Here is a 60,354-nt window from a genome sequence, read left to right on the forward strand (position 1 = left end):
CCCGGTTCAGGGATTTTTCTAATGTGATCCAGGCTCACAACACTATTCCATGGTCCTTTACTAAAAGAGAAAAAATTTCTTCCATTTATACCCTTTTCTTTTTTTTAAATTCCATCTCAATTCATTTTTTTTACTACTTTTAGAATGGGAGCATCTGCTCCCGGAGCATGTTAAACAGGCCTCGGTTCGGGTTATTGGACCTGTGTAGCTTGTCCAAAAGATATCCTTATCAACTAAATGCATTTAATTGCTATACACCAACTACTACACTGCTTAGCTTCTTCATTGTTGCAATATTAATATGGTAATGTTATTAAAATCGGCTCGGTCATTGATCCGGTCGAGGTACTGGGTCACTGGGTTAGTGGTTCAACCAGTGGGTCACTGGTTCAACCTCATGACCCGAAAATTATATGTAATTTTATAATTTATATTAAAAAATTATAAACATACATAAATATCTAAAAAAATTGATAAAAATTTCAAATATTTTAATAAAAAAAATAATAAATCACGTATTGTTATCCAATAAAGGATCAAACTAAAATATAATGATCGTGATATGAGGTTTCAGGTTCAGAAAATGACATTTCTAACTATAAATCAAATCAAAATTTCCTGTATAGTGCTTAATTGAGATAATATTAGTGTTGTAGGTACATAACTTATGTAAGTCAATAAGCAAAAAAATATTCAAATATGTCCATTATGATTTTTTTTTTATAAAAAAACAATTTTGGAATTTTTTTTTGTTGGGACCGGGCCGAGTCACCGGTTAATCGACCGGGTCACTGGTTTTCATGAAAACCGGCCGGGTCAGACTGGGTTGCATCGGTTCTGATACATGGCCGGTCCGTTGCTTCAACCGGACCGGTTACATGATCGGTTTACCTGTTCCCGGGTCGACTCGGCCGGGTCAGTCCGGTTTTATTAACACTGATCAGGTGCAACCATTATAAGATTTTTCAATTCTTTTTTTTTTGTTGATACATCAGTCGAAATTAAACACATAACCTATAATATAACCTGCCCGCCCAAACGTTTTCTCACTAGACCAATTCTAGTGCTTAAGAGTTTTCAATTACATAACTTCAATTGCTGCCCCAAATATCTTTATAAATCAGTAGTTAGGAATCATTGTTCACAAAAGTCATCTGACATGTAAATTATAAGGGATGGATAATAAGTCTAATACTAAATCTTAACCGTTAATTTTTATATATCTAACGGTTATAATTTATTATAAATTAATAATTAATTAATGAGTGTGACCCAATGAATAATTATTATATTCAAGGAAATCAACGATTAATATTTAATATAAGACTTATTATTCTTATATCGACGTAAGATGATCCTGCCCCATATTGTAGAACTTCCTTATCCATGTATCACCAATTATAGTTAATGTTCATTTATTAAATTTTAGGTTCAACGGTAATGGTTCTCAGTTACTCATTGCATCCCTCTTCCGTTCCTTTATATTTACAGCCTGCAAGCGCAACAATTAATTAAATGGACTTTCATGAAGAGGTTTCAACTTCATAACTGTAACGGATCCAGTGGTGGACCCAGTAAAATTTTTTTATATCCGCACATTTAGTGACGAGAGTTCAGGGGCAGCACCCTCAAATTTTTTTTGTAAAGAAAGTTTAAATCAACGCTTAAACCCGCTTATAATCTAATTGCTTCCATAACAAGCCGCAGGCAATAGCTTGACCAATTATTTCTCCCCCTTAGATCTTACCAATCCTCCAAAACAAATATGAGAATATACTCCAGTACATCAATACATAATCATTCTATTTTATAGTGGTGAATAAAAAAGTCAACACTACATGTACAGAAGGCAAGCAAAATCACAGTAAAGATCTTGTCTCTAGATATTAACTTATTTGATAATGTCAGACCTGCAATCATTCCTCTCTTTTTATAGCACAGTGTGTTAATCAAGGTGGTTGGAATGTTGGGTATTTGAGGAGATTTCTGAGTAATGAATGGATTACTAAGATAATAAGCTACCCGTTGATGACTGAAGTTAGTGAAGTTGATAGACAAGTTTGGATAAATAATCATACTTCATTTTCCTTAGTTAAAGTTGCTTACAAGAATATAATGCAATTTCCAGACAACCTCCAGAAGACAATTTGGAAGAAAGTGTGGTCTTGGAGAGGACCAGAGCGAATTAAAACAATGATGTGGATGGCTATTCTTGATAAATCACCTGTTCGTAGTAATACCAGTAAGTGGAGTGCAGGTCCAAAGATGTGTCAAAGCTGCCGTCACCAGGAGGAAACTATTGCTCATGTACTTCGAGATTGCAAACATGCTAGGGAGATATCGAAGGATTGTTTTAGAGGACTTGAGCCTTCCAATTTTTATTCCATGGAAATCTTTGACTGGTTTTCGAATAATATGGAAGGTTCGTGGGGAATTAATGGGATTCTCAATTGGAGAGATGTTTTCCTCCCAACTTGCTGGTTTTTATGGTCTTGGAGGAACCAACAAATCCATGATGAAAATTTTTGTAGGCCTAGTAGAGGTAAAGTGTTGATCTCAGACTTCGTTTTGCAGATTAATAGGTCGAGGAATAAAAATAATGGAGGAACCAACAGGGGTAGGATGAATAATCTGACTAATACGTGAAAGCCTCATGAGTTTGGTTGGTTTAAGCTTAATGTTGATGGGGCTTCTTCTCTGAGAATGAAACAAGCTAGTTGTGGAGGCTTGTTAAGGGATCACAATGGAATTTTTAGAGGTGGTTTTAGCCTCAATATTGGTTATTGCAATCCTTTAGATGCTGAGTTGTGGAGTATTCTAAAGGGGATGGAATTGGCTTGGGGAACGGGGATAAAGAAATTGGAGATTGAATGTGATTTTACTAATGCCATATATTTACTCCAAATGGATCAGGATGACCTTAGGGACTCCAGAGTAGTTATGCAGATCCGAAAATGGCTTGCTATGGATTGGGAGATTCGTTGTATTCATGTTTGCAGGGAAAATAATACTTGTGCCCATTGGTTAGCAAAGAATGTTGACAGGAACAATAGCATGGTTCAAGTCTATTCTTCTCCTCCTCTTCGTTTGTTGGATTTGCTGTTGAAGGATGCAAGGAGCGTTTCTGTTGTTTCTGTTTCTGTTGCTGCTGTTGTTTTTGTTGTTTCTGTTTCTGCTGATTCTGTTTTTGCTATTTCTGTTTCTGCTAGTGTAATGTAGTTTCTGTTTTGTGGGGTCTACCCTTCCATATTACAAAAAAAAAAAACAAAGGATGAAGAGAGCATGGGAATGAGTACGTGACAGGGGAGGAAGAATAAATTTTCTCTCTAATTAATTTGCGTTGCTACGTTTTTTTAATCATCTTCGTACATTGCTAACTAATATAAGAATAAATATCATTTTTGGTCCCTAACAAAAAATTCGGTCCCCACTTTAGTCCATTATAAAAAAAATTTAATTACCTGGTCCTTATGAAATTCAAAGTGGACCCATTTTGGTCTTTTTAAGGGATTAATGTAGGCTTTTTTTGAATTTATGAGGGACCACGATTCTAACTAAATTGATCCATTTTAAATTTTTTAGGGACCTCGAGACTAATTTTTATTTTAAGGGACTAAAATGGGGACCATGTTTTTTGCTAGGGACTTAAAAGGGTATTTATTCCTAATATATATATTGAACCAAGAGACAAATAAGTACCTACAATCAAGAAAAAGGAAAAAAAAATTGAAATAAAATTTTTTATGTCCGCACTTGCGGGCATTTGCCCGCAAACGGATCCCTACGCATCATATATCACTAGTTAGATGCATTAACATGTGTTAGCGTAGATAAACTGTTAAGAGGTTATTCCAACTTAAATAGTACTCTTGAGTTTAAGTTTGGTAAGCAGTCTTCTCCGACCGTAACATCATAATTGGCTTTACATATTTTGTGGAGGCCCTCGTGAGTTTTGCGCGAAAATAAATGCCAAAAACTTTGTGGTGGTTTTTGTTTTGGCTGGCCCACATCTATAGACTCAATTAGTTGGGTCCAGTCTCAAAGCCCATAACTAGAACATTCTAGATGGCACCTATGATGAGCCATAAAGGCTTAACAATGGGCATTTACCTTTATCCCACACTGCTGCTCTCTATACACTGACAGTAGGACAACATATCTTATCACCTTGACAAGATAAGGCTAGGCAGCAATAGAGGGATTCTCTTTCACATACTTGGAGAGGGACTTCCTCTTTAAATACTTTCTTCCCATAAGGAAAGGGGCATCTTCTTCTTCGTTCTCCAGAAAAGTTGTTACTCTGCTCAGGAGCATAACCACCTTAGCCACCTTCACTCAAACTTGCCCTTGATGCACAACACCATGAGAAGTTTTACTAGTGCCTTGATTTTTACCATTGCTACTATGAACACCCCTATATAAACATACTATATGTAACATCCCAAGGGCTGACAAGGGTAGGGAGTGATTGTCGGTGCGAAAGGGCACGGACAATGAGCGGCTCATGCCAAATCTTGCAGTTGGGGATATATGAATGAATCGAATCAACACCCGAAAGAGAGGAATTCCATAGATTGTGCTAGTATGAGACGATACAATTGGGGATAACTTATAAGAATTAATTGGTACTACATATACTAACAAGATGCATCTACTTTTAAGTAGCCTGGAATAGAAGAACTCTGTAGTTAAGCATGCTTGACTTGGAGAAATTTTGATATGGGTGACCTCGTGAGAAGTTTTTCCAGAAAATGTGTGAATGAGGACAAAGCACGCTGAAAAGTCTCGTGTTAGTTTGTGGGACAATCATTGATTCTTGCAAGTTGTCGGGCGTTACACTATACCCTCATGGGATATATGTATGAACCCTCAACGGTACGGTTTCAAATTAATAATTTCAACTACACTTTTGTCAGGTGGGGTCAAGGGAGACCATGCGGGAACATTTAAGTAAGCATATCCAACATCACGTCTCGATCTCAACCAAAAATCTCAATGTATTGGATTTATGAGTTCTCTCACTTATAAAATTAATAACTCAACTTATTATTGTACCCAAAGAGAAAGAGTATATTTAATGCATAATGTGAAATTAATATTAATAGCAAGCTCTGATACCATCATATCTAGATTTCCAAACAAATCAATCCTCTCCATATTTCTTACATTCCCATGAAAACCCTACACTTGTACTTATCACCCTAGTGTTTGATGGGAAAAACTACCTTACCTGGGCAAGATCCATGAAGATGGCACATTGGCTTTAATATATATTTCTTCTGCTGCACACTTTGGTATGGTGAACTTTTTGTTAGGAAGTCGGTCCCTCAAATTCAACGCGGAAACAAATCTCTAGTCATCAAGTTAAGCTTGGAGCTCGGCACTATCTGATCGAAGCTCGACATGTTTCATAAAAAGAAAAGGCACGTGCTGTTCATTGAAACTCTTTTGACTATGTCAGATGCTACTATGCGAGTTAATTGTTTCATGAATGAAGATTGATGACTATGCCTGTGTTTTACATCAATATGCTCTTGTTGCTTGACGACAAGCAACATGCAGAGTTTGGAGGTGAGAAGAGACTTAAAACTTTTAATTGTTGGCTTTAAATTGAAGAAAAATGAGAAATTAAGTCTTTATATGTAATGCAATTTATGGTTGTATTATGTTATTTAGGTACAAGACTCATGGGCTTATTAAATTGAATGTTAATGCAAATTTTTTCTAAAACAAAAGCCCAAAAGATCAAGTTAGAGGAAAGCCCAAACATGAGAGCATGTCTTTTATAAAAATCCGTCCAAGTCAGTGATTGAATGCAAGGGCAGAAATATAAATGAAAGTAAATGCTGAGTAAAAGGAAAAGAGTAGCCATCGTATGAGACTCAATTCAGTACAAATCAAGCTCTATCAAACCCTAGCCCTTCTTCACCTTTGGTCTATTGAGACACCCAACCACACTCTTCTCTGATTGTGTAAAATCATCGAACCACTAAACCATTTGGTGCGTTGTTCTCACCCATATAGTTCAACTAACCAGCCATATTATTGTAAAAAAGAAAAGGGAAAATATAGGATCTTCAGCCAACATCTTTAGTTTGAGGTTGTTACGCGGTTACTTAAGTTGACATTTTAATCATCACCCTCTCACAGAGGGCCATCAAATGATAGAGCAGATTTTTTCTTGGTGCAAGTTTTGTACTAGAATCTTGAATATATCATTTGTAATGAATTGTATCATTTGGATGTGAGTTATTGTTTTAGGTGTAAATAGTACTTAGTTTCCTTTCTTATTTTATTGCAATTTTATTTTCTTGTGATTGTTGAAATTTCAACAGATGTAAATCATCCATCGAATGCCTTTTCTCACTGGGTGGAGTGGGCTATAAGGATCCCACGGTGTGAATCTATGCTATTAAAAACCTGGTATATCTTGTACAAGAAAAACAGGATTTTGGAGAGGTGGTTTAGATTTAATTCTTTTTTAATTGTTTCGCTTGGAGTTTTTCTTGGTCTTACAGAATGTGTAATTGAGTATGCAATTGTTCATGCAGATATCTTTGTCCTAGTGCCTATTATATATAAATTGATAGGCTTTGCAGTGCCATAAAAAGACATTTCATGCGATGCTTATGCATCTAGCATATGATGCTTTCTAACTTAAAAGAAGCAAGGAATTAATCATAAGTGTGTGAAAATAAATCATAAATGTAAGAAATATTGATTATTCCTTCTCAATCATTCACTACGAGAAATGCAGTGTTTAACCACGACAATTTAACCAGAGTTATTAGATTGCGTTAAAATTGAGAAAAATCATAGGCACCATAATTTAACCGCAACAAAAAAGATCGGTTCAGAATTGAGAAAAATTGATAATATAAAATGGTGGTAATTATCCCATATCACGCCGACTCTTACAACAAAAAAGAAAGGAGGCATTACTTTTAACCCTTCAAGCTTATTTGCCGATTCAGAGTGCATTACTTTAACCACCTTCATTTTAGTGATTCAACGTTGCTTTATCTGGTACATCTTCCTCCTCCATCCTTCGTTGAAGATCAGTTCCTGGTACTCTGTTCTCCATTTTCTCTTCTATGAGTTGTTTCCTAATTTGAGGTTCGCTAATCCCTGATATAAGCAGAATCTAAGGCTAAATTTTGTGCCCTTGCTATTGAATTGTTCTAGATCTAGGGTTTCAATAATTATGTTACAGAATTTCAAATTGTGAATTTTGACCGTTATGTATTATTTGAAAAGGCATGTCCCTATGGACTCAAGGATAATTTTTATTTTTTTTTACGGTTCTTGGTTTTTTATTTTTTATTGATTTGGAGTGTGTTATTTATTTTTGCTTATGTTTTGGGTGTTAGTGTTAATGAATTGAATTTGGACATATAATGCAGAGATTTCAAGACCATCACTGATGCCATTAACTACATCCATACTGGGAACACCAAGCGTGTCATTGTCTATATTGGAGGTGCAAATTATAATGAGAAAATCAAAATTGAGAGGACAATGCCTTTTATGACATTATATGGGGCACCAGGGAACATGCCAAACTTGACCTTTGGTGGTACTGCAGAAAAATATGGTACTGTTGACAGTGCTACATTGATTGTTGAATCAGATTGCTTCGTGGCTGCTAACATCATTATCTCGATTTGTGTACTATCTATCTTAAAAATAACATTAATCAAAATAAAAGTCAAATGCTACATTGTTTCTCATGATTATTTATGTTTTTGGCTTTTTGTGAATTTGATGGTATAGAATTTAGCACCAAGACCTGATGGAGAGAGATCAGGAGCCCAAGCGGTTGCGTTGAGAATTTCTGGTGACAAAGCAGCATTTTATAATTGCAAGCTATTTGGATTCTAAGTCTTTGCATTGAATTTGGTTATACTGTCAATGTAAATTGTTTCATATAATTTGTTTAGATTAACACTTCTGACTATCCAAAAGATTCTAGCAAGTCCAAGTTTAACTTGATATGTCAATATTGGCTTTTTCTTGTGTGCTTCAGGTGAAACGAGATGGCATCTTCACATAATGTTGAGCTGGAGGGTAGTTTCTGCACAAACTCTATGTGGTGCGTGTAGTTTTCTCATAAAAGAATTTCTTTAATTGTTATTTTTTACTCCTTAGTTCTTTTATGGGACTAGTATTGTACCTGTAATGGTGAATAAAAAGAGTAATTGAATGAGTATATTCTGTCTTGTATTGGGTTTTTCACATTATATATTATTAGGTTTCTTCTTAAAGCTATTTAACATGTTAACTTTCCTCGCTGCATCCTTAGTTCTCAATTCAATATATGGACCATATAGAAGGGCCAACAAAATATATAAATAGAAGTCAAACCTGAGATCGCACACAAAAGTCGGTTTTTAATTTTCACATTATATATTTTTTATAAGTTAAATTGTAGTTTCTGTGGGGGATGAAGTAAAGTGATGATGTTGTTTAGTGAATCCCATTTTCATATTTGGTTCGATGGTTGACATGGCAGGAAAGGGAAGGAGGGGAAAAAGAAATGTTTAGGAACATGTTTTGAGCTTGTCAAGATTTTTTCTTTTTCTTTTTTTTTGGTCTGAACCCTGAAATTGAAAGTGTTTTTGTGAATTTGTTTGAACATTTCAGAATATGATAAAGTCGAAATTAGGATATTTAGGCCTTGGCATTAGTACTTAAGTTCATTTTTATAGAATCTTTTAACCTCTTTAGCTTATATATATACTTGGTTTCAACTAATCTATAAATGCTTACTTCTTGCAAGAATCTTTTTTATTTTTTTAATACTTTTCTGCTATTGGGAGATACAGGGGAGAGTTATTGATTAAGTAGCATTTTATTTTCTTTCTTGATGATATATAACCCTTTCGCAGGTTTTTCATGGGCAACCCATGCCTAATACCATTCCTACCGCTCCACATCCACCAACAATGCATCCTAGAGTGCAGACTAGAAGAGGACAGGCTACAGATCCACACAGCATAGTTGAAAGGGTGGGCTTTTTCAAAAATATAGATTTTTCTCTTGTTAAGAAGCTTAACATTTAAAATGAGAAGCCACATAGTTAATTCCTTGATTAACTAATATTTATTTATTCTTTAGCTTTTGTTGAATAACAGTTGCGCAGAGAATGAATAGCTGAAAGAATCCGGGCTTTGCAATAACTGGTTCCTAGTGTCAACAAGGTACATGACTTCTCTTACATGTCATTTTATTTCTATATGTAATTTTACAACTGTCTATAGGACTTGTGGAATTTGTCCTTGGGCAAGTAATGGATTTCTTTCATGTTTACCTTGAAGTTAGAAAAGATACAGAGGTTAACATTTGAAAAGATGTATCTATTATTATAACCCTCGTTGTTTAACTAATTTATCGCTTTTTTTATTAAATCAATGGAATCTTGGTAGATATTGTTCATTACATACTTGATTAGAGCCTAACCATCTAAGTTCTATACTGACACTGGTCGCGTCTTTCTTTCTTAATGTGAATGCGGTAATTGGATGTCAAAATTTTATGTGGCTCCATTATGAACGTTAGGTTCTTAAGAATTAGGGTGTATTGGCATGTAAAGGTTTTCTTGAAATATAATGCTTCAATTTGATGTGACTATGGGCTCTATATATAAGTAATTTGATTATATATATATATATATATATCCACTTGAAGAATGATTTAATGCTGACTTATTGTGTTTGAGTTTAGAAAGTTGTGACTACTTATGGACCTGTTGAATGCTCAAATAAGTTTTGGATCGAGTTTGTGCTCGTAAATATAACACCTGTTTTCTGTTTGACAGTTAATATTTGTTTGTTTATTAAATATAATTAATCAAGGGAAACCTTTCTCTCAAAGGGGTTAAAAACAAAAGAGGAAAACATTTGCGCATGTTCTGATTATGTGTACATGAAATTTAAAGTGTTTGAAGTATGATATAAATTTATCGATTACCAAGATATCAAATATTTTTATGACTTACTTGGAGTCTTTATTATTTTATGACCTTCAAGTGAAGGTTAATTCTCTTGTGATCCTTATAGATTTCACATTTATTTTTGTTTGGTGTCTGTCCTTATTACGTCTCAATTTATAATCAATGATAGTTTTTAATGGGATTTGTGGTTTATTTTGTTAAACCTGTTAGCCTATGCCTTTCAGCCCTCGCCCCTCACAATCATCGTTTATTTAGGATTCAACTCGTGGTCATGAACACCAAGTGCCATTTTGGATGAGGATCTGTTGGCCAATGGATTTTATTCCTAAAGACTAGTGAATATCTAAATACATTCCAATGGTAGCATTTGCACGCTATTTTGCATTGTAGCTACTTTAACTACCCAATAGTATCCATGGGTCTTCAGCGTGGACTTAATAAAATGTCTAATATTTAGTATTTGTGAATACTAAAACCAATTTCTGCAAACATGGTAGCAATTTCATTGATTTCTATAGACATCTAAGGGAGTACATATTGCTGTTTGAATATGAAAGTGAAACCAAGGCTTTTCATACGATCCAAATTTAAATTTGTCAGCAATATAATACTACTAGTGCAAAAGACTTCTAAGACTATTAATTCTTTTATCTTTCAGGTTTTGAGCATGAGTAGATTGGGAGAAGCTGGTGCAGTGGCACCACTAGTGACTGACATCCCATTGTCATCAGTTAAGGTAATTATTCTAACTAATGTGTAGTTGACATAATTTTGTTTTTCTTTCCAAACAATCAAATTTAGTATTGATCAGGAAGAAGGAAGTGAGGGTGGAAGAAACCAACCAGCTTGGGAGAAGTGGCCAAATGATGGCACAGAAAGGCAGGTACTAAGCTAATTGAAGTAAATTTTGGGGCTGCCATGCAGTTTTCTTCAATCAAAGGCACTTTGCATCATGCCCATTTCACTGGCATCAGCAATATACCAGTCACAACCATCAGACACCTTTAGCATCCTGAAATTAATCCTCCTTCATAGACAAACCTTCAGGCACAGGGTGCACCATCCAGTGGTCCCTTCAAGGCCTCACCTAATATTGCTGGGACCCACGTGTTATTTGTCTGTTCCAAACCCCCTTAAATTTTAGTCTTGGGCTAGCATCAAGTTGGATTCAAAGTATGATGCCATAGTCCTTTCTTGATATTGTGACTAGAAGTGGTAAGTTCAGGTGCACCATCCTTTCACATCTAATATCATTCGTCTCTCCGTATCTAGTGCTTTAAATTGCAAAGTACCATAATTTTAATGAATGTACACATTTATTTTTATTTTTATTGGTAAAAGAAATGTAAAGTGTGAAGGACAATGAATGTAAATGAAAATGCAATGTATCTAGTGTTCTCATACTATTTTTTATAGTAAGAGTTGGAAGTAAATGAAAATGAAAGGGAATGTGGGGATGAAAGATCAGTAAGAAGAGAGGTTTTTTTTTTTTAATATAATGTACATTGTTAGCCACTGTTAGAAACGTAGTAAATTAATATAAATGCGTGGCTAACAAAATGTTACCACGATCCCGAAAGTCAATGCTAAGCGGAAAAATAGCCGTAGCTGAAATAATGCAACACCCAATCTGGCAACGGTTTTCCAAACAGTGGACAATTCGTTTAGCCACGGTTTATATCATCATTTGTCACGGTTTTCGTCGTGGCCAAAGAGCGTTTTTGTTGTAGTGATTCTCTCACTCAATTTATGCATTTTAATAGCAGGAAACACCAAGAATGAAGTGAATGAGAAAAGTCGTAGTTTTTCAGCTGGCACAATTTGCGCGGAGCATGGCGCAAATCGCGCCATTTGGTCCATATCTTCTCTGTTTGTTGGCGCAAAGTGCGCGGGAGGTGGCGTATTTTGCGCGAGGTTGGCGCAATTTGCGCAGGACTTGGCGCAAATCGCGCCATTTGGCAGCTTCAGCTCTGTTTTTCCGTGCAAATTGCGCGGGAGTTGGTGCAAAGTGTGCGGACGATACTTTTTAATTTTAATCTGATCCGAATTACACAAAAAGGGGCCCAATTGGAGAGCAATTGAAAGGAGGTTTTCCCAAAACCTAATAAAAAGATCAGAAAAAAAGGGAGGAGAGACGTTTTGCACAGAGGGAATTATGAAAAGCGGAGATCGGAGAGCAACCTCTTGGCGATTGAAGATTCAAGAATTCTTCTTCTGGTTATATTTTCATGAACTCTTTTCTATCATTTGAAATGTCAGACATGAATATGTCTGGCTAGTCTTCTTATTATTGTGGTAAGGGTCACAACCCTTGATGTGAACCCCTTGTAGTTTGGTTGATTTTATGTTTATTTATTTATATTGAATTTATTTTGCCTTGTTCTTCATTCCATAATTCTTTTGGAACTGATCACTCTAATAGGATTGTGAGGGTTAGGGTTTTCAATAGGGATATTAGAATTCTAATTCCTGACAAAGGATAAGATAACTGTTCATGTACGCACTAGGAATAGGCTATATGAACCACAAATGTTACAGATTCATTGATTCTACTGTTTAACTTGAAAGGGAATTTCTAAGGGATTAGGATTCTAATAGAGCTAATAAGGTTAAAGTCACTAAGGAATTAGGGTTTAACTAATCATATAAAAGATGATGAATCGTTTGATCAATTGAATAAGTAAACGTAAATGTAATCCAAGTTGCAAGGTAAGGATCATAAAGGTGTTTGTTTCTCTTTACCGCAATATTTTCTCAATTATTTTCTCAACATTTATTCCGTTGTTCTTGAGCTTTAAAAGAACCTTTGAAATCATTTACAATTTCTTGAATAGTTCTCAATTATTTCACAAACCACAATTGTTCTCAAACCATTTTTATTAATCCAACAAGAGAGGAATAATTATAATAACTTCAGTGCCTCAATCCTCGTGGAGACGATACTCTACTCATCATTTTATTACTTGGAATGATCGGTACACTTGCCGATTATTCGCAACACTTAACCTTTTTAATATTTAGGAACATTTATATTTATAGCATCAACTTATATTGGTATATAAATTGAGTTATTTTGTTTCTTATCGTTTTGGTCTTAGATTATTTTCTGGGTCCATTTCGATCAGTGGCGGACCTATGTAGGTTTTAGTGTGTGCAAGTGCACACACAAAGTTTTTGGAGAAAAGATATATATATATATATATATATATATATATATATATATAATTTTTGTTCATGACCCATATATATATATATATATATATATATATATATATATATATATATATATTGGGTCATGAACAAAAACTACATGATCCAATTTAATCTCTTAAAAAAAAGTCGACTCGTGATCCCTTTAAAATCCAAAATAGATCCATGTTAGTCATTTTGAGAGATTAATGTGGATCTTTTTGAATTTCAGAGGATCATGATTTTGATTATCTGGGTCTATTTTTGAATTCTGAGAGATCACGAGTAGACTTTTTTTCCCTAAGAGATTAAATTGAGGCCCGTAATTTTTGTTGAGAACACAAAATGTTCTATTGTAACAGTTTAGTTGACTTTTGATTACTTTTTTTTATATTAAGTTAAAGTTTTTTTATATATATTCTTTTGTATTTTAATATATTTAAAATTTTCTTTAAAACTTTTTTACTTTAAGTGTGCAGACATTGAAAAAAATTTCTACGTCCGCTATTGATTTCGATTGAGTTCATTCTTTTGGTATTAAGGCAGAAGAGGAAGAGTCTTAAAATGTTTGTGTTACTTTTAATTGTCGATTTGTGAAGAAAGCGAGAGAGGATAAGTTTTATTCTCTGTCTGTTTGTTTCTTTTAATTGGTTGTGTTTATTACCATTTTTTTTAAGATGTTTATGACCATTACTTTTAAGCCATCAAAATGGTTGTGTTTCTATTAATTGTGGGTTGCCATGTTTTTATTGTACAATATGCTGCACTAAAAAAGCAAACTATCCAATAATATATAACCAAGCCGATAAATTTTAAATATTAACTTATATAATTATTTATTATAAAACATTATTTTGGTTTAGTCATTGTTTTTGGTCTCTACGTTGATTCAGTAATCCCTAGGAACAGTGACCAATCTACCATACATTGGTCACTTTTAAAAAAATCTGTCACGCGAATAGTAAAATTTGTCAAAATGGCACGCGTGCAAGTTCGCTACATCAGATAACAAACTTGGTTTGCTGATGTGACGTCTTTATGGTGGCCACCTAGTTCGCTACTGGAAGTCGCGACCTATGTGGTCAAAAATATCAGTCTACTCTGAACATTTTCAGGACATGTGGTAGCCATATAGAAGTTTGCTATTGGACACAACGAACTATGTGCAACTGTCAAAATAAAATAATCGTTGATATATGTGTCTGGCGTGAACAAATTCGCTAGACTATATAGCGAACTATGTCCAAAATGATTTCAAGCTTACATCTTCTAAAATTTAAAATGTTTATATAAAAAATATTAACATAGAGAGAGAGAATCGCGGGTGTTTCTATGACTCTAATGTTTTGTGTGCTCATAATAGTTTTCTTACAATTGGGTTTGAAAGTGTCACATTCTTGCCATAATAATATCACTACCTCATCTCATAAAAATCCAGGCTAATTTTTGTGCTCATAGTGCACACTCCCTTATTATTCTAATAATAGTATTTTTGTTATAAAATTAATTTTACGAGTTATTCTAATAAATTTTAAAATATTAATATCTTTTTTAACTTCATTTTATTCATATTTCTTATAAATAAAATGAGAGATTAATGATTATCAAAAAAAATTGAGAGATTAATAAGATAACAAATATAAATACAATTATGTTTTTAAATTAAAAATATTTGATAAATTTTAATCTTTGTAAAAAATTTAAATTGAAAGAGTATTATAAAAATGCAACAAAAATCTATATATTGTAATAGTTACTAAAAGACTAGAAGAATTGGAATACAATAATGTATTAAGTTTTCAATATGTTAAAGTATGCTTTTGAATTTCGATAGAGGTATCCTATTATCTACTATGGCAAGGATGTGATGTTTTCAAACCCAATTGTTGAAAACCATAATGAGCACAGTGACTAAGGCTATGTTTGAATGTTGTTTTTAAAAATAGTTTTTTAGTTTTCAGAACAATAAAACAAAAAAACTCTTTTGGTAAGGTTTGTTTTGTAAAAAAAGTTTTGAAAACTGTAACTATTTTTTTGTTTTTAGAATCAAATTTAGAGAACATATCTGAGTTGTTTTTGTTTTTTGTTTTGGTTTTAAACTTTCAAAACAAAAAAAACACAGAAAATAATTGTTTCCATAATTATTCTACAAAACAGTTTTAAGAACAAAAAAACCAGAACACAATCAAACAGACCCTAAGAGTGACCACCACAACAAATTAAGTTCGCTACCCGATATAACAAACTTGTATACGTGATATTTTGTCAAATTTTACTTTTTGCGTGACGGGTCGGTAAAAAAAGTGGCCAATATCTAATACATTGGTCACTCTTCCTACACTCTATGAATAATATAAACCAACTACCCGCAAGCCCATTTTTTAATTTAAAAGAAATATTAATATAATTCTATGCAAACCAAGAAAGCATATTTAAGTAACTAAATATGCTTTCTTGGTAAATCTCATTACAAAATATATATATATATATATATATATATATATATATATATATATATAGGGATATATTTTTTTTATGTTGTAGAAAAAAAATTATTTCATGTTGCAGAAATAAAAGTATAAGTGGGACCCATAGGTAAAAGGAGAGAGAAAAAAGAATGACGAGACCCAACCTCTTTTTGTGTGTGTAGAAAAGTTGTTTATCACATATAAAATGAGATAAACAAAAGCGGAGAGATCATTTGACTCCAGGGTAAGATTTTTAAGTCTTACTCCTCATCCTAACCGTTGATTTCCTTCCATCCAAGGTTATAACATAAAAAGTATTAATTAATTAATTATTAATTACACTATAAATGACAACTATTGATTTCCGTCAGTAAAACTTAAAAATCTTACTCTGGAGTCTAAAGAATCCTCTCCTAAACAAAACTCATATATATATATATATATATCACCGGTTAAAACTTAGATTAAGCCTTATTTAATCGTAGTTAGTTGAATCACTTTTTCTTCTCGTATCAAATTTTAATACCATTCTTAAGATAATTATATTAAAATCTCGAACGAAGTACAGTGCTGCCGCCCTTAAGGGACCACACAAAACAATGGCTTAATTTTTTTTTAATGTTATTGACTTGACTTAGAATTTTGAAATTTTCACCAAAAAAAAAAAGAATTTAGAAATAAATGCCAGAAACTTCGTAGTATTGGATATTTGGATTCCATCTTAGATTAATAATTTCAACTAAACTTTCTGTCAGTCAGGTCAAGGAAGTTCATGGAGATCAAAATTAATGGGTTAAACTTATTTCTATAGCCAAAAAGGAAAAATGTGAATTTTGTAACACCTCTCTAAAAGGCAAAGAGAAAAATATATTACAAATAATATAACAAAATATTATTAACTAAAGTTTTCTTTTAAAAAAAAGAAAGAAAAATATTGCCTTATCTTATCTCAAATGTCACAAAAATCATCAAATTCGTGTGGAACAGTGATCAGATTGATATGTTTTTGGCAATTTTTGACCAATCTGCCGTATGAATAATATTTTTTACTAGATTGCCACGCGTTGAAGTTTGTTATGACTGATAGCGAATTTGGTAGTTATGAGTTTGTGACACGTGGCACACTTTCGTAAGAAAAGCTAACTGGACTAAGTCTGGGACGGATGTAAAGCTAAACAAATTGTTTCTGCCCCAAGAATAGAGGTTTGTGTTGGTTGTGAACAAGAAATATTTCTCGATCAATCCTTTTGCCCCTCCTTCTTTTCTTTGAGAATCAGAATTGATATGTTTCTACAAATAATTGAAATTCAATTTCTTGATCTGTATCTTCCACCTTTGGAAACATGCCCCCCAGAAGTAGGCCTTCTTCGCCCTCCACCTAATTAAGTTGCGCAGGAAAAATAGGAGAAGTATGTCATGCTAATGTGCCTTGGATGATCTACCAAAGGTAACGAACTTGGTACGCTATGTGGCACAATCTCGATGTTTGATCAAAATTAATGTACCAATCACAATTTTTCTACCTTAGAGATAGAGATGTCCAGCCCAATGGACTGGTGCGTTAATCTTGAATCTAGTGCCCTCTACAAGGTATCTATAAATGAGATACCCTTGAGTCAAGCAGATCACTGTGAACATTAAACAAATAACGGCTTTGCCAAAAGGGGTGTGTGTGCGCACAGTAACAACATGACAGTAAGAGAGAGAGCGTAACGTACCTTTAGGGTTTACCTTGTATTTATCGAGGTTACCTGTGGGTAGTGTGATATGGGCCTTTGGTGCCTCTGATAGGGGCCCAAGCCTGCTCGCTATGCTGTCGTATTAGGATTAGTATCCTTGATGGATACTATCCGTAATTATAATTGATTCACATCTCGGATTGCCCATTGTTGGGCCTGTCATTCAATGGGCCCCTTATACGGGTCCATAACAACAATAAAACAAATGAAGGAAAATAGTTATTTAATTAATGTATCAATTACAATTAATTTTGATCACAATTAATGTATCAATCACCAATCACAATTAATGTACCAATCACAATTTATTTTGATTGGTACATTTGTTTGTGATACCATTGCTACAAATTCGAACGATGTTTGTGAGAGATAAAATATGTTAAATGAGGTGTCGTTGTGTAGATCTCAAAAAATTATATGAAATAAAATAAAAAATCATTTGATTTGGATACCCGAATCAAAAGTTATGGCCTTTCGAAATAATTAATGATGATAAATTAATTGGGATTTGTACAATCAAAAGTTAATCTCATTGATATACTCATTGTGATTGGTATATTGTGATTGGTGATTGATATGTTAACTGTGCTTGGTATATTAATTAAATACCTCTTTTCCTTCGTTTTCTTTTTTTTATTGTGATTGATACATTAATTCTGGTCGGACAACGAGATTGTACCACATAGCATACCAAGTTCGTAAGGAACTTTTTTTTTTTTTTTTGTAAATAAAGAGGGGCTAAGCCCCAGAAACAGAAAGAAATTACAAATAAGAAACTAACAAGTTAGACATATTTCTAGCATCAACAACTATAAGTTCTATCAACTGATGAGGAGGATCTTTAAAAATCTTGAAATGAAGATTATTAGTCTGCCCAGCTTTAGCTAACCAATGAACTATAAGTTCGTAAGAAACTTAGTCTAGTGAGTTTTTTATGTGAAATTGTGCCACATGTTACAAAATTATTGGCTACTAAATTTACTATGTGTCGTAGCGAATTTGAACACATGATAGTCAACTTTTCCTCCAAAAGTGTATCACGTGTCAAAAAATTATTAGTTACTAAGTTCACTATTAATTATAACAAATTTTAATGCGTGATAGTTTAATAAATTTTAGTATTGACGTGCCAATTTGATATATAAATACAAAAAGATAACATATTGATCCCTGCTCCAACACTTGTCCTCTGTCAATCAATTCTTTGTCAACGCAAAAGCTAGATATTTTTAAATGACTTCAAAGGCGATAAGTTCAAAACCCCACATGTAGGACAACTATTATGTCAGGGCAAGGATATGCTTTCTAGGACCAATTTATATTCTCTTATTGCTAATAATTCTATTAAGTAATCAATTGTTTATGTTTGTCACATTAGGTGCTTTAAATTTATGGACATAAAACGAGGTTTGACTTTTGTGACTCTAAACCATGGCTTTCACACAATAAGAAATCAGTCATCTTACTCAATCATACATTCCTATAATACACATGGTTCACATGTAATATTAAAATAATATAATTAGAGTTTTATAATATAATAATAATAATAATAATAATGTCGGCAGGGAGTAACACTTCTGCATGCACGAGAAACAAATAAACATTATATTACGGAGAATGACCCGTTTATAAATTTTTACAAATTACATTATGTCTGATCGATAATATTTCACTTAAAAATGTATTATCAGACAGATATAATATAATTTGTAAGAGTTTGTAAATATAATCTTCTCCTTTATTTTACCAAAACTTCATTATCTCTTTAGATAGGAAACCTTCCTTTACATTTTTCTTTTCCTTTTTACACCAAAAGAATGTCTCCTTATTCTCATTTTATTCCATACACTGTTTTCTGTTCAAAACCAACAAAAACAAAAAAGGGGGGAAGATATGCTAGCAAGCAATAGCAGCAGTCACGGTGGGAATTTATAGTTTACCTTGCTGGTGATCATTTATGGTAGGATCATGAAGAACAATGAAAATTCTTATTTACGGTTGAAAGTTGCACTTAGGTGAGTAAATGGTGTATGCTTTTTTTTTTCTTTCTTTGAGAAACTTATTATCAAACACCAATTAAAACAGAAATGTCCTTTTAATTCAACGTGTTATAAGAAAACAGAGTGTGAGTTTTAATTGATGAAGGTTATTCTTGCTTTATTGATTTTGGATGATAGCTATCAAACTAATTAATTTTACTAGTATTTAGGTAAAAATACTAAACTCCAATCCAGAATTTAGGTGATAAACATTTGATAATTGTTTCACAGAACTAGATAGGTTGGGAATCTCCACCTTCAGCAGCAAACACAATACATGGTCACCCCTCACCATGATATCATTAAATCATCTCTTGACTTTGTTTATCTTATAGGTGTTCAAAGGTACAAACTAAATTAGAGGTCTATCTAAATATTAAATTTGTATTTGATACAGTTTTCTTAATCTATATCTCTTTATATAAATATAAAGAGGTCAAATTCACTCTAATCTAATCGTTACATAACAGAAACTATAAAAAAATATTAAAAAATAAAAAGAGGATATTTGAGTAGTAACTCCATGGCCATTTAAATGGATTTTGAGAACGACTTGACTTTGAGTACTCCGTTGCATCGGGAGATATATCGGAGGAGAATTTCTCCTATCAAGCTATAAATTAAAATATTCATAAATTATTTTTCTTTATTTACTATTCTGAGTTTATTTTACTTAATTTTTCCTAATATTTTTTTTTTGTATGTGTAATATCCATGAGAAAGTTAGGATGTTACGTATTTAAAATTGGTAACACATTTTATAATATCTGTATTTAATAACGGAAAACTGTTTGTCATTTAAAGGCATAAGTTTGGGTCATTTTAAGTGAAACTATTGTGTTTTGATAATATTTAGTTATTTTTTATATTTTTTCTTCTACACAATACTTTCACTTTCTCTCTTCTCCTGATTTTGTGAAGGAGAGAAAGTATAAAAAATAACTAAACATACACCACAGTTTTACTTAAAATGACATAAATTTGTGTCATTTTAAATGATAAATATTTTTCTCATTTAATAAATAGCATGTTACAAAATATAAAAAAATTATTTCTTATTTCTATCAATTTGTATTTTCGGACAACTAATTTATTATTTGTAACAGAAAAACAAATTAATTTTATCAAATATTTTTTAATCATTTCTGTTTGATAGATTAAAAATAAAAAAAAAGTTTCTTAAACTACACTAGCACACACATATTATAACTATGTATTTTCTGAAATACATAATTATCGCATTGAGTACTTAATACGTATGACAGTTGCACTAAAATTTTGTTCCCCAAAAAGAACACTGTGTACAAATTTGAACATGGGATTTTGACTGAAGCAGATTTAAGGGGAAAAAAATAAGGAACAGGATCCGTTTACAATTTTTTTTTGCAATTACATTAATGTAAGACCGGTCGTACACTGTGTGATTAATGTAGGACCGGTCCTACATAGTGTAGTTTGTAAGAATTTGTAAACAAAAAAGTTTGTAAATATAACCTGTCCAAAAAAATAAAATCAAAACTACTTTTTTAACTGCTTTTTATTTTATTTTATTGTATATAACTGTTTAAAAAATAAGTGAATGATCATTGATTTCCATTTTATTAAGAAAGAGTATTAAAAAATGGAAAATACATATATTATGTAACATAATATAAAACCAATTTCCTACCAAACAAACTTTGATGGGACCCATCATAAAAAAAAAATGAAAAACAAAAGAAATGTTAACACAATATTCAATTTGTGAGTAAGAATGCTTTTCTATATCATGTTACATGATAGAAATATTATCCTTAAAAAATTTAGTGCACCAGCTAAAAAGCGGTAAAGCATGTAAAACGTGGCTCAGTGCAATTAGCATTTAGCAAATCTAAAATTTGCAGCATCACTAAAACCTCGTATCATGTTAAGAATCTTAAATGCTGAAACTGAAAAAAATAAAAATAAAAATCAAAGTATACGATTCAACGAAATTGTCAGGCAATCGTCGACATATCTGGGGATTCCTCCGAAGTTTGATTCTTTATTGAAAATTACAGCAAATTAAATGGTTTGTTTAAGGCGCACAACTATCTCAAGTCAGAGTTCAATAAAAAATGTTCAAAACACTAATAATATTTAAGATTCGAAAATTAAATTAATCTCTGTTTCACATACTGGAGAGAAGCCTCTAACTAACATCACGCTTTGGGTTTAATTAAGCTTAAAAAAATAACGTGACCCAAGTTCTGAGTCTTCTGACACTGTTAAATTCCTTGAAGGTGGATTTTTTTTTTATTTGTAGTCAGTAGCATTGCCTCAATAATTAGATCAGTGCATTAGAGAAAATAATAGCAGCTTTTGAATATATATATATATATATATATATATATATATATATATATATATATATATATTTCTACGGCCACTTTAAATAAGGTTATCTACAGCTATCAAAAAACTACGTCGTTTTGATTAATGAACGGTTTTTTTGTAATTTTAGGTGAATTAATGAAGGGCGTTTCCATAATTTTTATTTATTTTTTTATCATATTCATTTTACGCCCTTCATTAATTCACCTAAAATAACATAAACATCCTTAATTAATCAAAACAACGTAGTTTTTTGGAATAACTGTAGATAACCTTAAAAAAAGTGGCTGTAGAAATATTTATCCCTATATATATACATATATATATATATATATATATATGGAAAAAATATTTCTCCGGCAACTTGAGATAAGTTTATTTCCGGCCACCCCAAAACGACGTCGTTTTGTTTATTTATTTTCTTATATTAATTGATTCACCTTTGAATGGTTATGATTCTCTTTTTCTCTCTTCCTTTATCACCATTGATCCATCTTTGTACGGTTATGATTTAATAGCCGGAGATAAAATTATCTCAACCAGCTTGAGAAACGATAAGCCCATATATATGTGTGTGTGAGGAAGGTTATATTTACAAAAATTTTGTTTACAAACTCTTACAAACTACACTATGTCTGACCGGTAATTGTTGCGAAATCGACAAGTATACCGTTGGTTTAAAGTAATAAAGTGATAAGTAGAGTATCATTCCCACGAGGATTCACCAAGTACTAGTTTAACTATTCCCCTTAAGTTGGAAAATAAAATTGGTTTGAATTGTGAAGATAATTGATTTTGGAATTTAAAAACAGAATTTTAAATAAAATAATATTTAAAAATAGAATTTAAAAACAATTAATTTCTAACGCATGCAAGAAAAGATCAAGAACGCGAGAAAGTATTGATGAAAAATTTATAAAAAGGATGTAGCCAGGATGCACTTCACCTCCGATCCTCCCTTATATTCCTATATTGTATTTTATAATTAATTAATTCGTTTGATCAGACAATTCATTATTTCCTTATAAAATAGTTGAACCCTAATGTTTTAGTGATTTCAACCCTTTAATCCAATTAGAATCCTAATGTCTTAGTAATCCCTCTTGAATTAAGCATTAAGGAAATGAATTATGAGTCTGCAATTTATGTAAGTCTATGTCTAGATCATACATAAATTATTATTCTACCCTTGTCTAGACTAAAACCCCAATATGTCTATTGTGAGTCCTAACCCTCAAAGCCCTATAATTTAGAGTAATCAGTTCTAAACAGGATATGAAAAATTAAACCAGGTAGAATAAAACAAACTAACTAATTAACTTATAAAATATCAATACAGAAAATATAAAGGATTCACATCGGGTCTGTGATTCCAACTACAAAAACAAACTAGCCAGACATAGCTGGCTTAGACAAATTAAAATAGAACTTGTTCATGAAAGAAAAAGAAAAGAAGAAGAAGAAGAAATAAGATCAATGTTCTTCGATCTTCAACTCCGTCGGAATCCTGATCTCCAGCGTGAGCCTCCAAGAATTCTCTCCAGCCAAAGATTATTTTTCCAGGAGTCTGAGTCTCTATTTATAGACTTTTTGCCCTTGTGTTGAAATCTTGATTAAATCTTCATCATGAATCTCCGGTCAATCTCTTTCTAATACAAAACCGGATTTATTGCTGATTGTTCGCACCTCCCACGCTACTACCGTGGTTCCCACGCTATGAGCGTGGGAGTTTTATTCACATTACTGGAAGTTCACGCAACTAGCGTGGTTCCCACGCTGTGAGCGTGGGTTACAAGAAAGTCTGGCGCAACTAGCGCGAGTTTCACGCTGTGAGCGTGGATGTCTCTGGGTGAAATTTAATTCTAGCGCTACTAGCGTAAGTTCCACGCTAGTAGCGTGGGGCTTCAGCTTGGAAACTTCCACTTGGACTTCTTTTTGTCCTGTTTTCCTACAAAATCAAAAGGAAATCAGTTGCGTGATCTTTGATTGAGATTTATCAAATTATCAGTTATTCTAGCTTTTTTTATCCAGGATTGATCAAGATTCTTTATCTTTTTGGCTTAGATTTATACATATGCTAGAGGCATATCAGTAATACTCTACTCAAGAGTGTATTACCGGTCATACATAGTATAGTTTGCAAGTTTGTAAAAAAAAGTTTGAAAATATAACCCTACTATATATATATATATAAAGGGATAAGATCATTTGACATCCTGAGAGCAGGACAATTACATCAAGGTAAATCAACAATGTCTCATACTTAAAATCAGAGTCGTTAGATCAAAGCAAGATCAATAATTTCTAAATAATGCGTCAAACGATCTTATCCCGTATATAATATGGGGTATATTATATTTACAAACTTTTTGGTTTACAAACTCTTATAAACTACACTATCTTCTTCCGGGAGGACACTAGGTGACACTATATTCTCCTGGGAGAAGATAGTGTAATTTGTAAAAATTTGTAAAAAAATTTGTAAACAAATCCTTCCCCTATATATATATATATATATATATATATATATATATATATATATATATATATATAGGGGAGGGATCTTTTAACTCCAGAGTAAGACTTAAAGTCTTACTCATCATCTCCACCTTACATTTATTTTAAATCTAAAGGTCACAATTTATTTGATTTAATAGTCACGTGAGTTCATCTACTTTCTTTCTCTCTCTATCCTTTTTTTTTATCTTCTTCTCTCATCCATATCCCTTTATCTGCTGCTGTCGTACCATTGGGGACACATTTCATCTTCTTCTCAAAGTTACCATTTCATCTCCTTCCCTAGCCATTTTGGTTCCTTCGCTGTGTGCAGTTTCGTATTCTCCTTTGGTTCAATAGGGGAGGTGAGTTCTTCCACTTTTTTTTCCCTCTCCATCCTTAACATTAATTTTTTTTTTATCTCCTTCTCTCATCCATATACCTTTCTCTGCTGCCATCATACCATTAGGCAGTCAAAGTTACAGTTTCATCTCCTTAATCAATGTTAACTTTTTTGTGTGCTCAGAGCTCCGGTACTTGAGAAGGCACCAATTTTTACTCTAGTTTGGTTCTTGAGGTTCCATTCAATATAAGGGAGGGTTTTTTGAGACCAGAGTGGTTGAGAGAGCTGTGGTTGCTCTCTGCAATAATTACGACAGTCTGGAGTGTACTTATTTTTCTTCGTCTTCAGGTGCATTTGCTAGAACTACTCATTTTTTTATATATATAATAGCTACATGTTTTTCTTATTATAAATTGAATGAGGGAGATATTATAATAGCTACATGTTTTTTTACGACAATATATGGTTGCTCTTTGTTTATTTTTTTTCTATTTTTTTGTACTGGTAAAACATTGTTATTTCTTGATTTTAGTATGTTTGAATATTTGTTCTATTCAACTGGTTGTCTACTTTTTTAGACCAAGTATTTTGTCTTTTGTGTAACCCTTGATGTAACTGGTGGTATATTGGGGTTGAGTCTTAATGATAAATGAAATTCATTAAATAGAGGAAGTTGTTTGGGTATTCCTTAAGAATTTTTTTGAAATCAATGAATTAGTGAAATATTTGTTCTTAGGAATGCTTATATGAACAAATTCGCTACTGAAAAATTAGTTTACTTTCGTTTCCTCCACAAATGAGTGTTGTTCTTATTATAAATTGAATGATTCTGTTTTTTTTTCCTTCTATTTTTTGTAATGGTAAAGCATTGTTTTTTCTTGATTTTAGTAAGTTTGAATATTTGTTTTATTCAAATTATGGTTTCAGTTTAGCAAGTCATGGATATGGACTTTGTCAATTATTCTCCCATAAATACGGACACTAATATTAGTTCGAACAACGGAGTGAGAACAGATTTCAACTTTCAAGACGTGCCACATTGTTCTAATGTTCAAGCGGGAGGATGGTTGCATAAACACACCACAACTTTCTCAAGTACCAGAGCACGCAATTAGATAATGGTACCTTTTAAATATTGAAAATCATCGAACGATGAATAATTGCGAACGACAGTTATGAAAAAAGGACTGAGGGAGGGAGTAAATTATTTGGAATAAGAAAAGGAGAATACGAAACTGCACACAGCGAAGGAACCAAAGTGGCTAGGGAAGGAGATGAATTGGTAACTTTGAGAAGAAGATGAAATGTGTCCCCAATGGTACGACAGCAGCAGATAAAGGGATATGGATGAGAGAAGAAGATAAAAAAAAAAGGATAGAGAAAGAAAGAAAGTAGAGGAACTCACGTGACTATTAAATCAAATAAATTGTGACCTTTAGATTTAAAATAAATGTAAGGTGGAGATGATGAGTAAGACTTTAAGTCTTACTCTGGAGTTAAAAGATCCCTCCCCATATATATATATATATATATATATATATATATATATATATATATATATATATATGGCTTTAAAGTTTCTACGATGAATGTAGATAAGTTATTTACATTTACTCCCAAAATGATATTATTTTGAGTTGAAAAATTAAAAAATAGAGGTCCCTAACAAAAACATGGTCCCCACTTTAGTCCCTTACAAAAAAAAAATAGTCTCGAGGTCCCTAAGAAATTCAAAGTGGACCCATTTAGTTTAAATCGCGCGTGGTCCCTCACAAATTCAAAAAAAACTCATACTAGTCCCTCAAAAAGACTAAAATGGGTCTACTTTGAATTTCATAGGGACCAACTGACTAATTTGTTTTTTGTAAAGGACTAAAGTGGGGATTGTGTTTTTTGTTAGGGACCCAAAAGGGTATTTACTCAAAAAAATATAAAGAGAAAGACTATATTATAACTTTGAAATAAATTATAATTATAAAAATACCTTGATTTTCGACCCAAAACGACGTCGTTTTGGGCTCAATGTAGATAACTTATCTACATTGTCCGCAGAAAAATGAAAACTATATATATATATAAGGATTAATTTTCTCATTTTACATAAGAATATTTTCTCATGTTACACACACTATATGAGTGGGATCCACAAAAAAGTGAGAAAATAAAAAAATCAAGATGAAACTCACCTTTTAATTGTGAGTGTAACATGAAAAAACTATTTTCTATATATATATGGCAAAATGATTTGTCATGTGACCAAATCTAAGATCTTGTAAGGTCAAAAAATTATAACTATGTATTACGGGTAGTACATAGTTATAATATTAAAGTTATTTTTTTCTCTCTTACGTCACCCAACAACTGTCTAAAAAGTTATTGAGGAGAGAGAAAAAAATAATTATAATATTATAATTATATATTATCCGTATACATAGTTAAATTTATGAAGAGAGAGAAAAAAACACAACTATAATTTTTATTTTTATTTTGGAATAAAAGGAACAAATAGCTTTCTTTTTACACAACATTAATATTACAACTATCTACTACCAGTAGTACTTAGTTATACTTTTTTGACTGCACCAAACGTTATATATGACAAAAACATTTCTCAAGTAGCTTGAGATATATTTATCTCCATCTACCCAAAAACTACTTGATTTTGTTTATTTATTTTCTTATATTAATTGATTCACTTTTGAATGGTTATGATTCCCTTTTTTATCTCTCTTCCTTTATCACCACTGATCCATCTTTATATGATTATGATTTAGTAGCCGGAGATAAAGTTATCTTAAGCAGCTTGAGAAACGATAAGCCACATATATATATATATATATATATGGAAAAAATGAATATTCAGTGACTGGATGGTCCAGTGCACTATTACAATGGTGTACTTCCAGGAGTACATAGTTATAATATTTATTATAACTATGTACTTCCGGGATTACATAGTGAACCACATCAAATTTTATTTTCAGTCATTGTACACTCACTTAAACCTATATATATATAGAGAGAGAGAGAGGTAGGATCCTTTTCTGATCTAACAACTCTCAGATGAGGTGTCGAACTTTGAGTTTGACACTAGTGTCAAAGGATGTTACCCCCCACACACACACACATATATATATAGGCAAATGATTTGTAATGTGACTGCATATAAGTATTGGTGTGTTAGCTAAAAGCTACGTCATTTTGGGTGAGATAAAGGAAGTTCGCATTCAAAATTAATATAGAAAATGAAAGTGTTATATTTATTTCTATCTTAGTATGATATACAAAATTATTGTTTACAAACTATACTATGTACTTCTGGAAATATACGCTTACATGTTTAAATAAAAAATTTGTAAATATAACTTATCGTTATATATGTGCCATCTAGCAGCTTCAATATACTCGATCCTCACCAAATGGTGGTAGCTCAGTTGGCGCATGGGAGATAAGAAGGTGGGGGTGAGAGCATGTGTTCGAATCTCCACAGTCCCACCTTTGGGAGGGGTTTAAAGCCTTAATATTCCTGGACGCGCCCCGAATCGGATTAGTTGCGAAGCAATAAACCAATTAAAATATTTCCAAAAAAATTATACTCGATCCTCATCCTCGTTGATTGGCGCTAATATGTGCAACAAACCAAAGCTCTTTTTACTTTCACAACCTCAAAAATGTCAAACACAAAACACAACAAAAATTATATATATATATATATATATAGGGTTCGTTTTTTCTGTTGTTACTGCAGATAACTTATCTGCAGTAAGCCAATACAACGTCGTTTTGGGGCAGAAATCATGGTATTTTTTGTAATTTTAATTTATTCAAGGGTTATAATAGTCTTTATATTCATAATTTTTTAAGATTTCAATACCAAAACGACGTTGTTTTTGGAATAAATGCAGATAACTTATCTACATTAACTGCAGAAATATTTTTCCCATATATATAGGCAAAACGATCATACTACAACATTTGCTAAAGTTTCTCTAAGTCAAAGCATATTTCAAATGTAATACCGGAGTAGAGCAGTTAAACAAGTTTGTTAAACTGACGAGAGCAGTCCCGTCAGCATGCTTGTTTGGCTAACGTGTTTGACTGCTCTACATCGATATTACATTTGACTTGGAGAAATTTTAACCAAATGTTGATATTACGATCGTTTTGCCCTAATACTCCCCCAAACAAAATGGAAAAAGTATTCTAAAAAAATCGATCGCTAAACACGAGAGTAAAAAAGAAGAAGAGGAGGAGTTATATAGCGAAATAATACACTTAACAATATTTTACAGCCTATTCTAAGGTGTAAAGATCAATTTAATTAGATGTGTAAATGAGTTTGGTTGTTGTTTTGCGTTATTTGACTAACAGTGGGAACGTGAGACATGTGATTTCAAGACGCAATTATGGTAACGGAATCATCTTCTGCAGCTTACCCTTGTGACGTAAGTAGCTATTCTTTTCTTTTATTTTTTTTAGTAAAAAAAATTTAAATAATGTTAGACACTACAAAAGGAAGACCCCAATCAATGCGGATTTCTAGGTGGAATTATAGATCCTCCACTAACGAAGTCTTCACATCAGTCCGCAGGATTCGAACTCAAATTCTTATGGGATATAAGTCTAATTCTTAACTAATTATTGTGTTCACCATCCAGTGTTATTAAACCCGGACCGACCCGGCCGGGTCGACTCGGGAACCGATAAACCGGTCCGGTTGAAGTAACGGACCGACCATGCATCAGAATCGGTGCGACCCGGTTCAACCCGACCAGTTTTCATAAAAAACCGGTAACCCGGCCCGGTCCAAAAAAAAAAATCCAATTTTTTTTAAAAAAAAAAGTCATAATGGACATATTTAAATATTTTTTTGCTTATTGACTTACATAAGTTATGTACCTACAACACTAATATTATCTCAATTATGTACTATGCAAAAAATTTTGAATTAATTTATAGTTAGAGATATCATTTTCTGAACCTAAAGCCCCGTATCACGATCATCATATTTTTGTTTGATCTTTTATTAGATAATAATATGTGATTTATTACTTTTTACATTAAAATGTTTAAAATTTTTATCATTTTTTTAGATATTTGAGTATGTTTGTAATTTTTTAATATAAATTATAAAATTGCATATAATTATCAGGTCATACGGTTGAACCAGTGACCCACTGGTTGAACCATTGACCCAATGACCCAGTACCTCGACCGGATCAATGATCGAGCCGGTTTTAATAACGTTATCACCATCATTGGCTAAGTAACCATTCTCAAAAAGCGTAGAATAAATATTCAACATAATTAATATTGTATCATACAAAAAAAATAATATAATTTACTCTTTATTAATCTTTAATTTGTTCAACTTTCTATTAAAAAAATCGAAAATGGGAATCCATACTTAAAAAAAATAAATCCGTAACGTTATATTAACGACTAATTATAAAAAAAAAAAAAAAAAACACACGTTTTATTAAATTAAATATTTTTTTTACCTCCATATTAAATCCAATAATTTTATACATTTAGCCATAATATTTGGTACTTTTACTTTCAATACTTAAATTTGAAAAAATTGCAATCCTCCCAAGATGTGGATTGAGTGGCTCAAGAAATTTCAAACACTTATTTCACTCGCCCTATATCTTTTGCTGACTTGGTTCCTCATGTAGTCAAAGAGAGAAATTGCGACATAGAAACTTGATTGAAGAAAAGAGGCTAGGTAACAAAAAGAAAAACAAACAAAACAAAAGAAAATAAAAATAAAAAGAGACAAGCATAATGTATAAGACAGTAAGAAATAAAGGTTAAACTCAAAATTATTACTTAGTGAATTAATTAAAATTGTCATAGAACGCATTGCCGATAGCTTCTGATCCGACCTAATAATGTAACCAGCGAAGGAATCGATTTTTGCAGGCCATCCTACAACAGCAGTAGTGTCCACGTTATAAATGTTTCAGTAACCGGAACCCAAAAGAAAGAAAACATGTATTACGAGGAAGCCTCCACAAACTACACTCTTAATAAAGACATTTATTTTTTTTACGTTCACAAAAAAAAAGACATTTTTTTTTACATTTAAAATTAAGATTTAAGATTTGACCATGTGAAGAGATTCTCTGATTTGAAAATGATCATAATAAATCTAAGTGATGAGTTTAAAATTTTAAGCAATTATATATAGGGTTTAAAGTTTTTGAAGTTATTTTAGATAACTTTATTTAATGTTAATTAAAATACACACAAAAAAATATGAGGCTCATGTTTTATTCCTTCACACGGGTTCACATTGACTCCACATATTTTTGTGTGTGTATTTCGGTGAACATTAGATAAAGTTATCTAAAGTAATTTTAGAAACTTTAAATTCTTTTATATATATATTATAATTAATCACATGGATGAAAACGAAATTTTCTCTAAAATAATAATAAAAGCAATAAAATCCTAAAACCTTACAATATCTTAAAAATAAAAACAATATAACATTTTTTATAATTACAAATTAAAATATATTAACTAAAAATGAATAGACGGTTGCACTAAAAAGTTGTTCCCGACAAAGAACACCGTGTGCAAACTTGAACATGGGATTTTGACTGAATCAGATTGGGAAAAAAAAATATCATCAATACTTTTTTTAACTGTTTTTTCATTTATTTATTTTTTTGTATATAACTGTTTGTTTTCAAGATAAGTGAATGATCATTGATTTCCATTTTATTAAGAAAGAGTATTACAAATTTTAGTCCAACAGCTAAAATGCGATTAAGAATGTGAAACGTGGCCCAGTGCAATTAGCATTTAGGAAATCTAAAATTTGCAGCATAATCACTAAAACTTTGTAACCAAACTAAATTCTTGTAAAAAATTTAGGACAGAGGACATGTCTCTCTCTTCGATGGGTTATTAGTCTCATCTTTTTTTTTTGTAACGAAATCCAATGTACTTTATGTTCCAACGACAAAGTAGTCTTTGGAGCCATACTCCCAACAACACACCAAAAAAGGTTGAATGAGGAACCAAGTTCATACAAAATAAAAAATAAAAAATCCCTTGGAACATGTTAAGAATCTTAAATGTGAAACTGAAAAAAATAAAAATAAAAATCAAAGTATACGATTCAACAAAATTGTCAGGCAATCGTCGACATATCTGGGGATTCCTCCGAAATTTGATTCTTTATTGAAAACGACAGCAAATTAAATGGTTTGTTTAAGGCGTACAACTACACCTCAAATCAGAGTTCAATTAAAAACGTTCAAAACACTAATAATATTTAAGCTTCAAAAGTTAAAATAATCTCTGTTTCAGAGACTGGAGAGAAGCCTCTAACTAACATCACGCGGTTTAATTAAGCTTAGAAAAAATAACGTGACCCAAGTTTTGAGTCTTCTGACAATGTTAAATTTCTTAAAGGTTGATTTTTTTTTTTTTAATTTGTAGTCAGCGGCATTATGTCAATAATTAGATCAATGCATTACTTCAATCCGTTTACGTTTACAAATTTTTTTTTACAAATTACATTAAGTACGACCGATCGTACACTGCATGATTAAAGAATGACCGACCGTGTTTAGTGTAGTTTGTAAGAGTTTGTAAATATAACATGCCCCTTTAAAATATGAGGTAGGATCCTTTGACATCAGTGTTAAATTTGAAATTTGACATCTCATCTGATAGTCATTAGATCAAAAAAGATCAATAGTGTCACATGCTTGCAAATCAGAGTCGTTGATCTTTTTTTATTTAACGGCTCTCAGATAAGGTGTCAAATTTTAAATTTAATATCCTACCTCTTGAAATATATATATATATATATATATAAGCCTTTAGGCTACCTTACCTCTCAGCAGACTTCGAATAACAAGACGAAGAGCAACCACACACAAGTAGTTCGTAAATTTCTCTCTCTCTCTCTCTCTCTCTCTCTCTCTCTCTCTCTCTCTCTCTCCATTTGCTTGTGCTTCATGGTTTTGTGCTCATGCATGTGTTTGAAGTTTGAACTACATTTTTTAGCTTTCTGGTGTTGAAATTAGTTGACAATAATGATATGCTATCATCCAAAGTAGAGGGTAACGTTCGAGTCCTAACACAAAATAATTTGTCATATCTATTTTCCATCCAACGTTACTCAAACCGGTAACAAATAGCAACACTTCACTGGATTGTAAACACCAAGCTGTGAAGCTCCACACGAAGATGGTAGAACAGCAAATTAACAAGCCTCCACTGGATTGTAAACCAGCAACTTTGTACCCCCTCTTCGACCAAGAGCCCTAACAGCAAACCAAATCTTTCTAATCCAATACCCCAAGTCAAGAAAGAACATGCAACAAGATCTCACCCTCCACACTCACAGTAGTTTACAACCAAGGGAACTATCCTTGATCAAATCCCTCACTCGCTCAGATTTCACACACACTCAAGGAAAGAGAAAACCAAACCCTAGCAGAGAGTTAGAACATTCGAAAGAGTTAGATGAACATATAATATTTTTTCTAAACAAACAGGTGCACTCCTGAAGCAATACTGTCCACACAATTAGTTGTTAGTGTGCCTTTATTCTCGATAACTATGGTCTTCTTATTTTTATTTTCAGTAATAGTGAGTGTCCAACCACTGTCACACTTTTTCAACAATATATAACTATCTACAATAGTCAAAACAAATTCAGCAGCCCAAATCATTATTAACTAACACCAGTAAGGGTTCATGGTTTCAGATTTTTTGGGTCGCTAAACTTACTCCTGGATTATTGCTATACACAATTTGTGCTAAGAGTTGAAGTTTGGAAGACTCACAAAGAATACATAGATTATTTCAACCCATTTTCAGTGCAAGTAAGGAAAGCAATGGCGGGAGGTATTTATGACATAATTCTTTTATATTTAATCTAATTATTTCTGTTGTGTATGAGCAAGATTAGATAATAAGATTTATGTTAGAATTTATATTTGATATCAGAGCCACTTTGTCTATGCCTTATTTTTGTGTATTTGGTTTTGCTCAGTTAATTTGATTTTTTAAATTAATATTTAGTGTTTTATAAATAAAAATAGAGTTAAAAATCATATGAAATAAAAATTTCTCGCATTTTTGTACAAAAATAACAAATTTTTAGACAAAAATAACCAAAAAAAAAAAACATTGAGTTTTTATACTCGGTCAAAATTGGGTCAAAGTGACCCGGTTGAAGATTGTTATTCTGGTTTTACATCTTTGGTTCTATAGTTTTCGTGAATCACGTTTGGATTTCGGAGTGTCATTTGGATTGGACTTTTGTTGGCAAAGAAAGAAATCAAAAATTGCATAAGATAAGGAATTGAAATCCATGACCACCTACATGAATGGGTAATATTTTGCCAATTGAACTAATGATAATTTTATGACATCTGATCAGATTATTTATTATTATTCTTTGATTACATGTATTAACTTATGTATGTAATATTAATATGATTAATTTGAATAGTTAATTATTTCATATTATTGTTTATGGTTAATTATGATAATATAATAAAGAATATTTAGTGATCTTTATAATTTAACTAATTAAAGCTTAGCCACAACAACTTTAATTATTTAAATTATATATTAAAAGCCTCTAAATCACATAAGGTAGATGATATTAATTGTAATTAGTCATATATAATATAATATATATCATCCCACATAAATTTCTATTATAATTTGTATGATTAATTGGGATAATTTATATTTCTTTTATTTGCCTACAGGGATCAAGAAATATAATTTGATAGTTTTATCATGAGGTTTATATGAATTTAATTGAATTAAAATTTAAGCCCACAGACAAGTTTTAAGTAGCTAAATTCATAATTGTTTGAGTAAGACTTACGTTGATAAAGCATGATATATTATCTTTGCCTCAAATTTTGATGATAGGCATATATATTGAATATTTTTGTAGCTATACATCTATTGGTGTAAATGAGTCAGGCCAAGGCAGACTTTAGCCTAAACGGGCTAGGCTTGTGTAAATTATTTCAAGCTTAGCTTGACTTGTTAGCCTTATACAAGCTAAATTATAAACTTGACTTGGCTTGCTTTATTAAAATACAAGGCTAGGTCTGGCTTGTCAAGTCTACCAAGCCTTCGAAAATGGCATATTGCGCTCCATAAAATATATGTTATTATTATTTTGTTTCTTTTGTTTGTTAAAATTGATGGAATATATTTTCTTTCTATGCACACAACAACCTAAAATATTAACAATTTTGTTAGAGTATAATATAAACCATTAAAAATACTTTCACCCAATACCTTAAGGTTTTGGGTTGAAGTGGTTCTTTCCATGGTATCATATTGGATGAGGCTACATTAATGATTTTATATATCTCAACAATTTTAATTGTGTTGCTAGAAATAAAAAAAAAATGGAAAAGAAGTCGAATGCCTAATTACATTAAAAAAAAGAAATATATTCACTTGTATTAAAAAATTCTACTCAACAAAAATGATGATTACAAAAGCCAAAAGTTAAAGACAATAAAATGTTCAACAACATCATCAAAACTTTATTTTGTTGAATGAGGACTTACTATTAGCTACAAAAGTCTTGAGAGTTTATGACGAACGATAGATAGTTTGGAAGGGAAGAGAAGTTAAGAACGGAGCACAATAGTAGCAAAACTTGGCGAATAAGGGAATCAGCGAGAACGACGAAGGAATTTAAGGTTAAGAAAATATGTGTTTGTCAAGTAAGAAGGGGGAAGATTGCGAAAAATTAAAAAATTATAAGAAATTATTTTATTAAAAAAATAAGATATTGTTTTATTGAAAAAATAATAATATTAATTTATTTAAAATAATAAGTATTGTATTAAAAATAAAATAACATATTATTTATTAAAAAATACGAGCCGAGCTTGGAGGCCAAGCTTGCTATAATCGGCTTGTGGCTTGATTTCTAAATAAGCCTTTTAATGAGCTCAAGCTTGTGATATTTTTAAAACGGGCTAGGTCAAAGGCAAGCCACGTTGCAGGCACCTAACAAGTCGCGCTCGGCCCATTTATACCCCTATATACAGCCTATAAATTCCATTGATATTTTAAAATTGAAAAGGGATAATACCCTATTTGAAAGGAAATGATTCTATTGACATTAGGATATATGGACATTGATTATACTATCAGGAAACCTAAACCATCAACAATTAAGAAGAACAGTGAGCGGCTATAAAAAAAAAGAACAGTGAGCCAGAAAAGGTGGATCTATACGAAAAATGGGAAAGATCCAATCCACTTTGTATGATGTTTCATTAAGACTAAGATATCAGCTAACATTAGGGGTTCCTTGAAAAAGTATGATAATATGAGAGTACGCCTGAAGTTCATTGATGAATAATGAGACTTCAGGGAAGGCATTGGTTAGTACCCTAATAATGAAGTTTTCTTTCATGAAGCTCACTACTTTGAGGGTTGTGCGTGAGCACATCATGCAGATATGGGACATTGCAGCTCAGTTGAAAACTCTATAGGTGGATATATCTGACTCTTTTCTTATCCACTTTATTTTGAATACTCTCCCAGCACCATATGGTCCCTTTAAAATCTCCTTTAACACACATAAAGACAAATATTCTATCAATGAAACTCATGACTATATGTGTTCAGGAAGAGGGAAGGCTGCAATTAGCATAAGGAGATAATTCTCTGATGACGATTGAAAAAAAGGATAATAAGAAAGGCTGTAAGAACAAGGGAAGCGGAAAAATGCTACCCCAAGCTGGAATTAAGAAAGAATCCAAGTGTTTCTTCTGTAAATGAGATAAGGACTCTAAAAGCTAGCTAGTCCAAAGTAATAATCTGGCACATGACACAATCAGATACACCTAAGAACAACACATCAATACTGCCTTCGGTTCCGAGATATGAGGTTGAGAGAGAAATATTAGATCGGCTGTTTTAAATTATCTTCAGCTTACTCTAACAGTTTGGATACCAAAATCGGGAAACCAGAAAGTCGAAGGCATAACCTAGAGCCTTGAGTAGCTGAGTTACCCCGACCAACGAAGCACGGACACGTTCTGACACGCGTCGACACGTGGTCAATATTTTAGGACACGTTGACTATCCCGACACGCGATTTTGACCGTATCGGACACGGTCAAAGGGTAGAAATGTAAATTTTTTGAAATTTTTATAAAATTAAAATAAATTTGAAAAAAATGGGAACCCAACTTGACGGTGTTTCCTGCGGCTCCGGCGGAGAACAAAGCAGAACGCCACCACCCCACCTCCATTTCCATACTCTCCGGCAACGTTGACATCGACGATGGGACCATACCATCCTTCGAGCATGAGAAGAAGAACACAACGCTACTGAAAGCTCAGATTTTGAGCAAAGAGCAAAGCACCGGAGAGAAGATGAAAGCGAGCAAGCAATGAGCATGTATTGAATAGGAAGTGGATCTGAACAGACAATGAGCAAGCTCAAATTTTGGACACGAAGGTGAAAAAATGGAAATGGATCTGAACAGGAAGTGAATCTGAACAGACACCGCAAACAAGACGAAATTGAACCGTGTGCGTTTTCTACTCTTTTTTTTTTGTTTCTTTTTAATTTTAATTTTTTATCTCCCTTATTTATTGCTTTCCTTATTTTTCTTTTGGGCTTTTTTTAATTCTGATTTCTTTTTGGTATATTTTTCGTATAGTTTAATTTTTGATTTATTTTATAGTTTAGAATTTTTTAATATATAATTAACTTAGCTTAATTTGTATGTAAAACAATTTCTAAGTACAATGTAATTAATTTATTATGAGTTGTTACATGTATTGAATATAAACTGTATTATATTTATTAAAAATATTATTTAATATCAAAACGTGTCCTAACATGTCAAAATCTAACATTTTTTAGAAATAACGTGTCGCCGTGTCGTGTCGTATCGTGTCCCGTGTCCGTGTCTGTGTCCGTGCAACGTAGACCCCGACTATACAAGATGAAGATAAGGGTAACCTTGAAAAAATGCATCCCAATATCTTGAGTACTTAAGCTATTCGGCTGGGGGGGTAAAAATTATAGTTGTATAGAAGTATGATGAGATGTGGTTAAAAATTGAAAAGATTCAAGCTTGGAGCAGAGCTTAATCCAAATTATGCAAACAAAGGATCTCGGCTATCATAAGCCGGATGAAAATGTGGTCTCAAAGACTTTATGCACAATAATAGCTCGGACAACCAAGCTATTGGGCTAAGGGACAACTGTTATGAACCTATATAAGGCCTATATATCTAAAAGCCCAACAAATGGCAATCACATGACAACTGCGGAAGAGAGCAATTGAGCTTATGAGTAAGAGGCCTAGAACTCACATACCCACAGGTAAAATCCTATAAATAGGAGATAAAGCTGACAGATATGACTTAATCTCTCTCTTTAACTGTTATGTTGTCATTGTGCATACAGACAATCCTTTTGACTAACGCCGTTATAGTTATGTACAGTGATTTGCTACCTCAGGTTATCAAATCTATAGATACTTGGAGAGTGTACCAGGTCATAAATTGACCTACTAGCTTTTGGCTAGACACTTCTATCATTCAGACAGAACAGCGACAATGGAGATTTGAATCAAATTGTTTGGCATGCACATGATATTCCAGACACTATGGATGATATTGCTTATGTTATTTATGAAATTTTTATAAAATATACTAGAACATGGTTAGTTATGCGTTAATTTATGTAAAAATTTCATGATCAATATATAATGAGTTTTCTTACATCTAATAGCTGAATGAATTACATTACTATTAATATTGCGCTACAAGTCATATCTACGTTTTGCAATAAACTAGAGCATGCAGAATCAGTTGGAAAACACTTGGAACAATTTCATATAGACAAAAGGCATATGTATATGGCAGCGACCTCAGGGGATTGGGTTGAGGCTTCAAAGTATGATAAAACTCATCCAAACTGGGTATGTACTCCTTTGAGTGCTGGTGGAGACACAGCACTTCACATTGCAGTGAGCATGGAACAATTCACTTTTGTAGCAAAGTTGCTGGAACGTGTGACCTTGCATGAATTGGAAATTCCCAACGCAGATGGGAATACAGCCTTTTGTATGGCAGCTATTTCAGGAAACGTGAAAATTGCTACCATTCTATTTAACAAGTACCCATCGTTGGTAAGGATTAGAGGCCAGAAAAACATGTTACCCATTCAGTTGGCATCTTCTGCTGGACACTCTCATATGGTGCAACTTTTGTTTGAAAAGACTCCACAAGACATGGGCTCTAATCTACCCTCCCCAGACACAGTCATGCTCTTTTTCTTGACCATTACCAACAACATTTACAGTAAGTTGGGATTCTTCCACAGTTCTCTAAGGCTTTGATATAACTTCAAGTATGTTTGGAACATAAAATTTATGAGCTGATTTGATTTATAAATATATTTCTTTTGGAAATTATTAAATAGGAATTGATTTGATTGATTACAATTAGTTTCTAATATAATGAAATTTCAAATAAAAAAAAAAAACAAAAGACGTTAACGCTAATTCTTTTTTTTTTTTTTTTGATAAACCACATGTATCTTCCACGGAAGGTAATTCTGTTTGGGATGGATATTCTAATTTTTTTTTATTCAAACATACATATATAATGTTACTTTTATATGTAAAACTAGTTAAAAAGGTTTTTTCTGAAAATGAAATATTTACACGTTAGTCCAAACATAACCAAAGTGGTAACGTGCTTATAAGTGAATTCCAGTTTTCTTTCTTCTTCGGTTGATGTTGAAATTTAAACTATTCTAATGACTTATTCATTGTTTTCAATTATTTGTTGGTCTTCACAGGTGTTGCATTGAATTTGTTGGATAGATATCCAAAACTCGCAACCACAGGAAACGAAGAGGGGCTAACCGCCTTGCAAGTGCTTGCTAAAATACGTAAACTTTAGCACTCTGACCTTATGCTCTTGTACAATAATTCAATTTTCTTATTTAGATATACTGTTCATTTTACATATTACAAGATTTGAGTTTAGAAAAAATTTCATTCCTTCCCGAAATTCGAAAAAAAATAAAGAACCTTTAGTGTTATTTTAATTTAGTTTTAAAAAAATTTGCTCTCATCCAAGCATGTACTGTTGTACCTCATTAAAAATAAATAAATAAATTTATGAATTAATAATTATATAATTGAAACTAATATAATTATTTACATCCACTGAACCAGCCTTTTACGAGGATGCTCCAGCAGGTTATCGAGATATTATAAGTTGCTTGTTTAAGGGCATGAAAGATGAATTTCTGAACTCTGTAAGAACTTCAGAAGCAATGTTTGCTGCAGCAAAATCAGGAAATGCTATCATTCTAGAATATATTTTAAAGTACAATCCAATTTTGTTGATGAAAGTTGATTCCAATGGACAAAGCATACTTCACATTGCTATTTTATATCGACACAAATCTGTATACCGACTAATAATGAGCAAGGGTGCGTACAAGAATGTTATACTGCAGCTGGTTGATTGTGATGGAAACAATGTTCTTCATTTAGCTGGAAAGTTGTCTGCTGAAGAAAGATTTGGATCATGTCCAGTTCTAATTTGCAGTGAGGAGATGTGGTTTAAGGTGTGCATCTACCCTACACTACAGTACTATTAGCATCTTCGGTATACAATTAATTCTCTTACTCTTTCATTTTTTTAAATGTCCTTTTTTTTTTTTTTAACCTATATATAGGAAGTGGAGAGGATAAGTCCACCTGCATTGAGAAGCATGGAAAATAAGGTTGGTTGGACTCCAAAAGAATTATTTTACAGGGAACACAGAGAGTTAACTGCAAAAGCTATATCTGAACTGAACGGCATTGCAAGTAATTTCCTAGTTGTGGGAACTCTTATTATGACGTTAGGGATAACTGGAGGTCTCACCATTCGTACTAATAATATTGATCCAAAGACTCCTATTTTTGTGCTCAAGATATGGTACATTATATTTATTCTATCAATTGGATTTGGATTAAGCTTCTGTGCACTATCAATGCTCCTCTTCACTTCAGTTATAATCCCTTCAATCTTGAAGCCAAAAGGAGGTTATTTCTGCTCCCGGCTAATGATGAGGACTATGATGGGGTGTTTGTCACTGTTTGCATCTGTGCTAATCATGGGTAGCGCTTCTCTTATATCTGGTGCGGTTTTGGTCTACAGCTTCTTGCCCGAGTGGGTCTTGCTTGTTATTGCTCCGCTTATTGGTATTCCAGGGATCTTGTGTTGTCTCATTTACAAACATTCTTTGCATTTTCAAATACACTTACTGCTAGCCTTTTGCGAGGAAATTGCAATGAGAATATTGTCAAGAACGAGGATTAAGTGGGTTCCTTTTTACTTTATTTATTAAAAGTAGGGTTTTATAAGAGTTATGTCGAAGGAAAAGTGATCGTGTTATGCTATAGAGATTCGTTTTGCGTGCTGGAGTATTTTTTTTTTTTTTGGTTTCAAAAATTGCGAGTCCCACAAAATGTTGTATGTGTAAGAAAGTTGTTGTAGTCATGTTAAATGATAGATGCAAAACCCTTAAAAGCATCATGTAAAATAGTTCTTTCGAAAAACTGAAGCATATATATGTTGTTTGTTTCGTTTTGCAGTTTCGCAATTATCGTTTGATCAATTGATTTGCCTAAGATAGATATGGCTCATGTATCTTGTAATATAACTTATAAGCTTATGTTACTCAATGAATAAGATGGTGGGTCCACAGCATTGCAATGATTCTGTTAGAGAAATAATATAGGGGAACGGTTATATTGACAAACAAAAAGTTTATAAACTCTAACAAAAACTATACAATGTACTAAGGGTAGTATATGCCAACACACAATGTACTACCTATAATACAAATGTAGTTTGTAAGTTTGTAAACAAAAAACTTTGTCAATATAACTTTCCTCATAGTATAAACCATTAAATAAAAGCCCTCACCCACTAGTTGAATTGGTTTCTTTACATGATATCAGAGTCTCGTGTCTCAGGTTTGATTCTCACCGTCTCTCACTTTTTCTTGTGAAATTTTCTTAGCATAGGTAAGTGGACATGTACATTCTCCACCTTTCAAGTCCAGTGGGCTCTAGTGTAAGGGAGCATATTAAAGAATAATATAAACCATTAAAAAGCAAGAAACTGTCATCTGCATAAAAGTAATCGAATACTTTTTGCAAAGTAATCGAATACTTTTTGGGTCTGAAAAGTATTCAAATACCTTGTGAACAGTAATCGAAGAACTTGAAAAAGCAATCGAATACTCCTTTTTGAAGTATGCAATGTGGATAATATTCATCAGTAATTAAGCGTTAGTAATAATAATCTTTTTTTATAAAACTTCATGACTCTGTATGGTATTTCCTTGATGCTAATAGTTTCTGTTTGCTAATATTCATTGATGCTGGCATATTGGTTCTTGGAACAAGTTTAGTTCTATCTTTATTAAGCTGCACCATAATAGTGAATTCTTGTTCATTACTTCATTATTTCATTATTTCATTAGAGCAAGTTTTAGATTATTTTATTTGAATAATCCATCCAGTATATGTGCCTTTTTTCTTATTTTGCAGTCCATTTTAAGAATAGATAAAGGATTCAATAGAGGGATTAATAGTTGTTAGAAATACTATTATTACTATGGATTTTATCAGCGAGCCATCAATAATAGAGGCAAGGTTACAAGGAGTGGTTGGTGTTGGAGCTGCATCACCATTGCCTCTTTGCTGTAGAAGGACAAGCTCGGCTATGATGGCTTAAAGTAGTCTCTCACTGCCATGGTTTTGAAGAACTGGATGAATTGAGAAGATCTACCATATAATTGAAACTAGGTCTAGGTGCTATATGATGTACAGGAAATCAATATGTGAGACTTTGGGATGAAGAGATTTGACCTCACAATGGGGTTGATCAAGGAAGTGGAATGGAGCAACATGCAACACTTGCAGCTGTGCCTGCTGTGTTTAATATGAAAGTACAGGTCTTCTGTTACTTGTTTGGATGTTCTTATAGGGTAACCGCGGGCATGTTACATAAGAATGCATACAATTATATATTTCTATATGATACTAGTCCATTGCATATAAACGTAACACTAAAATTTTTACTTGTGTCCTATTATTTTCTGCACTGCTATGTTCTTGGATATGACTTTCAACTTACAAGAGTTTGCTATTCTACTTTCCTAGTTATAACCCGCAGTATACTCTAAATGCTTAACATCAAAAGCACAATGGTGTGATCTTGACAGTTTGCCTAACAAGATTGGTGGGTCACAACATTGCAACCCATTTATTCCTCTGATTGAGCAATTTTTGCTACTACACGTTGAATAGCAGCAAAGCCACTTAAGTCAATAAATACTAGTAGTAAGCACCCCTGAAACTATCTTGGTCATACAATTAACTTCAGTCATGGCTTCCTCAGTACACATAACCAGTTTTTATTGACACTTTGCCTAACAAGAATGGTGGATCACAACATTGCAATTGTTCAAGTTATTTTAATTACCTATTTATTCCTCTGATAGAGGAATTTTTGCTAATACATGTTGAAGAACAGCAAAGCCATTGAATTTCAACGAATACTAATAGTAAGCACCCCTGAAACTCTCTTGGTCATACCATTAGCAATGTTTGGGGTAAAAGCTGTCTTAAGACAATCCCTTAGAGGCATATTTTATTGGTGTACAGTCATGGCTTCCTCAATTCACATAACCAGTTTTTCACAGCTTTACCTTTGGCAACAAAGCATCCATTGTTCTTCCTATCAATCCTCAGTGGACCTCTCATATTCACCATCATCGCTTTAACCAAGGCTTTGACTGGTGATTCTCCTCTAACAATGCTATGCTTTCCTGACCCACAAACAACTGTAATTTCTGCAGTAATTCCACAATTTGAATCATTCAACCTTCGTTGCATCTCCTCCAACCAAAGTAACATAATTAAATAGGATGATCCCAAGTGAAATCCATGCAAATCCAATTTTGCCTCCGAAGAACCCCACACCATTACCTCTTCCAAAATCACAGAAGACACTAGTAACTCCCTAACTACCATACCCTCCCCTCCTTCCAAGCTACCAATCAACTCTTCAATTGACAATGGGAAGTCATGCAACTCCATCATCATCCTCATGATCGTTGGGCAAGAATTTGATACAGAATTGTAGGTTCTGATTGAGAAGGGAACGCCCGAATTCCTCATCCTCTGAAGCCAAGAAACCATTTCCACATGCTTCCCATGAATGCCAAAAGCTGAAAGAACCATGCTGGAACAAACAGTATCAATAACGAACCCACTTTTCTCCATTTGATCCACAACTCTCTGCAAATCTTGAAACAAACCCAATCTTCCATACCCATAAATAATAGATTTCAACTCAAAAGCCGAAGGCTGAAGCCCTCCATTATCTCTCAAATCTCCAACCAAATGCTCAGCCTCACGAGGCCTATTCATTGCACACAAGCCACTCACCATATACTCATAAGCCCTACGTTTAATATAAACAGAGGATGAAGTGCAAAGAAGCTGGTTCAGGTAACAATAAGCAACATCAAACCCTCTTTCTGAACCTCGCTTGGAGTGTGAGTCAACGAGTTTACCGTAGAAAAGAACAAGGTCTCGCTTGCGAGATTCTAACTTGGAAGTGGCCTCAGAAATGAGAGATTCAGCTTCATCGTAGCGTCCCTGTTTATGAAGAAGCGCAGCCAGATCAGCCACAATGGAAGGGTTCCAACTGAACCAAGGTGCTTGGCTGATTCTTGCATAAAGCTGCGAAATTTGCAGGATTATAAGATGACCCTTTTGCTACAAACACAGAAAAAACAAAAAAACACAAACTTACTGGGAGGGCAAGAGATGAGAGTTGTGGGTGGGAGGTAGCAGGAGAGAGAAGGTGGGAGAGAGTGGTGAGAGAAACGGATTTGGATGAACCTTGTACGAATCTTCGAATCAAGTTGTCGGTGGCGGAGGAGGTGGTGGCCAGCTTTGTCAGAAAGCGTTGCCCTTGTTTGGTGAGAGTGCAACTCTCCATGGTAACTCGTGGCTTCCACTTCCATGATAGTGCCTCAGGATGACACTGTTGCCCCAAACCCAATCTCACCATTATCATCATCCTCAGACTTTGCAATTCAATTGCGACTGCTTTATCTCATAAATCTTTTATGGTTTGTATCTCACGCATCAATTTTTAAACGTTACATCGATTATATTGTTTATTTTTATTTTTATCTTTGTACCGTCATGATGTTCCAAATTTAATACTTTATATTGATTTTCACCTTTGTATGATCATGATTTCCTATATTTAATGCTTTCACTTTAAATATGGAGAATCATGATCATACAAAGATGAAAATAAATATAACCGTCGGATCAACATAATCGATTTAACGGTAAGATTGATTGGTAGTCACTTGGTAGTAACACAACTTGGTTGTCACAATATCCTTCCCCTCGATCATTAAAAAATTAAAGTTATAATACTAGGTTTAAAGTGTATTTAATCACTTATTACCCAGGAAAATAAAAAATGTATTTAATCACTTATATCCAAGTTTCTTTGGTAAAGAATTTTATTTGAGTGAATATTGTATTCCTTTATTTTTAAATGAAAAATGTCATTATGCATAGTTAGAAAAAGAATAATAAATAAATAAAATGATGATATTACTTTCTTTCTTCTTCCTTTTTAGAAAAATTTCTTTTAATCCCTACAAGAAAAAAATTAGCCTCGAGTTCTTAAAAAATTTAAAGTATACCCATTTAGTTAAAATCGTGATCTGTCAAAAGATCCATATTAGTCCTTCAAAAGATTAAAATGGATCCACTTTGAATTTTATAAGGATCAGATAACTACTTTTTTTATAAGGGACTAAAGTAAGCATCATATTTTTTTGTTAGGGACCCAAAAAAAACTTTATTCTATTTTTTCTCCCTTAGACGTATTGCTTTAATTGTGTAGCAATTGATAATTTAATAATAATGGAAAAAATGAAAATAAAGTGATTGAGTGTAAAATTCGGTCAAGTGCACTATGTTCTCCCGCGAGAACATAGTGCAATAAATTTTACAATAGTGTTCTCTCGGGAGAACATAGTATAATTTTTACTATAATTATGTTCTCGCGGGAGAACATAGTGCACTGGATCGAATTTTACATCCAGTCACTGTACACTTACTAAATCCAATAATGATATATGCTTTCGATCAAAATTAAACTATTTATGCTAATAAGTTATAATCTTTGATACCTCATTTATTCTTATGTAAGGTTATTTATTAGATATTTATTAATTGCTAATTATATTTTAAAAAAATTTAAACATTATCATGAAATTTATTATTAAATATTTGATGACTTTACATACTAAATTTAATGGAGAATTCTAAGTTTTTTTTAGGGTTAACTTTTTCTGCAGTTACTACAGATAAATTATCTACAGTAATTCTAATACAACGTTATTTTGGGACAAAAATCATTGTATTTTTGTAATTTTAATTTATTTTAGGATTATTATAGTCATTATAATTATAATTTTTTAATATTCCAATCTCAAAATAACGTTATTTTGAAAATAACATAAATAACTTAGGTGCAATATAAATCATTTGGTATTTGATTGCTAGAGTTGAGGATTTAACTTGAAAGGTTAATCCGTCAAAACAGAATGGCTTGAGTTGTATATTTCAACATGACAATCCAACATAACCTGCCTTGAATAAGCTGGGACCTTAGGGGCAGGGCAGATAAACCCATGGATCAGGATTCCTTTTTTCTTCTTTTAATTCATCTTCTCATCTTCTTATGTATTATATCATTTTGATTTGATATTTTTATATGTTGTAGAATTATTGCAAAAGTGCAACATCTATAGCGGTCTCCCATGGTTAGTGCACTATCATCACAATTGAAGATCAAATTGAACAAAATAAAAGGACAAACATTTACACGCAAAATACTATCATGAAAATAATTTCGTAATAATAATATTTGTATAAATTTATATACCAACACAAATTTCTCATTTAATCCCACAAGTCATTAGATAATGTGGAGATCTCAATATAACTTATCTATTTTTTAATATTAAATCATACATTATAAAAAAAATATTCTTTTTAATTTAAATTTTTTAGGAGGATTGACCCGTCAACCTGTCTCAAAACAACTCACTCAACATTGACAATCAAACCGCCTTGACCTTTTTTTTCCGGCAGAGGCAGGACAAGACAATTGACTTCTTCTTTTTTTGGTAGAGGGATGATTGACCAATTTTGCTAACTCTACCGATTGTAAACGGGCGCTGACTTATATAGATTTTGCGCTAGGAAAAATTATAAAAATAAAAATTTACCTGGCTCAAAATCCAAATTAATAAGTGCCCATTGAGAATCGGTATAATTAGCAAAACCGATTGTCAACGGGCGCCGACTAATCTGGATTTTGAACTAGGTAAAATTATATAAAAAAAAATTAGCTTCCACTGACCCGATGATTTGTGAGCTAAAATTATATTCAATTATCGTATTTATTTATCAAAAAAAATTCAATTACAATTTAATCGCGATTTTATAAGACATATTATTTATAAATGAAACTAACTAATACATTTAAAACCAGATTATAATTTAAACATGCTATTATTTATAAACTAATTTATTACCCGTGCGATGCACAGAGCAAAAAAGAAGTAGGTTTGTTTGTCTCGTAAAAATTAATGTAAATTTTAAATAAAATTTATAAATAAAATTTCTAGGACACAATTATTAAAGAAATAATTAAAAGATAAAATAGATAAGAGATTTGCAACTTAATATTAAATGATGTCTATAATAGACTCTAAGAGTATTACATTGGTGATTCCAAAAATCTGCAACAGTAAATCCCTTGGAAGAGATTTCCAGGCATCTGTCTCTGTTTCTCAATCGTTCTCCGCTTTGCAGAAGATGAAGAATCATCAATTGAAAAAAGGTTCAGAAAAAAAAAATATCAGAAGGTTTCAGAAAATAACGAGGATTAAGAGAATAACATGTATTTATAAAAAAAACAAAAAAAAAAACTTCCTAATACATATAAATTAAAAGAAGTCAGTTGAAGTGTAGACATATGAATAATAAAAAATTTAATGACAAACATAATTTTGGAGTTACCCAACCCTAATTATCTCTTTGAGACGAGTTGGCTCCCTCCGGTATCCCCACGAGCTTCGACTCTTTGAGCCGGCTATAGGACTAATCCGGAGTGCGGGGGAACAGTGATGGCTGAAGGTTCAGCCCCCTTTACAATGCAGAGTGTGTCTCTTCTTTTTTTTGTTGAAGATGGTTTACCATAAATGTATTTTATTAAACTTTTTTTTTTCTTAATCAAACAAAGGAATAAATTGTTACCAAAAAAAAAATTAAAAGAATAAATATTTCCAAATTTCAAGTAATAAGCGAATTATTGTATATTAATTATTGCAAAAGATTAACTTTAGAAGACGAAGAAGAAAAACAAACACAAAAAAATTATACTATATTTCATAATATCATTTAATTAATGTTTAACCTCATGTTAAACATTAGATAATCATATACAATTGTTCAAACAAACGTCAAATAAATATTAAGATTGTATATTTTGTAACTGTTTAATAATTCTCAAATATATAGTTCAACAACATGCAGAACAATGTTTCTGTTACACAACTTCTTCCCCAGCAGCTCTATCCATTCATAACTTCCCTTTCTCTCGCAAGGTGTCTCCGACTTCAGAAATAGATCTAATTAAAAAAAATTGTTGGTATTAATGATATAGAATACAGAAATAATGTGTAGTAGAAAATTATAAACACACAGATAATGGGTAAGTACTTAACTCTTTTTCTATCTTAATCTTTTTATTATGACGGTTAACTGAACAATTAAAATATTCTTCCTTGACGACATCAGATTTTATAATCAACGGTAAAAACAAAGTGAGGAAAACATCAGCAATATCGACACTATCAGATGTTTGACTCTCATAATCCTGGTAAGACATTAAAATTGTATAAAATTATGAAATGTTTAACCCTCTAACCTTAAGTCGTTAACCCTCAATTCTTCCTTTGTATGATCAAGATTTTTTATAAAATCATATTTGGAATACATAATGCAGAAGAACAGCTTAAAAAAAGAAGAAGAAGAAAAACAGACAGAGAACAAAAAAAATATGTGCACAGAAGCCAATTACCAAATAGAAAAATGCAGTAACACATCAGCAAACTTTCCAAACAATAGAGTAATTTTTGGTTAGGTTTTGGATAGAGCAAAATAAGAAAAATATCTCATTTAAACAATAAAAAATGGAAACTAAATATGATAGCTAATCAATCCCTTGATTACTGCCCCATCACTTCCCATTCATATTAGGTAATTTTTTTTTTTTTATCCAATCGATCCAATGGATTGATTTTTCTAATTTTAGCCAATCAATCTAATTAATTGGTTTCATTTATTTGAGCCAATTAATCTAATTATTTAGTTTTCTTAATTTTCTCCATTATCATCAAATCTAATTTCATGACAATATTGAAATTCGAAATACAAAATTAGAATTCAAATTAGTTTAACATTTAAATTAAGGGAAATGATATTGTAACAATCAATTAGTTGCTACCAATGTTACTACCAATCAATTTCACCGTTAGATCGATTATGTTGATCCAACGATTATATTTATTTTCATCTTTTTATGGTTATGATTCCCCATATTTAATATTTCATATTTATTTTTCACCTCTGTATGATTATGATTTTTCATATTGAATGCTTTCACATTAAATATAGAGAATTATAACCATATAAAGGTGGAAATAAATATAACCGTTGGATCAACATAATCGATCTAACGGTAAATTTGATTGGTAGTAATATTGATAGTAACCTTAATTAGTTGTTATAATATTATATTCCACTTTTTTTTCTATTTAATCAAAATTGACATGTAACTTCCATTTTATATTTGTAAAATTAATATTATAGTTAGGGCACAATTATTTTATACTAACATAAATTATACTCTCAATTTGGGCTGATAATTTTCACTTATATCTCTTAACTTTGATTTATCAATTATGTGAGGCATTAGATATAAATAGATTAATTATCGAAATTAAGTATAAAACTTCTTAATTTTATAATGATGTAAATTGATTTTATAGCGTCATTTTAACATTTTGTTTATTTGGATTTGATTGTGTCATTTTAAGCATAATCTAGTATCCAATACTGCAAAGAACATTCTCCTTTCCTTTCAAATATGTTGAGCTCCATATATGTTGAGCTCCATATATATTTCCGCCAAAGGCGCATTAGGCTAGCGATTCTTATTGAGAATGACTTTTATTGCGATAAAATTTCATTTGATATTATCATTTTTTTATATAAATAATGAGATTATAAGAATTTGGACTTTGTAAAATGAGTAAAATTAGGAAAGACAAAACCTAATTTATATTTATATTAATAATAAATTCTTGAAATAAGAAAATAAATTATAAAAAAATAAGGAAATATAAAAAATAAGTCCACAAGATTTTATGAAATATTTTAAAATATAATCCAGATTTTATATAATATTTTTTTCGATATTATAACATTAAATTTTTATAAAATCTTACCCATTTAATATTTATTAGATTTGACACCGGTGTTAAAATAAAAAACTTGACACTAAATCTTAATCGTTCCGTTAATGAAATAAGGGACAGGATATACTTATTATCAAAAAAGTTTATCACATTTACAATCAATTTAATTATCGTTGATTTCCGTCAATCTAACAGTTATAATTTATTAAAAATTAATAATTAATTAATAAGTACAACATAATAATTTTCAATAAAGTATGACAGTTAAGATTTGTATCGCTGTCAAATGATTATATCAGATGATAGCGAAAAATTTATTATGCTCAAGGTCAACCACTTATTCAGTGGTTCTTTTTTCATAAATAAAAAAAAGAAAAAGTATTTCTCCAATCACCGAAAATAAAGTTATCTCTAGTGAGCTCAAAACGACGTCGTTTTGGGGTTATAAGATTAAAAAATTATAATGATAAAAACTAATATAACCTACAATATATTAAAATTACAAAAATATCTTGATTTTCTTTTCAAAACGACGTCGTTTTGGACTCACTTAAGATAACTTATCTACCTCGACCGGAAAAATCCTTTATCCGTAAAAAAAATTTATTTAATTTTTATTCTTTTTTTGATTTTTTTTTTTTCTCTCAATCTTTTATTTTGGAAAAGGAACACCGTAGTCCAACCACACCGAAAAACATCTCCAGATGAGAGGACAATCTTCGTTCGGTTTCTTAATCAGAGGGGAGAGACGGAGAGTGAAAAATAAAATAAATATTCCAGGGAAAATTGAAGGATTGAGGGAATCAGGAGGAGGATTAAGGTTACAAAGGGGAAGAGTGACACGTTAACACTCCCTGTGGAGCTATTTACTTTACGTGGGAATTCCACGATCATCTTCATCTTCATCATCTACAACACAACACAACACAACACAACCCACTGGTGTTGGTGTTGGTGTTGCTCTCTCAGACTCTCACTACTCAATTCGATCTACTTCCTCGAGGTATCCATTGACCCATTCATCAATCATCGTCTTCAACAATCGTTCCTTGACCAATTTTATTTTATTTTATTTTCTGTTCCCGTTCCGCAGGAATCGATAATCGATGAACAAGAGACCAAGAACCTGCGTCTACAAGAAGGTTCTCGATCTCTGGAATCGAGAACTCGGCGAGCTATCCGCCAGGAATTTCGCTCACCGTCTCGGCGGCTCCGAGGTTTCATAATCCATTCCACAACCTTCTAATTCTTTCCCCTCTTAATCTCAAACTATTAAATATTCACTCTTTTTCCTTCCTATAATGCTACTGGGGTTTTTTTTTTTTTTTTTTTGGATTGCGGTTAATTGTTGCGTTTGGTTTGGTTCTTGAGGATATTGAAATTGAAAATGTGGGCTTTATGGCTTGTTCTTGTACAGGGTATTTTGTTTTGGGTATCAGATTAAGGTAGTTTACCTTTAAAGATAATAACTAGGTTTCTCTTTATGTGAACGCGGTTTTATGTAGACATATGAATCTGAATGTGCCTATGTTCATAAGCTCAAATCTCTAACTAATCTCGTGTGTTTTAGGATATTGTCCTTCGGCTTGATGTATTCAGGAAGCTTGAAAAGCACAGAGGATGTGTAAACACCGTAAGCTTCAATGCAGATGGTGACATCCTGGTGTCCGGTTCTGATGATCGGAGGATTATTCTCTGGGACTGGGAATCTGGACAAATTAAGCTGTCTTTCCATTCTGGTCACAGTAACAATGTTTTTCAGGCAAAGATGATGCCTTACTCGGATGATCGAAGCATTGTCACTTGTGCTGCTGATGGACAGGTATATCCTTTCTGGAAAATCCTTCACTTTATGATAAGTATCATTCCTTTTCCATTTAAATGTGTCAACGGACCTTGTGCATCTTCCTCTAATATCCGTCACATTGTGATTGGGGTGGCCATTCCCATTCCAATTCTGTAACTTATTTGTTTGCCAAACATGTTCATCTACTTCTGAGTCAAGAGAAATATAATGCTGTTCTATTAGGTCAAATTTTACTAAAAGAATGGGTATTTCCTTATGCAAACTCTCAATTTCAGGTGAGACATGCTCAAATTGTCGAAGGTGGAGGAGTGGAAACTAATTTACTGGCCAAGCATCAAGGACGGGCTCATAAGTTGGCTATTGAGCCTGGTAGCCCTCATATATTTTATAGCTGCGGTGAAGATGGACTAGTACAGCATGTGAGTGATTGGTTTTTTGCTACTTTTAATTTTTTGTTGTTAATCTTTTAATCATCTCTCACTAAGCATTATTACAGTTTGATCTGAGAACTGGGGCTTCAACAGAACTTTTTACATGCCAGCCAATTAAGGATAGATGGAATTACATGCCAGTCATCCATCTCAATGCAATTGCAATTGATCCAAGGAACCCAAATCTATTTGCGGTTGCTGGGTCTGATGAGTATGCTCGACTTTATGATATTCGCAAGTATAAATGGGATGGATCAAGTGATTTTGGTCAACCAACTAACTTCTTTTGCCCTTCACACTTGATTGGTGATGAGCGAGTTGGGATAACAGGTTTGGCATTTTCTGAACAAAGAGAGCTACTTGTGTCATACAATGATGAGTTTATTTATCTTTTTACACAAGATATGGGTTTGGGACCAAACCCTGTTCTTGAGTCCTCCGTATCTATGAACAGTGATGGAAGTGAAGTAGGAAGTAGTCATGGATCTGCAGCTTCTCCATCAAACATGGATGCTGATGAGAAAATCACCCCACAAGCTTTTAAAGGACATAGGAATTGTGAGACAGTGAAGGGGGTTAACTTTTTTGGGCCTAACTGTGAGTATGTGGTGAGTGGATCTGATTGTGGTCGGATTTTCGTATGGAAAAAGAAAGGTGGTCAGCTTATTCGTGTCATGGAAGCAGATAAGCATGTTGTGAACTGCATTGAGTCTCATCCTCATACAATTGTTCTTGCAAGCAGTGGTATTGAGCATGACATCAAGATATGGACTCCAAAGGCCCTTGAAAAAGCTACGTTGCCCAAAAATATTGAGCGGGTATGAATTCTGTCTTCTTGAGATAATTATTGCTAGTCACAACTCAGAAGCATAAAATGATATTCTTAAATGTGGGTGATTCGTTTTATGTATAGAAAGATCTAGTCTTGTTTATAAATAGCTGACAGGGACTGTTTCTATAAAAACTTTATCCTTTTTTTTAAATAAAAAAATATAAGCACTCAAATAAATGACATGAAGCTATTGTCCAAAGCTATTATGGCCCTCATTCCTTCATCTGCCCCTGGCCAGCCCCCAATCTCTTCCAGTTCAAGAACCTAAAAGTCTGTTGATGTCATCCAGGCCATAAATCTGAACACCCTCGACTCTTATTAACCCATTACTATTTAACGAGTAAATCTTCCCTTGATCGGACTCTATTAATTTGATTATTTAGTTCAGGACAAAGTTGTGCTTTTCCATGCTTACACACTATCTAGTTCAGTAAGGCAGTATTTAAAATTTTTGGCTGAAAAGTGCAATGTGTGCTAGCAGAGTGATATATGAGGGGTGATTTATTGAAGGTTATGGTGGTTGAGAGCTGAGAGATTTCTGTTATTATGTGCTGGGCATGATGTTAAATCCTAGGAACTATCAAAATATGACTGCTGTGAGATTATGTCTTCTGTGATTATTATTATTATTTTTCTAAATTTTGTGGTTGTAGCTCATGACATTGGTGTAAAATAATCTTCGAAGGAAAAATTGTTTTTCTGAGTTCTCTGGCCAGTGCAGTTCATTTGGGGATTCTTGTTAGAGCCGTGTTTGAATTAATGGACTGGGCTGGAACTATTTGACCATGGTAACTGGGAAGTAGTCCAGGCATTAGCGTAGTTATGACCTAATAACTGTTTTTGTTGAAAACCAGTGTGAACCAGTCAGTTCTGCAGGAAACTTCTGAACCAGTATTGGGGTTAGATGGTTGGAATAGTTGACATTTGGATGATGTGGCAAGCTCATATGCTACCACCTCAGTGTTAGGCTGCATGATCTGTTTGTAAAATGAGTAAGACTGGCTTAGCTGTTTAAACATGCTGCCCGAAGGGAGTTGAGTGAAAGCCTCGTTGCCCTGCCACTAGATCTTTTCTTAATGCAAAGCATGATAAAGATAAACAATATCTACTCAATTGATTTTATGAAAGATCATTAAATACATTTTTAAATATTTATCTACCCAAAAATATTAGGCTGATTTGAAAACTGATAATAGAAGACTTTAATATGCTGGTCCACGAAAGTCCTAGAATAACTTGATTTTAACACCATATTTGTCTGTTAATGCTAATTGATAATGTAGAGAAGAATGGGTATTTTTGTTACCTGAGCTGTTTGAGCAGCAGAGGAACTAATTTCTCTGTTGTTACTTCTTTGAAGAAGGCTTTCATGTTTGATCACATTCATTGGTTTAATGTCGATGATGATTTCGACAATGATGATTCCACCGACGATGATTCCACCGACGATGATTCTGACGACGATGATTCCGACGACAATGATTCCAACGACGATGATTCCAAGGACGATGATTCCGACGACAATGATTCTGACGATGATGATACCGATGATGATATGTTTGATTTTGATGATGATTCCGGTGATAATATGTTTGATTCTGAAGATACTTCCGATGATGATGATGATGACACCGACATTGATGATGTTGATGATGATAATGATGACGGTGATGGTTGTGAAAATAATGATTGTATCAATGATTATGATAATGGTGACAACAATGTTGTTCATGATGATAATAATGATAATAATGATGACAATGGAAACTATGATAATTTTGCTGGTGGTTGTAATAATGCAAATTGATGAAGATTTTGTGTGTCCGACAGAAACCCAAGTCCAGGGGCTGGATGTACCAGATGGCTTCTCCTGAAGACCTGATGTTGCAATTGTTTTCACTTCCGAGACGGAGCAATAGGACAGAAAGCAATGGAGAAAACTCAGCTGCAGATCGAGAACTTCTAGACTTGATATTGACATTCAATGCTAATAGTGACAGCTCTAACGATGACGATGATGATGGAGACACAACCAGCCAGGAGGATTTGTTCGCTTGAGTTACACACCGTCAAAACTAGGGCCTTCGAAAAGAATGGTAGCAACTGTGTATAATATAGGATTAACGATAACTTTTGAGTGGAATCTTGCATACTTTGTCTAAACATTATTCTCTATACGACTGCCCTTAAATTTATTTGTGGTGATTTTTAATGATTTTTGTTTATTCTGCTCACAGGTTTTGAGTTATATGTTATTATGTCACGTATATTGATTCTTTGTTCTGAGTTATCGCGTAGAAACTGACAATGTGCACTTAACTAGCATGTGTGCTTTCCAAATAGTTGATGGATTGAAGGGTTCACTTGAACTGTTTTGCAACTAACGAACTTGAGTTGGTGTTTTACCTTATCACAGGGTTTTTTAACAAACGACCAAATTCCAATTTAAAATTCCTGCAAGTTTTACTATATCTTCACCAAGTTGAGGAAATTTAACCAGACTTGATATATGCGATACATCAAACACAGTTGAAATATTAAAAGATTGATTGGAACATTTTATAACTAACGTATAAATGGATTTGGGGTATTAGAATTTGACTTTACGTAATTAGATAAGAAGGATGCCCATTAATATATTTTCCTCCCCGCATAAAAAGAGTACAAGAGTGACACGGTGAATGGTGAAACATCTGAAATCAATATTGGGTGCCAATTGAATCAAATCATCATACATTTGTTTATGTAAGCAAAAGTCTGGCATTCATCATACTGTGCTGACTAAATTTAGAACACGGAGGACCTAGTATGGGAGCTAAAAATACTTACTATTCTTGCTAATCTGAAAAATAAGTATACTTCCAAGCACACGACTTGTCCATGGCTCTCAACTGTGGAAAATATTTTCAGTATTCCTTTAATTAGTACTGAAAAATCATTGCATCACTCGTTGAAGTTAGAAGAAGAAAAAAAAATCATTTCATTTCATTTATTCTACCAGTTTTTTTATGATAGATGATTGAGTCCCACTTATTTTTACTTTTAGTGAAAGAATATTTACTATAGGAATAGTAAGGATGTGTTCAAACTGTGTATGGTAAATAAGAGTTAATGTTGACAATAATGTAATTAGTGATCAGTTAATTACTCATTCAGGTCAAGCTAGTTATGGTGGTCTGTTTCCTTGGTAATGGCAAGTATCTAGGGTTGGGGGTGGAAGGTTTCCACTCTCCAATTGTCAATCTATGCACACTTAAAATGGTTAGGTTGAATGAATCCCATTCACAAAAGAGATTGGCGAGTCCACTTAAATGAATGAACTGGCAATATCCACCACAAATTTCTTACAGGACAAAATTGGTTTGGTCCATCCCAGTCATCACCCTAAGATAATAAATTTTACTGAGGATTAAAATTAAAAATCTACTTAAGTGGAGAGATTATACTTTAACGTTTCTATGGTAAAGGTAGATAAATTATCTATATTCATTTTCAAAACGATGTTATTTTGAGTTGAAAGATTAAAAAATATAAGGAAAAAGATTATTATAATCCTAAAATAAATTATAATTATAAAAATATCTTGATTTCATCTCTATTATTTTTTCGGGAGAGATTATACTTACTATCTCTTCTATCAAATCTTAACCGTTAATTTTCGCCAATCTAACGATTATAATTTATGGAAAATTAATAATTAATTAATAAATATGATCCAATAAATTATAACCGTTAAATTGACGAAAATTAACGGTTAAAATTTAATAATAAGATATAGTAAAAAAAAAAACTCCCTCTTCTTTTTCTTATTATTTATAGTTATCAATCTTATTATCGTTGGATCAAAATTAAATCAACTCTTATCAAATTAGCATTAATTGAAAAGCGTTGATTTAATTTTGATACGATAAAACTAAAAAAAAACAATAGTAGATATAATCTCCACGAAACTTTATTATTCACAAAACAATGACCATGTTTGTCAGTTCTCATCCCTCACCTCATATAACATTTTTATGAGTACTTGTGGTGTTGGGATATTATTTTGTGCGGAGCAAAGAGAGAAGAGAAGAGAAGAGAGGAGGTTGTTTTGTTTGATTGAGATTGAGATTGAGATTGAGATTGAGAAGAGAAGAGAAGAGTGAGTTAATGATGGAAACCTTGGCCACATCTTCTTCTGCAACGCTACCATCTTCATCTTCTCCTTTTTCCATTTTCCCTTCAAGAAGATTATCCCTTTCTCCCAAGACCCTCCACTTTCGTTTAGCCTCCAAGCGTGCGTCTTCACCTCTCTCTCTCTCTCTCTCAATCTATCTTTTTCTTATTCTTCTTCTGCTTGATTTCTGATATTTTTGAGGATCATGCCCTCAGATTTCCTGATCTGGGTGATTTATTTCAGGTGATGATGATAACGATTCAGATTACCAATCCAATTCCAAGGAGATCATCGACAACAACAACAACAACAACAATAACAAAAACAATTACAACATCCTTCCAATTCTCAGTGATCGCCGCCTCTCCCTTTCCCCTCTTTCTAAAGTATGTCTTTTTCCTTTCCCAAAATTTCAACTTCAATCCATTTTTCAAAGGGTGAATTGCATTACATGTAATCAATACAAAAAATTTTGTTTTTTGTTTTCTAGTTTTAGGTTTTTTGGACCTGAAATTTTAAAGGGTCAATTGCATTAACATGTAATGGATGAAGAAGTTTTGTTTTTTGGTCTTGAAAATTATTCATTTCTGATAAGAATATTGTGGGGTCAGGATGCTGCGATGGGGCTGGTGCTGAGTGCTGCAGCAGGTAGAGGATGGACAACAGGTTCAGGAATGGAAGGACCCTCTGTTCCTGCGGGTGTTAGGGATAACGAATCAGGGACAGAGAACATCTCTACTTTCCCATGGTCTCTCTTCACAAAATCCCCTAGGCGAAGGATGCTTGTGGCTTTTACTTGTACCATATGTGGCCAGCGAACTACACGGGCTATTAATCCCCATGCTTACACTGATGGCACTGTTTTTGTCCAGGTAACATTTTTGTTTTGGTTAACCTTAACCTCCTATCATATTATATGTCTCAATAATTTTCTTGGACTGAATTTGGAACGAAATTGTGAACTTATGAGTGGGTAGTTCACTGGTTGGTCCACTGGGCAGAAAAAAATATACTTTGAACTTGGTTTTAACCTTTCAGTTAGAAAGGGAAAATTTAATTGAAAAGAGAGAGATTTTGTTCAGTGTTACTTGCTAGTATTGACTCTGGTCTGGATGACAAACTTAAGCTCTTCTTGCTTGCTTGAGTACTTGGGAGCTAAGAATGTGAAAATTGAGGATGTAAATGAGTTCCAACCATGAGTATACACAAAAATAAAGATTTTTTTTTTTAATGTTATACTAAACCTAGTGTAAAGTGATTTTTGTTTAACATTTTCTACTTTTATACTCTCAACCATCTCCACAATCTTTTAAGCTTGAATTTTCTAAGGAAAATGATATTTTTATAGCTATTTTGTTTATACAGTAGTATAATTCTTACACAGGGATTGGTTCAAGCCCCACTCAAAGTACCAACCATGTTTGTGGATCAATGTTTTTAGACCCGGGCAAGACAGGCGAAGTTTGGAACCGGTCCAAACTTGAATCAACCATTGAAAATTGTAAATTCGAAAACTGGGATTTGAACTGGGAAGCTAGCTAGTGAAACAGTTATGGTTTGGACTGGTTTTTTTTAAAAAAAAAAATATATATATATATATATATATAACTATTTTTTTATTACTAAAGTACACTTTTTGATTCTCAATTTATAGCTAAAATCAGTATCTTCCTTATTAACTTGTCCTTTTCCAATGTGGACAAACAAGGAGTATGCATTGCAATTGCAACAATGGTTTTGCCTCTTATTTGTATTAGAGTTTTACCTCTCCCTTTTTACTTATTCGATGTGAGACTAACATTGAATTAGAAGTTTTATCCTTTCACTCTTGCTTACTAGATGTGCATTTCCATATATTAGAGGAAGAGACTTGTTAGTTTAGTACTTGTAAATTTAATAATGTTATAACTTGTGAATATGTGCAAAATCCTGTTCAACCCCCATTGAACTTCAAAACCTTAAAACTAGTTGTAAAAACATTGGTGTCGATACTGAGGAGGGACAAATTCCTATGCTGGAAAAGGGATGTAAAGAAGTAGTGTAAAAAAAAAAAGTGAGAATATCATGTCCAATTTCTAATGGGGATGGATGGAAAGAACGCTGACCTTTTTTTTTATCATTGTTTGTAGTGCTGTGGATGCAATGCGTATCATAAGCTCGTGGATCATTTGAACTTGTTTCAGGAGACGAATTGCTATCTGAATTCAAGTTTTAATTATAAAGGACATGGATGGGATGATCTTAAGCTCAGGTATATGGACATAGATGACGAAAATGATGATATATCCCCATTTCATGAGTGAGTTGCCTGGTTATGAATCATATAGTTTCTGTCTGATCATATGGAATTTTAGATTTGGTGGCTTGTTTATTGTTTAGGTTTTCATGCTTTATAGTAAAAATTTGTCAGAGACAGGATTTGTTTGTATAGTAATATGTTTATATAGGTTTGAAACTCATTTCTATGATCATCAATTTGATAATGTACAATACATTACATAAATATTTCCTTTGCTTCTCTACATTCTTGAGATCATTAGGCTAACATTGGGTCTGTTTGATTGTGTTCTGGTTTTTTTGTTCTTAAAATTGTTTTGTATAATAGTTAATGAAATAGGTGTTTTCTATGTTTTTATTTTGTTTTGAAAGTTAAAAGTCAAAACACAAAACAAAAACAACTCCGACATGTTCTTTAAATTTGATTTTAAAAACAAAAAAAGTTACAATTTTTATTTTTTTTACAAAATAGGTCTTATCAAACGGATTTTTTTGTTTTTTTATTCTAAAAATCAAAAAACTGTTTTTCGGAATAGATTTCAAACATGCCCATTGTTTTTGACTTTCTGTCATTGGTCACTAGGCTATCTCTGACAATTCAGCCATTATTATTTATCTC

At 32.6% G+C, this 60,354-nt stretch overlaps 5 protein-coding genes across 7 annotated transcripts; 4 read left to right on the top strand and 1 right to left on the bottom strand.

The window, feature by feature from the left end:
* The first annotated feature begins 5,507 nt into the window (after positions 1–5,507).
* On the top strand, positions 5,508–7,881 carry LOC133284471 (putative pectinesterase 63). Its single transcript, XM_061481487.1, has 4 exons — positions 5,508–5,571; positions 6,336–6,396; positions 7,404–7,668; positions 7,774–7,881. The coding sequence occupies exons 1-4, from the start codon at positions 5,508–5,510 to the stop codon at positions 7,879–7,881; spliced, it is 498 nt and encodes a 165-aa protein (XP_061337471.1).
* Positions 7,882–38,482: 30,601 nt separating this feature from the next.
* On the top strand, positions 38,483–40,949 carry LOC133284472 (uncharacterized). The gene is made up of 6 exons (XM_061481488.1): positions 38,483–38,927; positions 39,430–39,522; positions 39,812–40,209; positions 40,321–40,565; positions 40,640–40,747; positions 40,841–40,949. The coding sequence occupies exons 1-6, from the start codon at positions 38,483–38,485 to the stop codon at positions 40,947–40,949; spliced, it is 1,398 nt and encodes a 465-aa protein (XP_061337472.1).
* A 2,081-nt stretch (positions 40,950–43,030) lies between these two features.
* LOC133284480 (pentatricopeptide repeat-containing protein At2g17033-like) lies at positions 43,031–44,734 on the bottom strand. The gene is made up of 2 exons (XM_061481496.1): positions 44,463–44,734; positions 43,031–44,389 (listed from the first exon to the last, which is right to left on the bottom strand). Exons 1-2 carry the CDS (start codon positions 44,730–44,732, stop codon positions 43,307–43,309), a joined length of 1,353 nt encoding a protein of 450 aa, XP_061337480.1. The 5' UTR covers positions 44,733–44,734; the 3' UTR covers positions 43,031–43,306.
* A 6,285-nt stretch (positions 44,735–51,019) lies between these two features.
* On the top strand, positions 51,020–55,499 carry LOC133284445 (uncharacterized). Of its 2 annotated transcripts, none has more exons than XM_061481457.1 (6): positions 51,020–51,235; positions 51,326–51,449; positions 51,803–52,054; positions 52,315–52,458; positions 52,536–53,288; positions 55,133–55,499. In XM_061481457.1, the coding sequence occupies exons 2-6, from the start codon at positions 51,339–51,341 to the stop codon at positions 55,358–55,360; spliced, it is 1,488 nt and encodes a 495-aa protein (XP_061337441.1). In that variant the 5' UTR covers positions 51,020–51,235; positions 51,326–51,338; the 3' UTR covers positions 55,361–55,499. The 2 variants fall into 2 exon arrangements, with proteins under 2 accessions (XP_061337441.1, XP_061337440.1); XM_061481456.1 differs by having other exon boundaries at positions 54,666–55,271.
* Positions 55,500–57,281: 1,782 nt separating this feature from the next.
* Positions 57,282–59,966, top strand: LOC133284458 (uncharacterized). 2 transcript variants are annotated; one of them, XM_061481472.1, is made up of 4 exons: positions 57,282–57,578; positions 57,702–57,844; positions 58,070–58,330; positions 59,642–59,966. In XM_061481472.1, the coding sequence occupies exons 1-4, from the start codon at positions 57,452–57,454 to the stop codon at positions 59,759–59,761; spliced, it is 651 nt and encodes a 216-aa protein (XP_061337456.1). In that variant the 5' UTR covers positions 57,282–57,451; the 3' UTR covers positions 59,762–59,966. The 2 variants fall into 2 exon arrangements, with proteins under 2 accessions (XP_061337456.1, XP_061337455.1); XM_061481471.1 differs by having other exon boundaries at positions 59,588–59,965.
* The last annotated feature ends 388 nt before the right edge of the window (positions 59,967–60,354 follow it).

This window comes from Gastrolobium bilobum, unplaced genomic scaffold, assembly GCF_033153095.1.
Source record: "Gastrolobium bilobum isolate Gb01-03AN ecotype WA unplaced genomic scaffold, APGP_CSIRO_Gbil_v1 utg2164, whole genome shotgun sequence".
In the NCBI taxonomy this organism is placed as follows: Eukaryota; Viridiplantae; Streptophyta; class Magnoliopsida; order Fabales; family Fabaceae; genus Gastrolobium; species Gastrolobium bilobum.

Excerpts from the sequence above, each read along its gene's own strand:
- LOC133284471 (XM_061481487.1), top strand. The coding sequence starts at position 5,508 with ATGCCTGTGTTTTACATCAATATGCTCTTGTTGCTTGACGACAAGCAA. Across the intron at positions 5,572-6,335 it reads GCAACATGCAGAGTTTGGAG|ATGTAAATCATCCATCGAAT; the intron begins GTGAGAAGAGAC and ends AAATTTCAACAG. Across the intron at positions 6,397-7,403 it reads TGGGCTATAAGGATCCCACG|AGATTTCAAGACCATCACTG; the intron begins GTGTGAATCTAT and ends CATATAATGCAG.
- LOC133284472 (XM_061481488.1), top strand. The coding sequence starts at position 38,483 with ATGGCAGCGACCTCAGGGGATTGGGTTGAGGCTTCAAAGTATGATAAA. Across the intron at positions 38,928-39,429 it reads CATTACCAACAACATTTACA|GTGTTGCATTGAATTTGTTG; the intron begins GTAAGTTGGGAT and ends TGGTCTTCACAG. Across the intron at positions 39,523-39,811 it reads GCAAGTGCTTGCTAAAATAC|CCTTTTACGAGGATGCTCCA; the intron begins GTAAACTTTAGC and ends CCACTGAACCAG.
- LOC133284480 (XM_061481496.1), bottom strand. The coding sequence starts at position 44,732 with ATGATGATAATGGTGAGATTGGGTTTGGGGCAACAGTGTCATCCTGAG. Across the intron at positions 44,390-44,462 it reads TCTCATCTCTTGCCCTCCCA|CTTTATGCAAGAATCAGCCA; the intron begins GTAAGTTTGTGT and ends CAAATTTCGCAG.
- LOC133284445 (XM_061481456.1), top strand. The coding sequence starts at position 51,339 with ATGAACAAGAGACCAAGAACCTGCGTCTACAAGAAGGTTCTCGATCTC. Across the intron at positions 52,055-52,314 it reads CTTGTGCTGCTGATGGACAG|GTGAGACATGCTCAAATTGT; the intron begins GTATATCCTTTC and ends TCTCAATTTCAG. Across the intron at positions 53,289-54,665 it reads TGCCCAAAAATATTGAGCGG|GCTTTCATGTTTGATCACAT; the intron begins GTATGAATTCTG and ends TCTTTGAAGAAG.
- LOC133284458 (XM_061481471.1), top strand. The coding sequence starts at position 57,452 with ATGATGGAAACCTTGGCCACATCTTCTTCTGCAACGCTACCATCTTCA. Across the intron at positions 57,579-57,701 it reads CTTTCGTTTAGCCTCCAAGC|GTGATGATGATAACGATTCA; the intron begins GTGCGTCTTCAC and ends GATTTATTTCAG. Across the intron at positions 57,845-58,069 it reads CCCTTTCCCCTCTTTCTAAA|GATGCTGCGATGGGGCTGGT; the intron begins GTATGTCTTTTT and ends TTGTGGGGTCAG.